Genomic DNA, 68,446 nt, shown 5'->3' on the forward strand with positions numbered 1-68,446 from the left:
TATACCGTTGTCTCTTCAGCATGGCTTGTATTCTTTAGTGTATTCGTAAATTAGATGTCTTCGTTAATCTTGAATTAATATTTGCAACTAATTAAGTTGTTCATACCATTAGTATTAATCCGTGACAAATTATTCACTACTTTCTCCCCTTTTAATAAATTCTTCCTTGATTTATAAAGGGTCTATATATACATATATAAATATACATTGATTGGGGGGAAATGATTCGGATCTACCCTTTTAATCATACAATTACGGAACTGAATGTTTGGGCTAAAAAGTAGATAATAAATTAATATATTTTAAATAATAAATAGAAACGTGATAAATTACATAAATTCTTTTCGAAATCATATTTTTGGTCGGAATTGGATAGGATAATAATTTTTTATAAAATGATATTATACGGTCTAAAGAAAAATATTAGAAAAATGTAAAGGAAAGAAAATTAGAATGATTTTTTTTTCACCTCTTCATTATCGTCATCATCATAAATATCTTCCTCCTCATTATTTCAATGCATGCAAACAAAATTTTAAGAACATCTTTTCATTATTCAAAGAAAATTAAGGTAATAGAAATTTTTTTTCTGCCAAGCTTTTATCTTATTTGGTCGGGAAAGAATCCATCTCCGCTTCAAAATTCACTAAATTGAGGTATCCATTCAAAACTTAAAATACCATCACCAATGGAAAAAAAAAAAAGGTGTTGGAATAGAACTTTGAAAGAACACTTTCAAGAGGAAGGATGTAAGTAGTGAGCTTTGTAAGTTACCATTGTGCTTAAGTCTTTACAAAAAAAAGTCACTTAATTTTGAACTTTTTAAGTAAAGTATGAAATCTCAAAATTTGTCAAAATTCAGGGACTAACGGTATATTTTACCTTAAAATTTTAACCTCGAAACTAAGGCCTTACTGGAGCGAATGTTTTTCAACTTGGAACAACGAAACCACACTCAAAATTAATCTTTTGGTCAGTTACACTACACCAAACTAATGTCAGGTTTCACACTTTGAAACAAAGATTCCTTGGCTTTATATGGAAATCAAATTAAAACTGTTTTGTTTTAGGGTGTGCCTTTTTTAGGGACTAATAAATAGTATTAGCCCACTTGCCTTAGTTTTGAACCAATTTAAGGATAAGATCAAACTAGACTGTGGACCTCCAGATGTTTTATATTAACTTTTGAGATAATTTTATCAGCATCCCTAAATTATGACTCTTATTCTAAATTGGTCCTCAAGTTTCAAGTCATTCTAATTACATCTTCAAACTACCAATGTTATTTTAGTTAGGTCTTTCCGTTGCTAGAATTGTTAATTTAATTGTGAAATGATACATAAGATCTTATATGGCATAATCTACAATGAAAGTTTTAAGAAAAAAAATGAAATATTATTAAAATAGAGGTTGTCAAAATATTGATTTTGAGGTTTTTAAAGCTTTTACTGATGCTTTATCGTTCACTCTTTTTTTCCAGTTTTACTTTATTTTTAATTTTTGCTTTTAAAAGTTATGTTGCAACATCTTATTTTTTTTCTAAAAAGAGTCCTTTTAAATTAAGCTACATAAGATTTGACGTGTCATTTAATGGGTTTAACAACAAAAGGACCTGATTGACATAACTTAGATAGTTTAGGGATGTAATTAGAATATTTTTGAAGTTTGAGAACCAATTTAAAATGAGAATCATAGTTTTGGATGTTTGATGCAATTAATTCTTAACTTTCTTTTTTAATATACAATAATTACATTAAGTGTCACTTATTTTGTAATCAAATGATATTAAATCTCAAATAAAAGAAAATTTCTCTCAAACTTTTATTTAAATATGTTTGATTTTTCGAGATCAATCTTATATTTTAGATCTATAATTTTCTAGACATATTGAACATAAAAAACTTAGTAAGAAAGTACATCTATCATTGATGGGAACAAAACACAATAAGTACATTTTTTTGGAAAAATAAGAAATTATTTCATTATTACATATATTGCATTTTATATTAAACACCAAAGTTGTAAAAAAAAAAATGTTATGCTCTTTGTTGATCTTCATACCTATCAAGGCCTAAGCACCAACAAATGCCTTCCATCTGAAATCCATAATAACCAAATTTCTTTTATCAACAATAGTGGTATGTATTACTTCAAAAAAAAAAATACATATATGTACATCGTTGTCTCTTCAGCATTGCTTGTATTATTTGGTGCGTTTCTTGAAGATGTCTCCAAAAATCTTGAATTAATATCTGCAACCAATTAAGTCGTTCATACTAGAGGTGATCATGGGTCGGGCTAGGCCGGGTTAGGCCCAAACAAAAATTTAGGCTTATTTTCTAGGCCCAGGCCCGGCCCGACCCGAAATATGGGCATAAAAATTTGTCCAAACCCGGCCCAAAAGAAAATTGTTAAGCCCGAGCCCAGCTCGACCCATATTAAATATATATTTAATATATATACAATATATATTTGATTAAAAATAAATAAATATATTTAATATATAATTTGGGCCGGGCCGGGATGGGCCCGGGCTAAAAAGTTTTACTCGAGGCCCGACCCGTTTTCTTATTTTTTTGCCTAAACCCATATCTCGGACCTATATTTTTACTCGAACCGTCCCATTTTTCGGGCGGACCATCGGACCGGGCCAGGTAGCTCAACCCATGATCACCTCTAGTTCATACCACTAATATTAAACCATGACAAATTATTCGCTCCTTTCTCTCTTATTAATAAATTCTTCCCCAATTTTTAAAGGGTTTATATATACATATATAACTATACATTGGTTGGGTAAAAGATTCGAATCTATCCTTTTGATCATACCGTTTTCGAACCTAACGTTTGGAGTGAAAAAATAGATAATAATTTAATGTATTTAAATAACAAATGGAAACATGATAAGTTCATAAATTCTTTTCAAGATCATTATTTGCCGTCAACTCGTTAGATAGGATAATAATTTTTGTAAAGTTTTATTATAGTACCAAAAGAAAAATACTAGAAAATGTAAAGGGAAAAAAATAGAATGATTTTATTGTTCACCTCTTCATTATTGTCATCATCATAAATATCTTCCTCCTCAACACTTTATTGCATGCAAACGAAATTTTGAGAAGAATTTTTCATTAATCAAATAAATTTAAGGGAATAGAAATGTAAATCCATTTTCTAATCTATGGAGAAAGATGAGAGATTTACCTGCCCCATTGTGATTCATTAGCACCGAATCGTATAGAAATTGTGTCGGACCTAAAATCACATATTAGAAACATAAAATTACAAACTACCTTTGTTATAAACAAGAATTAAGAAGGAATTTTGGATAATTTTACTCATAAATTTAAACCTATTTCTTGGTGGTAGGCTTGGCAATGTTGGAGATTGAGTAATGGAGATAACTGAAGGTCTGGTAGAAGCCTCATTACTCATTTTTTCTTTTCCTTTCATCATCTTAGCATCAACTAACAAAGAGAAAAAGATGAAGAAATGAGAGAAAAGAAGAAATAAGGTTGAATGGGAGAAGAATTAAGTTTATTTGAGTGAGAAGAGAGAATATATAGAAGTTTATACAGGCACTGAGTAATGCCAGTTGTCAATATATATATTGCTAAGGTTATAACTTTTATTTAAAAGATCAACACCCCTTTGATCATACTGTTATCAAATCTACCCTTTCGATCATACCGTTTCATCATCTTAACATCAACTAACAAAGAGAAAAAGATTGAACGGGAGAAAAATTAATTTTATCTGAGTGAGAGGAGATAATATATAGAGGTTCATACTGATATTGAGTAATGGCATATGTTAATATATATTGTTAAGGTTATAATTTTTATTTAAAAGATCAACACCCCTGAAATAAGATTACAATATTAAAAAACACAGAAACTCGGGCTAAAAACACACCTAAAGGAAAACAACAAAAAGGCAACTACGTCAACTTTTACATTCATCATTTTAATTTTACAACTTAAAGGCAAATCAGAGGAAGAACAACAAAAAAATGAAAAAGATATGCCATAAAGCTCAAAAAAACAAGCAAAGAAGACCATTTTTAAGACTTGTTGATATGCAATAATTACATTAACTCTCAAATTATTTTATAATCACATGAAATCTCAAATAAAAGAAAATTTATCCCAAACTTTAATTTAAATATTTTTTATCTATAATTTTCTAGACAAATTAAACATTAGAAAGAGAAGAAATAAATAAGTTTGAATGAGAGAAGAATCAAATTTCTTTGTGTGAGAAGAGAGAGAATATATAAAGGTGCATGCTGACACTGAGTAATGTCACATATCAAAAATATACACCGCTAAAGCTAAAATTTTAATTAATAAAATATCAACACCCCAAAACAAGGTTACAACAGTATTAAGAAACCATAAAAAAATACAAAATGAATAAGATACACCTAAAGAGAAAACAACAAAAAGGCAATTACAAGAACTCTTAAACTCGTTAGCTCAATTCTAGAACTTAAAGGCACACTAAAAGAAGAACACACACAAAAAGAATAAGATATGCCATAAAGGCGAAAGCACCAAACAAAGAAGCATTGTTATATTTAAGGCTTGTTAATATTCAATAATTACATTAAGTTCCTAATTATTTTGTAATCATATTAAATCTCAAGCAAAATAAAATTTCTCTCAGACTTCTTATGTAAATAATTTTTTATCTATAATTTTTTACACATATTGAAAATTAAAAACATAAGAGAGATTTACCTTCTCCCTTGTAACTCATTAGCACGAAATCGTCTAGAAACAATGTCAAACCTAAAGACACGAATTAGAAACATACAATTAAAAACTGTCTTTTATATAAACATGAATTAAGAGGGGATTTCGAATGATTTTACTAATAAACGGAAACCTATTTCTTGGTGGTAAGCTTGGGGCTGTTGGAGATTGAATAATGGAGACAACTAAAGGTTTGGTAGCAACCTCATTACTCAAATTTTCTTCTTCATTTATCAACTTAACATCAACTAATAAAGATAGGAAGAAGAACAAATGAGAGAAGAGAACAAATAAGTTTGAATGAGAGTATTAAGTTTGCTTGAGTGAGAAGAGAGAGAATATATAAAGGAGTACACTGACATTGAGTAATGCCTGATGTCAAAAAATGTATTTATTTTGCTAAGGTTGAAATTTTTATTGATAAAATTCCAACATCCCCAAAACAAGGTTACAATATTAAGAAACCTTGAATAAAAAACACACACCCAAAACAACAACAAGAAAACTACACCAGCTCTTACACTCATCAACTTAATTCTACAACTTAAAAGCATACTAAAGGCAACTCAGTTTATAGAGAAAGACACTTCCTGATGCAATTAATGCCCAAAATATAGGTGATGCTGGCAAAGTAATCAAATTTAAAAATCTTAATAAAAATATCATCCAGCGTTTGAACAACTCGCTCCTAAGATTTATTCACTAAAAATCAAAACTCTGTAATTGTTGAGATCAATCAGCACACTTGAGAAGTCCCCACAAAATTCTCATTTCTGCAAAATTCAAGGTAAATAATCAGATCCTCTAAGTGTAATTAGCTAAGGCAGATTTAGCATAATTTTAGTGGTAATATTGGCTGGTTAGACATTCTACATTTCGAGTGCATGAAAGGTAAGGCAAAGCTTAGTTATGTTCAGAAAGCAGTAATTACCTTGTACTTGGCAAATAGCCTGAGATGGGGATCAATTGGCAGTCCAAGCTCCTCATACATTGGATCATAGAGTGAATTCATGATTGGCCTGAAATCATTGGACTCTTTAGTCAGCATTTTCAACAGTTAAGACAAACTTATTCAGGATAGACAAATGAAGCCTGTAAAATTAAACAACCTTGGAGGAAGAAGGTTGCCAATGTCAGGACTAGCACTAGCTCCAATCGGTAGAGACAAAGAGTTACTCATGATTTGTTCAGCACTTGGTGCTTGCGGCTCATTGTTTTCTCCCTGTAATTAATGAAAGACCAGACATTATTAACTTCAAATCGTATTCGGTTATAATAGAAAAATAACCATACAACAAAGCTTAATGCTATTACTTGATTAACCTTTTTCCTTTTTAAATTGATTAGATTTAGTTTGTTATATAAATTTGAGAATGAAATTACTATATTTGAATGTCGAGTTTCCCTTAAATAAGTAACCGACAAACATAAAAATAAATAAAAATGATTTGTCACGATTTGACTTGCCTATGGGGTATGGATCATGTTGTTGTGAGAACATAAATTAAAATTGTTCTTTTTAGGCTCTCATAAGCTCGACGAAATTTTGTTATTTCCAGTTGGATCTCTAAAAATTTGAACCCATGTCACATTACACAAATTAATGCAATTTACATAATAGATACCAGTTGATCTACATGGATTTGAATGTTTAGAGGCGCACCTAATAATGACAAAATTTTAAGAGATATGTGGATGCCCATAAAGAACAATTCCAAATTATGTACTCACGACATAATCCATGTCCCTCAGGATGAAATGATGGTTAATACTATATTCATGATGTCTACAGCAATTTACAGTTATTTTAAGATCCAAATTTCTTGTTTTCAATCCAAGTTAACACATGCAAATATTCTATAAGTTATGAACATAAACAGTATATAGAAAATATTGAATCCAAATTTGAGTAAAGTTACTAATAATATACCCTGAGGCGCTTGAAAGCTGATGATTCTCCCACTTCGAGTCTGCTCCTTGCATTGCCTCGCGGTTCGGAAGTTCCTTGCTAAGCCAATTTAAAAACAAAATAACCTCAAAGGTAGAGGAAACAAATTAATTTAGATCCTAATGCAGGAATGCTGATGAGATGATACCTCACTGTGGTTGCTCAGTGGCGTTTGCGTAAGATTAGGAGCTGATGACCCAACAGTTTCCTATTCATTGTTGAATTTGGTTAGGAAATTATATAATTATTTCCAGGAAATCTTGTTAGTGAGAAAGGTATTTTACATGTAGAAGAGATGAGTTCAGGAGTAAGCTAGACATGGGAGTCCCAGAGCTAGGATATGTAGCTGTTGGTTTTGTAGTTTGATTCAGAAACCCTCGTTGTTGCACAGCTACAGGCCTGTAAACGAAGTTTAAAATCTAAATCAAATAACAAGAGTAGAATTTAAGCGTATTCAATGTGTTAATGATAAAGTTAGTTCTCAATAAAAAATATAAAAGGGTGATTGATAACAAGAAAAGGGAATCAAAATTCACCTAGACAGCTCAGAATTATGATGTTCTTGATTTGGTAAATTAGGCATAATTGACAATAGATTACTTGCTTGCGAATCTTGAGCTGGTAATAGAAGGGAACTGAAAGCCAAATAGATAGACTATGATTAAAAACTACTTAAAACAATATGCATTGGGTCATAAATTTAACTTGAAAAGATAGAACACACCAATCCCAAATTTCTTTTCGTTTAGGCTTAGTTCTACAAGTATCTAAATTCTAAGGGTCATGTTGAATTGGGTTCAAACTGAAATTTCAATTTCGGTTACCTAAGTTCAAGGTGATTCCAAAATGTAAAAATCATAACTGAGTCGTGTCTAATTGAGTCGATCAGATAGTCCAAGCTTTGAACAAATTTACTTGTTTTCTTGACAATGAAATCTAGAAGAAAGATAAGTTGTACGTACCTCAAAGGAACGAAAATTTCATGGAACACGATGCTACCAGTTTGTAAATTATATAGTCCAAGTGCCCATGGGATTTGATTATTTTGATAGGAGAATTGTTGAGCCCTAAAATATCAAAAGAACAAACAGTTGATTCTCATAAAGTTCCCTTTAGAAGATATACCAAAGTAGATAAGAGTAGAGATCGAATACATAAGCTCCATAGGTAGTGAATGCTTAGTCAGGTCGGAATTCTGGAGCAGTGAGCCAGATGCATTAGGCATACCGGCCAATTGATTAAGCAACTGCATCGGGTTACTCAACTGCTGGGGCCTATATTAGATATACGAAAAAATCAATCACAATATGGTTCTAAATTTCTTATGTTGATGTGATATATAAATTATCTACAAAATACCTTGGAGGTGTAGAAGCTCTCGGCAGCATTAAGTTGTAACAGAGAGGATCGGAAATGTTAGTTGCTTTGAATTGATCAACTAGTGACCTGAAATCCAAAGAAACAACGTACACAGTTAGGTATATATCTCAGTACTATTGTTTCGATTCCAAACAAGAAGATTGAGGTCAGAAGATATCAATTCAATACCCTGGTGCCAAAGACCTATAAAGATCAGTCTCTTTATTACAAAACCAAGTAGGGGCTGGAGTCTGGTTGGTTTGGGTAGATTCTCCATTCAGAAATCTGATCCCAGTCTGCTTATCATTTATTTCAAACTCAGTCGAGAAAATGCGACCCATACTAATCTTGAGTTAAAGTAAACAATATTTGTACTCACTGGGCTTTGAGGGCACAAATTTGGGTAGTGAACTGCTCGCTGATTGCGATTGGAACGAGGGTTTCCCTTTTTCTTTTCAACCCCATCAGCAAACAATATTTTCTTGCCTTTATCGAGGGGTTCTACCCGTTGAGGCCTATTACAATGTTAGAAACATGTCATGTTCAATTGGTAGAGGAAAATATCATGCATCTTTACTTTTAAAAGGTCAACAAAGGAGTCAACATACCGCTGAAGCTCAGCACGGAGGCTTCTTCCAGTTTGAGTATTGAGCTTGTTTGCTGGACCTGAATTGCCCAAATGCTTTGAGTGAGACGATTGAGTTGCAGAGCTTCCATTTTGTGGGATATTTGCCGCCTGCTTGAGATAAGAGAAAGTCATTGTCTGTTATTATTCATCATGTTTTAGAAGCAGGAACTGACTGATTGGAATGGGTTGGGAGAGGTACCAGTGCCACAGAGAATGACTGTGTTGGCTCCATTATAAGAGGAGTAAACGAAGTTGCTTGTTGTGCAGCTGTGGCATCACCACCTGAAGAACCACTGCCTTCAATTCCTGGAGATGTTGGCTGCATAAGCTTCTCGTTCGACCTCCCATGCTGAAGCAAAGGTTCATCAGTAGTGCCTGCAGGTGATGACACCAACTTCGCTTTCTGCTATCGGCAAATACAACAATGTTTATATCAGTCAATGGCAAGGAATAAATAATCTGAATCGCGGTCCATCCTCTTGTTCTTGTAATATTCACATTAGTTTGGGAGAACTAACAGGCAAAGGATTTGAGTCGACATTGAAGTTGGCATTCATTTGATCCAGCTGAGGCTGATCATCTCCTGCTGATGCCAATCCAAGTTCCAGTTTCGCATCCTCCTGCTTAAATTGAACCCAAAATTTTCCATGAGATTATACTTATTTCAAGTAAATGAACTAGGCATTGATGTTATAAAATTACTCTATGTAGGGATTTAAACAGCGACCACATTACAAGGTTACTATCATTATTTTGCAATACAAGTTGATGAGTCCAAGACATGGTCAGTGACAAATTAAATAGAAAAATGGAGATGTACCGATGCTTTCTGCATCCGTGATGCTTCTAGTTCTTTTGCTGTATACTCAGCAAGTAATGACCCTGATAGAGACAGGTTTGGACCATTATTAGCCGAGGGAAATTCAGGGACTTCATTGTCATGATCAAAGGCAGGGAGATTGAACTTGGAAATTGGCTGCTTATTTTTTTGCATATCCTCATCCCCATTAGAAGCAAATAACTGGAACTTCAAATTAGCTGCTTTTGAGCTACACCCTTTCTCCATATCTTGTTCTGCTTTAAAAACATATAAATAAAGCAAAATAGGGAAATTAAATCAGTCGGATGTTGAAGTTATATAAAGAAAAAGAAAAAAAAATTATGATACGTAGCTCCAAAGAAAAAAAAATAAAACAATACTTTTACCATTTTATTTGGATAATTTTCAAGTAAGATATCTTTTTGTATTATTACTTTTTGGTGGACCCATGGTAATGGTATGTTCTTACATTTGCCGTCTGAGCAAATACGGGAATAAGTTGACCAAGTGAAGCCAGGAAGGATTCAATTCAAGTCCAGATATGCTTTCCTTAAACATTCACTATCAAACAACACCATATTTAATGATATTTATTATATCATATTTTCATGATGCTAATTTTCTTAATAAAAATAAACATTATACCAAAAGAATTATAAATATATATTAGCCCTTCAGTTCAATTTTACTAAAATGAGTGTTTTAATACAAGATGTGTATTAATATATGTCCGACTAATTACAATATACAATCTATTTAGTATAATCATAACCAACAAATAACGGACAAAACATACACAAAATAGGAGCGAATAATACCAACACCTCGTTGACTTTATTTATTTATTTATTTTTAAACTCATTGTTTAAGTTTTTCTCAAATAATAATAAAATTATTCTAAATCTTATTTTATGTATACATTACACACTTCCGTGAATGATGTGTAAAAGGAAATGTTTTTTTTTAAACTTTTCTAAATTCATTCATTTTAAGCACAATAATTTTAAATTTTATACAAATTAAGGTGATATCTTCCTTGCATTCTCCATAAAATAGATATAGATTTAAGTTTATAAATGATGTCACAAAAAAATTCTTCAGAACTTTTAATTTTACCGCCAATAAATCGATAGCATCAATTTCAAACACAAAATAACAGATCGATAGTATCAACGTCAAACACAAAATAATTTGTTTCTATAAACGTAAATATAAATAAAGATATAAGCCGTCCAGTTCATTTATATCTTTTGTTTTCTTTCGAAAAAGAGGCGAAATAATAATTAAAAGGAAGTGATTAATTAGAGATAGATATTGAAAACATCAAAAGCACCGTTGAATGATTGAAACCAATCTACTATGGTGATAAATGAGAGGTAGAAAGAGGCCTTTACCTGATGGAAGATGGTATGTTTTGGTGATAAAGGAGACCACAAGAGAGGCAAGCAATGGGGGCTAAAGGAGGAGGAAGCTTAAGCACAAAAGATGCATGTAAAATGAAGATGGGAATGTGTTGTGAAAATTGAAAACTTTGAATGCTTATTTATAGGGGAAAAATGGTATGCTTCTAATTTTTAAACATTTGTTAGGATAATTTTAATTTGATGTATAATTTGGGATTTAATCTAGTAGTAGAATATATCTTTTAATTAATTAATTAAAATTTTTTAGTAATAACGATTATAATTTCTGTTTTGAAGACATTTATCTCAAAAACATTTAAATAAATAATATCTTTTATTTTAAGAATTGAGCTTTACTTATAAATGCTAATATTCATATATATAGTATATATGAGGTTTAAAATTAAACAAATTTAAAAATAAAATGTAATATATATTTTATTCTTATAAAATTTTAACGAGTATACATATCTTACCCAATTATATATTAAATCAGTGCGAAAGTAAATATAGTTATATATAAGGTGGTGATGATTTGTGATTTTGGACATTTACCTATATTTGCTTGTAAATAAGAATCATTATATATGCATATATGGTTAGCATTTAATATAATTAATGTACAAATCCATTATAAGATATTGTTAACTTATTTAAAACCCTTAACACCTCATTAAGAAGATTTTAGAAATAAATTACTTACTGTTCCATTTAAATATTTATTGCTTTGTGAGATGATACCAAAACTTGCCATAAACTCAAATTAACTGTAAAAAGAATTGACAGCTCCATACGTAGCTGTATTTATTTCATACTGTATTCTTAAAACTATAGTTTGAAAACCATGGGCATTAAGAATTAAGACAAAACCATTCTTTTATATATATATAATTTATTATTAAGTACATATTAGAATTTTAATATTTATTAAAAGTAAATTTTTATACCATGTATAGTTTTAGCCCAAATGTAGATTGGTGGGCTAATTGTAGCCTAACGCTTGGGCCTAAAGAAAGGGCTATTTCGGTTTCTCCACGTCAAAGTTGGTGGCATTTTAAAACACTACTACATAATATGGATGAATTTATACTAATTCTCAGAAAAAAGAATATTTTTGTTTTAAAATTAATTTAATAATAAATATAGGTGGAGTGATAATAAATTTTTATTTTAATATTATTGAATACATGTTCAATTTTTAATACTTTTACAATTAATCTATATTAAAAGAGACATATAATTTAGTGAAAAAAGAGTGACTCAATCCTTATACTTTTTAATAATGTCCTTCACCATATTAGCTTCATTAGACGATGCATTCCAAAATATAATAATGTAGATGGCAAAAAATAAATGAGTCACCTTGGGTCCTCCTTTATCAACTTTAACACCTTTAAGAACACCATCTCGTCTAGCAAGCTTTAAAAGTTCAAAAAGCCTTCAATAAAAATAAGAAACAAATAAGGGCTTAGTGGATCTTTTCGCCGTGTTAATGTTTCATTCCAAAATTAGTTCTTGCTTAGTAGTCAAATGTCTAGGACAAAAACTTTCACCATCGATCAAACGTCCTAATAATTAAGAAACAAAATAACCCAAGTATTTCATATTGGAATTTGACATAAACCTGAAATTTTTATGCAAGACTATTGAATATCAACACCAACTCATTAGAAAATAAGTGTAAGACTCCCACATTGCCTAGGAAAAAAGGGCAAAGGAATTATGAGTCTATATAAAACCCATATCCCGCATTGCTTAGAAAAATAATAATAGTAGGACCTTGGGTCTATATAAAGACCCATGTTATAAGTATTATTTGCACTGAACTAAATGTTAATTCTTCTATTTAATTTTGTAAATTCCTCCTTCATTTTCTTATTTTGGAGTGTTAGAAGGTGTAGTTAAATTTTAGTTTAGTGGTCTTGTAGGCGTGAGTGTTCTATAATTGATATCAGAGCTAGGTAGTGTTGAAAAAATTTGGTTTGAAAACGATTTTCTTGCATAGTAAAAAATAAAATTTTTAAAATTGATTCGATTTGTAATATTTATAGAAATAAACTTTAGACTAATATCGTACTTGTGTTTTTAGATAGATGAGTTCTTGTCGTTTCTGACTTTCAACCGGACGATCTTATTTGCTATTCTCTTACCATGAATTGTTTCGATTGTGGACTTGAACAAATCGAATCAAACACAGAAACTATAAATAGTTTTCTTTTCTTTTTCTTTTTGGGTGAAAATGAAAATTCTCTTCAAAATAGAAACCAACAGAATTGTTATTCCGAAAAAATAGCCCCACCGGTCTCATCTATTAGATAAAGTAGAACCATTTTTGAATTATAGAAGTTTATTTCAACTCAAAAAAACAATCATGCTACGAGCAAGGCTTGAGTTACAACGTCGATGTGTACAAGACATAACAAAAGCAATGGTAATGGTCGGGCTCTTAGTAGAACTCAAGAAGGATTAGTTCAAGTACCCCAAGCGTCGAAGCTCAAGATTGAGTGGGGGAGCATAAAAAAGAATTCCAGGGTAAGGATTCTTCGAGTGAAGATGAGGCTGATGAAAGAAAGTCATGCCAAATGAGGGGCAAGACCATGACAACTACGAGAAAGGGCGAACGAAAACCATTGAGTTGTTTATTGTGTGATGGACCACACCATGTTAGGGAGTGCCCAAGGTGAGCAAGGTTACCAGTCATAGTAAAATCCTATAAGGAATCAAAAGCCAAAGGTGAGCACCATGATGAAAAGCCACGAAGGTTGGGTGCTATTCGATTGTGCCGAGTTAATTGAGCCAATGCAAATAAAAGTGAAGTACTACGAGTCAAGCCACAAGGGCATCGACAAGGATGGGACTGAAGGACAACATTCTATCGAGCAAAGTGATGAAGATGGTCATGAGAACCAACATGTGGATTTGGAACAAGTTAAGACAGAAGACCAAGTTGCAAACCTATTCATAAAAGGTTTTTGTGGCAATAAGTTCGAAAGCTTTTGTTGTTAGTTTGGCATAGTGAAAGTTGGTGTTGAGGGGGAGTGTTGAATATCAACACCAACTTATTGGAAAATAAGTGTAAGTATTTTATTAGTAGGGAATGAATCTCAGATTGCCTAAGAACAAAAGACAAAGGGATTATGAATATATATAAAATCCATATCCCACATTGTTTAGAAAAATAAGAATAGTAGAATCTTGAGTCTATATAAAGACCTATGTTATAAATATTATTTGCACCAAAACAAATGTTAAATGTTCTATTTGGTTTTTCAAATTCCTTATTTAATTTTTTATTTTATAGTGTTAGTAGGTGTAACTAAATTTTAGTTTAGCAAGTCTATGGCACTCATATACTTCAAAAACCTTGTAGTGACAGATTTAGCATTGTAATCAATAAAAACTCCAAAGAAATTTCCAAATTGTTCTGCCATGGCCTTCGACATCAGTGTATGAGGAAAGCCATGAATTTGAACCAAAAAAATTCGCATAAAATAACGATATTCGCTTAGATTTATTTGCCATGGTTCTTCCTCGCCGCCTTCAATCGTCAGTCCTGCAAGATTAATATTCATTACTGTGTCAATCAACAGCCAGAAAAAAATCAAAAGAGGGAAATGAGAAAAAATAAAACATCCGAAAAGAGCAAAGAAAGAAAAAGAAAATTTGCTACAAGATCAAACTATTTTAAAGGTATATTAAAATTTATTAATTGTGAAGTTAATACCAAATAATAATCCTTTTTAATTAAACTTAAAAGTATTATGCTAAATTATTTGTATAATAAAATAATGTCAAAATGATGATGATGAAAATACAAAGTCACCGTTGAAGCCTAGCCAAAATATACATACATGGGTGATCTACTTATTGCCCAACCCTTAGGGTTTAAAAAATCAATCTTCCTTACAATGATATGATATGAAATTAAATTAAATATAATTATTTGATATGCAGGCAGTTGAGGCTCCACAAGTAGAGTTAACAAGTTTATAAGTATCATTAATCGATATTTAAAAAATAAAAGAGTAAATTACACAGTTGATCACTAATTTTCATAAATTGTTATTTCGAGCATCGAAAGTAAAAAGTTTACAATATAGTCATTGTCATTACATACTTTTATCATTTTATTCATCAGTCGTTAATTTGCTAGTACACGCACTCATTTTAGTCACCCAATTTTAGTAAATTTTCATTTTATCTTTTTAATTTCTTTTGTTTTCTTTTTCTTTTTTAAGATTTAATTTTATTTTGCAGGGAAAATATGAGTTTTTATATGGAAAAATACGAGTTAGAAAAATAAATTTATCTTTCTAATTTCATTTTTAAAAAAAATTAATTTTAGTTCTTTTCTCAGTAAAAGGGAAGGGGAAAACCTAGGGTTTTACATGGAATTACCGGATTTTTTATAAGAAAAACTTGAGTTTTTATGGGAATATTTTTTCATTTTCTTTTCCTTTTTCTTTTTCTGGAATTAATTTTAGTTTTTTCCAGTAAAAGAAAAAGAATGAGTTTTATAGGAAATTACTTGGATTTTTTTATGAAAAATTTGGATTTTATAGGAAAACCCATTTTATTTTTTTAATTTCCTTTTATCTTTTTTTAGAATTAATTAAAATTTTTTTAGTAAAAGGGAAAAATCTTTGGTTTTATAGGGAATTACTTGAGGTTTTACAAAGAAAAACTTCAGTTTGTACATGGAATTGAGTTACAAGTGAAAAACTTGGGTTTCAACTCAGCAACTGAATGACTCAATTCCCTGAAAAATTTTAAGTTTTTCAAATAATAAAATTAATTCTAAAAAGGGAAATAAGTGATCAAAATGAAAAGTTATTAAAGTTGGATGACTAAAATGAATGTACGTAATGACAAATTAATAGGGGGTGATTAATACGATAAAACTATATAATAATAGTGATTAAAATGGTAATTTTTGTAACAACAGTGCTCATATTACAAACATCTTTATTTTAGGTGCCGAAAATGAAAAATTATAAGAGTTGAGTAACTAATTACATAATTTATCCAAAATAAAAATACATAAATGGAAAACATAACGATTTCTTTTAACTTATCAAATTATGATCCTTAAATGAAACCCCTTTGGTTTTGATATAATTTAGCCACAGGTGACATTTGAACTCAATCATACGTTTTTTTATTAAAACTTCTATATGAAATAAAAGTAGTGAAAATCATCGTTGAAAAAGGAATACTAAAAATCATAACAGTCGTGAACCTACTCTATCCATATGTCGGTGAAATTAACTACCACATCGTATACATATAACGTAAATTTATGTGGCAACGAATAAAAGTAGTAAAATTAAAATAGAATGGAGCCAAATTTGTCAAACTGGTCGGTCCTCAAATTAATGTGTCTTCTTCTTGGTCAATCCCAGTCTTCTAGGAGGCATTTGGGATAAGCTTGGATATTTGACACATCAATAGTATCCATTTTTCACGTTTTAGTTTCGATTTTCTTTACAATCAATCAAACCCTAAATTGTTATTTATTGAAAAATAAAATACTTTTATATCAAATCCATTTTCATGATTTGTTTTAAAATTCAATAATATAATTGAATATAAATTTTTGACTCCATCCTATATCTACTACTATATATTTAACGGAACAATCCTTCTTAAATAAAATAAATAATTAGATATTTTTAATTCATTTAAAACTTGACATATACAATAAGTTTTTGTCGAGTTTTAAATAAATTAAAAATATTTAATTTGTATAATATCTATTAAATATTGATGAAAAAATCCTTAATCAATTAGATTAATTTAAAATTTTAAGTACGATTATATTAATAAATTTAATTATTAAATTATTAAAATTCTAATGATAACATATAAAATTATTATTTTAATTTTAAACCTTGTTATAACGTGTCAAAATTTTAAGCAAAAAAGCAAAAGCAAACAGACGAAAGGGGGCAATCACAATCAGATTTGTATATCAATTTAAAATACATATATGGTTTGAAAATGGGAATACCAACTACCCTACTTTTATTTTTTTTATTTTTCGAAACCTACCTACTTTATTAAAATTATTTCTTTCCTGCTTTTATCCTTTTCATTCTTACCTCTACTACAGATGTGGTATTTGTATACCTGTATTTTTTATTTATTTTGGTTGCGTGTTTATTTGTATACATGTGTAGAATTATCGAAGGAAATGTGTTATAGCAATTAAAATTCAATAACATGTCTTTTTTTTAAATATATTTATTCTTTTTGATATCGTGTTTAGAATTATTTTTAACCTTTTTCTAATCATTAAATAGGAGGGTAATGCACTTTAATGCGTTTAAATTCACGTCCTCCTGATAGAACATTAATGCTAAGCGAATTAACACTCAATCGACTTCACATATCATTTTAAAAGATATTTTTACAACTTTGAAATAACATTTATAATATTTTCTTAAAGATTCTTGGGCACGTTTTAGACACGTAGTTGAACTAACAAAATTGATGTGAAATTTTGTTTTACTTTTTTCTTTTTTGGGTAAACTATACGTAATGGAGAGAATTTTATTTTCAATATAGAAAAATCAAAGAAAGGTCACCTATGTATACCATATTTATACAAACCCATAAAGTAAACCTCTTGTTTTGGAAAATTTAGTCTGCTTAGATTTATGATTTATCATTAAACCAACAACTTGACCTAATTTGGAGCTCTCACCACTCAAATTTAACCATTTGTTTTCTCCATAACTCTTCCTCCTTATTGCTAAATGATTAGTGTCATGAAGTGGAAAAAATCCCATTGCCATTGCCTGAGGGAAATATGTTATGGGCATCGAATATAATGTTGTCGCCTAACAACCCTCATATTTCCCAGGCCATTTGCTCAGGTATTTCCATAAAGTCTCCAAGAAAAAGATAATGCACATTTTTTTCAAGGTTAACACATCTCATAGGATTTTATACTCTTTCACGTTTAATATTTTTATTTTTATTTTCAGAATTTAATCTATTTAATTTTTCAGTTCAATTATTAACACTAATTTTTTATTAAATTTGTTGGTGTAATATTTTAAGATAAAAAAATACTTATTTGGTAGTAATATAACTTAAAAAAATATGTTAGAATGAACCTGAATTTAACAAACAATGTTAACAAGTTAGATTTAAATTTTAAAATTTTAAAAATAAAATACTAAATGAAATAAAAAAATTTAAATTACAAATTTACTAAAAACACATAGATTTATGACATATTTTAACCCAATAATATTATATTTCACATGGAAACTTTACATTAATTCTCTTAGTATTAGTTTGTTTCATATTTACATGATGGAGCAGGCATTAGGGTTTTCATCACTGAACATGTTGGAGTAGCGGTCGTCGACGGTGGTCTCAGTGATGTTGGCAGTGTCGGGAACCTTCCTGACATGATTGGGTGGTGCCTTCTTGTCATAAGCTTGAGCCACGTAAGGGTTCGCCACGAGGTTGTATGGCACATAGGGCCACAGCTCCACCTTCTTCTTGGTCGTCTGGGCTGCCGCCAGTACTTTCTTTGGCTCTACGTTACCCGTCACCGTCGCCTTTTGCTGCTTCAAGTCCACGTCCACAGACTTAGCCCCTACAAAAACCACAAACAACAGCATTAAACAACCTCAATAAAAAGAAAAATGTGAGGAGTAGTCTTACTATGGAATAAAACTGTTTCAATAATACCCTTAACTCCGGAGAGAACTTTCTTGACCTTACGGGCACAACCTTCACAATCCATCCTGATTTTGAGAGCTACAGTTTGAGTTTGCTTCTTCTTCTTTTTCTTCTTCATGCTGCTAAGCAAATCGGAGATGTACTCCAAGGTGCCTTCCACCCCCATTTTGTGTTAACTTTTCACACGAATGAGTGTTTTTCTGCCGGTGTGTGTATTTATATAAACCAATGGCTAGCTAAGTAGGTTAAGAAGGAAGCAAATCTTGGAAGGGTTTGAATTGGATTTGGGTCTAAACAAGTTAAGACATAGATTTATTGTAGGATATTTAGGTTGAAGAAAACGACTAATGCTTGTATGGATATATAAAATAAGAGAGGAACGTAAAGAGTAGAGAAAAAGGAAGAAGGTAGGGTTAGTGGTCATGGGCATGGCTAAGCTTGTATGGATTTTATAGCGACTAAAGTAAACGCGTCCTTAAAAAGAATATTAAAATCAACTTTAGAAATAAAAATGACGCTAATTTAATTGTACTGCTAAGATATTAGAAAAATGAGTTCGCCCAGAAACTGCTTTAACTTTTTTCTTTTTCTTTTCTAATGAAGGAAACATATTCAAAAGTGAAATGCTTTTAACCTTCATCTTAGTAACTAATCTTTTAGGTTCATGAAGAGGTGGATACTACCACAAAGTTTAAAATTGTTTCATATTTAAGATAAGAATCGAACCTTCGACTATAAATTAAAGTAAAAAACTCAAAATAAATAAGTAATTTTCAATATTTAAATTTTATCCTCTAATAATTTCAAATAACAAAAAGTGGATATATTTTCCAAATTATGCGATTTCTTGAAGAAAATCAAGAAAATCCTTGTAAATCTCCATATGTTTTGATGTAACATTAAAATTAAATACAAATCAATTCAATTATAATAAAACAATATAATTATAAATTACTATACATCTTTTTAGCTCATCTAAATCCATGCATTAAAAATAGAAAAACTTGGTTTTCATTTCATTTTCTGTGTGATCAATAATGGAGAAACGTTGCGCGATGACATCAGAAGTTGCCACGTAGGAGGTGGACATGGAAGCTTCAAAGTGGGGTTAGCAGTAGAAACGTGTTGGTCATCCCACTCAAGAAATTGTTTTGATTGATTGGATTTTGATTTGGCGGTGGCATTGTAGAAAAATAAAAATGAAAGACTTGCTGAAAATAGTGAGGAAGCACAAGCACTGACAGATGGCCCAAAGTAGGCCCACTTCCACCATCTCCCTCAAATATTCAAGGTTTAGATTAAAGCATGAATCTTTAACACTTAAAAGTTGTCAATTCAATTAAAATTTTATTTAAATAAAATTTGATACACAAAATTATAAGAGTGCTTTTTTATATTTTATAAATCAATAAAAGAAATTAAAATAATGGCATTTCAACCATATGTAAAATTTTTAACTTGACATTTGATTTTTATATAATTGTTTTGGTGGAAATTTTTAATAAATGTATCTATTACGTATTTCTTATCAGTATAATATAAATATAGTATATTTCTATATATAACGTAAGTTATATTGAAATGAGTTTTTTTTCTTTTTGTCTTTTATATTTGATTTAGTATCAATAAAAACTTATATAAAATTTGAATCTAAAACATAATGAATTTTAAGTATATAAATTTATCTATTCAACTAAAACTTTATTTATTTTTCATTTAAACTTCTAATAAATTATTTATTAATGAGATTACTATTTGGTATACTGGTAATGTAATTTTTTAACTCTACTTTTTAACTTCATAACCAAAATTTATAAATTATCATGTATCTCATTTTTTTAAATATTTTAATATAGAATAATATTTGGTACACAAGTAGTTTATAGGTGTCTTATACCAAATACTAACTCTTTTAGTACACCTTATAGGACACTTGTTACCACCAGCTCCTTGCCCACCAGCAGTGCCCAAATTATTTTCCTTATCAGTTATTTGGACAAATTTTTAAATCCATAATTAAATTAAAATGGTGATAAATATCAGATTTATTGATTATTTAATTTTACTATGTCTTGTAAAATATTAAATTTAAACCCGCTTATAAAATATATAAAAGAAAAAAGTCTACCAATAGTTAATGGGGTAATTTTCCGTATTGACTACATAACTCCTTTTCACCATTTGTAAGGGCTTTGTAAGAATTGGTTTTATGGAAAACAAAAGTTATCAGTTCCACTAATGAAGCCTAAACGATTTTTCTTTTGTCTTTTCACTTTTGCCCCCAACAATTTGATGAAGGAATGGAGCCAACAGTTTGATTTGAAATTTAATGTACTTATCAAATCCATATTTGATTTGAAATAAAAATTGAATTATTCAATCTCGTTCAATTAAATTTTGATTAGGTTTATTTGTATAAAAAAATTCAAAGTGGATTCATATGAGATTAAATTTCTTCTCGGGATGTTATTGACGAAAATAGTCCAAATTCTATGTTGTTCCTTAACTCAAACTCAATTGAATTCAACTTTCTTTTTTCCAATAGCTCACACAATTTATACCTCGTATGGCTTGCACTCTTCATATTCTACGAATAAGGTACTTGTTTGCACGAGGATTGATAGAATGCACTACGATGAGGTATTGTTCACTTTGAAAGTGAAGATTGTCTTCATGGTTTTGTTCTTTCAAAAATGGTATTTCTCGGGAGGATGGTACCCTCATTATATGTAGCCACGAACTAAACATTGGCTAGTCGATGAGGAATTATTTCCCTCCCTTCTCACTTATCAATGTAGGATCATCCCCCACAATCAACACTTCCCTCTAAATAAGGGTGTGAACTATGTTTTTCTAGGGCTAAATAGATCTAAAACAAGTTCCCATAAACAATGCTAATGTTTGTCGTTTTGAAGCTAGATATGAGATGGATGTGAACTGATTGGGCTTGGGAGCTAAGCCTGGACCTTTAATGGTTCTATAAGAGGAAAATGAGCGATGGAGACGTCGAAACTCGTGTTTTGGGCTGCTCTCTAATGCTTATGCCAATGAGAGGCTAAAGAAAAAATGGAGGAGAATGGAGAGAGTTGGATAGAGTAACAACTAGAGTAGAGAAGATGATGAGAATAGAGGAATATTACCTATTTTTTTTAAACTTGGAGGTTGGTGCGGAGATACCTTTTAGCTCATGGGTGCATGGGGATTGGCTAATTCTTGTTATCTTGGACCAACAAGCTTGGCATAGAGCTATGTGAGGTTTGTCAGGGTGTATGTGCATCATTCCTAGCTTGCCACAAATGTTGAGGGTTGAAAGTTATGTGTCCGTAGATGGCAAGCTGCTTGTTGTCCCTTGCCGATGCTTTTGGGATTCATGAGCTATATAATTCTTAGATTTAGCTTGTTTATTATGGATATTGTTTATGCATTTTTAGAGATGGATTGGGTTGAGAGATATTCTTCAAAGAAGATAAAATGAAATCAGTTGCTTTTGAGTTCTTGCAAGATAAACATGAATTTGAAGACGTTGAAATTTATGTTTTGAGATGTTTTGTGATGCTTGAGTTGGTATAAGCATTTTTATTAATAAGAAAAGCAAAAAAACTAAAGTTAGTAGAAAAGATGAGATGAAAGAGAGAAAGCCCTCTTTGAGAGGCGAATACCTCATTCTTGGATTTGCTCAACCAAACTCAAAGTGGGTTCATTTTAATGATAGTAGGATTTTGCTACTGATGAGCAAAATTTTGCTAATGAGAAAAAGGAGTTTGCTATTGTGGAATAGGAGTTTGCTATTGAGGAGCTTCTTCGTAAAACCAAAGCCACAAAAATGACAATTTCATTTCTATAGAAATTTTTCATAAATGCTCTCCACTCCCATTAATGCCGTAGGATAACATCCAAAAAACTCTTCGTTTTTCACCATGGTAGGGTGAATAATCTAACAAATATGAAATGCTAAAGTAACTACATAAACTTGTATGTGATGTTTATTTCTTCTTCTTCTTTTTTGTTATTTGTATTAGTAAACATATATATTATCGATTACTTTCTCGGAATTATGGATACTTTTTTTATAATAATTAATATTTATTAAAAATTAAAAATATATAATTATATAATTACAATTTGTAGAACCAAACATAACATAAAAAATTATAATGTGATTTTGAAATAAATTAAAAAATTACAAATTTTTCATTCAAATAGCACATCTTCTCTAAACACACCATAAATATAAATCCTTTTGATAATGACCTCTTTGCATTTTAAATTCATTAAATGCTCTTTTTATTTATTTTTTTGTTCATTATTTTCAACAAAAAGTGAATGCACTTTGGATTACATATCCAAAATAATCAGGTTTTGAGGGTAAGTTTTACATTAACATCAAACGAGCCCACAGGCCACATCTACTTTTGACAAAAAACAGATTCGACATATCCCCAACTTTTAAAAAGTTAAATTTTCCTACCATTTTTAAAAGTTCTTCCCATATGAATAACGTATCATATCACATTTACAGACAAACATGTTCCTATCGTAATCTTGATTCAGTATTTTACAAGATATTCAAAAGAACTCTCCAGTCACGGATTTGGCGTTCCTAAGTTGATTAATACAAACTTATATATATGTCGGCTGTTGACACCATTTTTTTGATGAAAACGGGGTCGACTTGGATTTTGAAAAAAGAATGAAAACGGGAGTCGCCACCAATCCTTTTTTTGATGAGGTGTGATCGGGTCACCTCAAAAAGTGGTTGTTTTTAATAAATGATTTAATTTTATGAAAACAACGATTTTGGTCTACGAAATTCAGAAAAAAAAGGTTCGGGAGTCGGTTACGCACGAGGAAGGATTAGCACCCTCGACACGCCCAAAATTGGTACCTTAGTTGATTATTTAATGTCTTTATGTCGAAAATTAAAAACTCAAAAAGAATTTAAAATACGATCCCTCCTTATATTATTATTTTAAAATTACTCAAATAAATCAAAATGGAAAATGCTTCCTTATCTCGAAGTAACAAGATGTCACGTCCAGTAAGTTAGGATACAACACATCGTATCTTCGAGAGTAAGCTTGCCTTTATTTTTTGTTTAAACCTCATTTATTTTAATTTCAAAAGGATGTTCGGTTATTTAGGATCAACGCGAGAAGAATCGAAGCTCAGTAAGTTAGGGCACGATTTTCTCGAATTTTCTAAATACGAAATATTACCTTATTTTGAAAGTTTAAAAAGGATATTCGGCTATTTGGTCGAACGAGAAACCGAAACCCAGCACGTTAGGGCACGTTTTCTCGAATTTTCCAAACGCAAAATATTTCCTTAATTAAAAAAAATTCTTTTTGATGTATGGTGTTAATATGCATAGCAAAACAATAATGAATATGATGGCATAAAAACAACACGAGTAATAGCAATGGAAATAAGATTATTAAATATAAATAATAATGAAAATGAAGATAAATAAATAAATAATGAATAGATGTAAAGAACGTATATACATGAATGTACACAAAATTATGAAAATATGAAAAATCTATATATGTATACGTATTGTGAGATTATTAAATATAAAAATATATGTAAATATGTATACATGTATAGGTATATGAATTAAAATATGTAAATAGATAAGTATATATATATGCATGTAGAAAATATGAAATATAAAAAAATATATTTAAAATAAATAGAGAATATGTACGTGTATATATATAAATTATAAGATATAGTAAGAAATGTATATGAGTATATATATACATATATATATTAGAGAAAAATGTGTACGTGTATATATTTATGAAAATGAAAATATGTATATAAATATATAGGCATGTACATAAGTTGAAAAATATATAAAAATATATAAGTATATATATGTACCGAAATTTTAAATATATAAATAAATAGATAACAATAATAATAGTAATGTAATATAATAGTAATAATAATATCTACAATAAAAGAAAATATTAGGAAATGTACAAAAATATATATATATATAAAATATTTACAATAATGATGTAAATAAACAACATATAAAATATTGGAAATAACATATAAATGAAACATTTAAAAAAGGGTTAATAAATGAATTAAATAGATTTAAGACATGGTTAAAAACAAATGAAAATTTGGGATATAAAAGTATAAATATTGGATAGTTAATTAGGGATCAAAACGAAAACCAAACAAGATCTGAAGGCCAAACTAAAAAAAAACAAAAGAAGATAGAAAATGAGGGTTAATTGAATGAGGTTGCGAGGGAGGAGGACTAAACACATAAATTTCCCTTTTAGGGAAAGTGCACAGACCCCACCCACCAAACAACATAGTGCCGTTTCAACACCATTATTTAAAAACAAAGATTTTTTTTTGTGTTTCATTTTCAACCCCCAATCCAAAAAAAAACTAAAAAAGCTTCCATGCACTCTTCCCCTCCCTTAAAATCCTCTCAAGCCTTTTCTTCTCTGGTGAAATCCCGGTCACTGGGCCACCGCCGTTGGTCGCGCCGCCACCGTCGCCGGCCACCGCATATGGTGGCCGGAAGTTCAAAAGGTAACTTTTTTTATTTTTTAATAATATATATGTATATGTATATAGAAAGAAAGGAAAAAAAAACAAAGAAAAAAATTCAAAAGAAGAGAGAAGAAAAAAATGCAAACCTTTTTATTGATTTTTTCCTTTGTATTCGAAGTTCGGAGGGATTTTTGTGTTTGTCTCTTTTTCAATCTTTTAAAATCCCCCCTCTCTTTTTTACACTTGTTTCCATGGCTTTTATAGCCTTTACACTTTCATTTTCTATTAGTTTCTATCTCTTCATTGCTGCTTGCAAGGTATGGAGGTGCCAGGCATGCGGGGATGGTGTTGGCAGAAGCATGGGGCGTGGTAGCCGACATGGTGGTGACCAAAGATGGTGCTAGTGTCAGAGGAAAGTAGGGTGTGGTAGCCAAGGTTTCTTGTTGTCTGTTTCTCTTTTTTTTTATTATGTTGGGCTAGTTGAGTATTGGGCTGGTGGTATTTGGGCTATGGGATTTGGTTTATTGGGATTGAATTTTGGGTTTGTTGTATTTTATTTCATTTGGACAATGGGCCCAGCAAATTTGGGCTTCTACAGCTGCCCCTCTTTGCTCGTTTTCGTGTAACGAGAACAGAGCAAAGACTAAGAAAGACCAAATTTGCATGGTCTCGTTGAGGCTTAACTTCTTTGGGTGCTTTTCTTCTTCAAGTAGTCTTATTCCAGCCTGCTGTGTCTCGTTGCTTCAATCCACTTCACTGCGCTCCAGAGAAACATGACTTAAATCTATTCTGCTGCAACTCCATGGGAATGAGATTTGTTGTTTTCTTCGTCTGCTCCACTACTGCTTAGGGAGATAAGACTGAATGTTGTTTTCTTCGATCTATTCCACTGTTGTCCAGGGAGATAGAACTACCAGCTTCAATGTACTCCACTGTAATCAGGGAGGTAAAATCCGCCGTCTTCGACCTGCTCCACTATTGCTTAGAGAGATAAGATCTGTAATCTTCGATCTATTCCACTGTTGCCCAGGGAGATAGAACTACCAGCTTCAATATACTCCACTGTAATCAGGGAGGTAAAATCCGCCATCTTCGACCTGCTCCACTATTGCTTAGGGAGATAAGATCTGTAATCTTCAATCTATTCCACTGCCAAATACAGGGAGATAGAGTTATCGGCTTCAATATACTCCACTGTAGTCAGGGAGGTAAACTCTGCCATCTTCGATCTTCAATCTATTCCACTGCCAAATACAGGGAGATAGAGTTATCGGCTTTAATGTACTCCACTGTAGTCAGGGAGGTAAAATCTGCCATCTTTGATCTGCTTCGCTGCCAAATACAGGAAGGCAAGATCTGCAATCTTCAATCTATTCCACTGCCAAATACAGGGAGATAGAGTTATCGGCTTCAATGTACTCCACTGTGGTCAGGGAGGTAAAATCTGCCATCTTTGATCTGCTTCGCTGCCAAATACAGGAAGGCAAGATCTGCAATCTTCAATCTATTCCACTGCCAAATACAGGGAGATAGAGTTATCGGCTTCAATGTACTCCACTGTGGTCAGGGAGGTAAAATCTGCCATCTTTGATCTGCTTCGCTGCCAAATACAAGAAGGCCAAATCTGCAATCTTCAATCTATTCCACTGCCAAATACAGGGAGATAGAATTATCGGCTTCAGTGTACTCCACTGTAGTCAGGGAGGTAAAATCTGCCATCTTTTGATCTGCTTCGCTGTCAAATACAGGAAGGCAAGATCTGCAATCTTCAATCTATTCCACTGCCAAATACAGGGAGATAGAATTATCGGCTTCAATGTACTCCACTGTGGTCAGGGAGGTAAAATCTGCCATCTTTTGATCTGCTTCGCTGTCAAATACAGGAAGGCAAGATCTGCAATCTTCAATCTATTCCACTGCCAAATACAGGGAGATAGAATTATCGGCTTCAATGTACTCCACTGTAGTCAGGGAGGTAAAATCTGCCATCTTCGATCTTCTTCGCTGCCAAATACAGGAAGGCAAGATCTGTAATCTTCGATCTACTTCACGCCAAATACATGAAGATAAGATCTGCTTTCTTCGATCTACTTCGCCACCAGTATGGGAAGACAAGATCTGCATCGTCAATCCACTTCCTACCAATATAGGAAGACCGGATCTGCTACCTTCGATCTACTTCACGCCAATACATGAATACAAGATCTGCTTTCTGCAATCTACTTCGCCACCAATATGGGAAGACAAGATCTGCATCTTCGATCCACTTCCTACCAATATAGGAAGATAGGATCTGATACCTTCGATCTAATTCGCCACCAATATGGGAAGACAAGATCTGCTTTCTGCAATCTACTTCGCCACCAATATGGGAAGACAAGATCTGCATCGTCAATCCACTTCCTACCAATATAGGAAGATAGGATCTACTACCTTCGATCTACTTCACGCCAATACATGAAGACAAGATCTGCTTTCTGCAATCTACTTCGCCACCAATATGGGAAGACAAGATCTGCATCTTCGATCCACTTCCTACCAATATAGGAAGATAGGATCTGATACCTTCGATCTACTTCGCCACCAATATGGGAAGACAAGATCTGCTTTCTGTAATCTACTTCGCCACCAATATGGGAAGACAAGATCTGCATCTTCGATCTACTTCCTACCAATATAGGAAGATAGGATCTGCTACCTTCGATCTACTTCGCCACCAATATGGGAAGACAAGATTTGTATCTTTGATCCACTTCCTACCAATATAGGAAGATAGGACCTATTTACGCCTAGTGTTTAGGATGACATGATCAGAATGAATCAAATGCTCCTAACTAGATGTGTATGTATTATATTTGTAGAATGTCATGAGAATGATCCATTTTTAATGCTTAGGTTGTCATTCATCATTGTTCATCAAGGTTCTATCACTGATGCCTTCTTGTTCAGCCAGTTTGACAGAAAACCCAAAGAAATAGACGCTATTTAGACTATCATTTCTCAAATGTTTCCAACCCTTAGGTTTGGTTAGTTCTAAACAATAGTCCTGTTTTAGGTCCTCGTATTATTTAGAAACTTTCAGAGTAATATGCAGAACTCCTTCTGCATGTGTATTGTCAGTCCATTAATCGTTATTTCAATGAAAAATGCTTGAAAAAGATTATCAAAATGGACAAAATGAAATTTTGTTGAGAGCAAAGCTCTAAACAAACAAATCAATCAAGATAGCAAATTTTGCTGAGATACGAGATGAATAAGATGAAAAAGATTATCACAATGGATAAGATGAAAATTTGTTGAGAGCAAAGCTCTAAATGAACAAATTAATCAAGATAGCAAATTTTGCTAGAATACAAAATGAGAATAAATTAATCAAGATTATGTATTTTGTCAAAAATACAAAAAATGAATAAAATGGAAATAGGTGCCCCAGATATCGTAGCATGAGCTTCTCTGTCCCAAACTTCTTAAGGACCCTTTTGAACTTGATATGTGTTTAGAAGTCCTAGAAGGCTTTGTTGATAACCCAAGATGTAGCATCCCTCCTTCTTATTAATTCAGAAAGGGCAAGACTACCGCATGCCCCACCTTTGATCAAAATTTGAACTGCCCATTTCTGGGTTTTCAATTCAAAACCCTTTGGTCTCAAGGCGCCCTTTGCGGGCAACATGGTGTTAATCTTGAACAAACTGCAAACTTCTGATGTCGTGCCGTTGTTCAAATTCAATGCATTGTCTAATATGATCCTTTTTGGCATTCCATATTGACATATGATTCTTCAAGAAATTTGCCTAAAAACATCTTTGAATTCTTAGAGTAACTCAATGACGTCTCGCTTTGTCTCTGCAGTGATACAGGCTCTAATCTTCACCTTTTTCTCTTCTCCTAAGCTCACAATTCCCCACTGAATTTTTTTTAAGGTTGGATCTATTTTTCAACTTGCCTTACCATCCTTAACAAATCAGGAGATAAACTACAGTCTTGATCATCCTCGAAGTCTTGAGGATCCTCTAGACACATATCTTGCTTGAAAGAAAGTTCTGAGTCAATAGCAGTGTCGTTCATATCATTGATATCTGGAGACCTATTCTAGGGACGAAGGAAGTCTCAAAGAGCTAACGAATCAAAGGGTAATTACCTGGTGGTATGAGTATGAATGAATTGGAAGGAACAAAAGAATATTTGCCAAAACAAGACACAAAGATGCATTTCGTTGAAATAAAGAATAGTGGACATGTGCCTTTTCACAAAAGGATTTTCTATTGCTCCCAGGCTTAGAACAATAAGAGCGTTCCAAATATTACTCTGAAATGGTCCTAAAAATTACAAGAATCTCCTCCACGGTCCAGTTGTTTAAAACGCCTCTAGGGATGTAGAAACAAATTCAAGATAGGTTTTTTCATTTTTAGTTCTTTTTCAAAGGCATACACATCTTCACCTTTCGAACCATCGATATATTCAAAGAATTCCAATCCATCTAGTTTTGTACTAGAGTTCTAAACTCGACGTACTTTTGGATTTTAGGAAATTTATTGTATGCAATGAAATGTAATGTTGATGCATGAACGCGTATTTTTGGATTTTAGGAAATTTATTGTATGTAATAAAATGTAATGTTAATGCATGAACGCGTATTTTTGGATTTTAGGAAATTTATTGTATGTAATGAAATGTAATGTTAATGAATGAAGAGATACGTGCAATGAAATGTAATGCAGATGTATGAATGCAAAAAGAGACATTGATTCTTAATTCAATTCTATTAGAACAACTTTACTAGAAAACAAATCTCTTTACATAAAGCGGATACATATACGGCTTTGCCCTCATATGCGGAGACATTCGATCATTTTCTTCGTTCGAGCGTTAAGATAAGTCTCACGAACTCTTCAAAAGGGACGTATCTTATATCTCCTTTTTACTCAATCCGGGCCATGACTCGTTGCTCACTAAACCTCATGGTGCTCGTTGGCTTCTCTTTAAGAAAGTTCAGCGGCTCTCGAATAATCCTTGTCACATTAAATTCTCGGGCCACGGAGCAATGGTTGTGTGGTCCTCCATTAAACTATCATCCTTCTCTTATCACGTTTCTTGGACCACATTCGGACAACCGTATTATTATCCACTTTATCAAGAAACCCATTTCCTTATGACAAGCTCTCTATTTAACAACTGAACGTGAATCAACACCTCTTTTTACGATGAAAATGCAATGCAATCATAACAAAAAGAAAACATGTTAGTACAAAGCAAAAACAAGCAAGAATAAATAGAACACCTATTTGGGTGAATACTAGGGGTTCGAAGTGGTTCTACCTAGGGTGGGCTCCTAAGGTTCACTACATGAGGTTTGGTTCTAAAGTAAGGGTACCTGAACCAGCAGATTCCTCGATCCTCACCCATTATAGGCTCATACGGACTGAGTTCAGTTCAGGGGAATACATTTCCCTATGGCCATGCGGAGATGAAAATCTCACGAAGACATAGGTATGGATGTATCCCGAAAGCGATTCACTATCCCATGCGGAGGTGAAAACCTCACGAAGGCGTAGTTTCTCACTCCCACTTAAAAGGGTATGACCAGCGGTCATGCAATGCAATGTGCAGAGGTATAAAATAAAATACAGAACACGATAAAAAATATAACTCAAAACAAAAGAGATGCAATGAGAGGATCGTAAATTTAAATCGAATTTTCAACTTTCGACAAAAAGACAAGAAATAATCAACACGTGGCTTGACTCTCTTATTGTCCCCAGTGGAGTCGCCAAGCTGTTGACACCATTTTTTTGATGAAAACGGGGTCGACTTGGATTTTGAAAAAAGAATGGAAACGGGAGTCGCCACCAATCCTTTTTTTGATGAGGTGTGATCGGGTCACCTCAAAAAGTGATTGTTTTTAATAAATGATTTAATTTTATGAAAACAACGATTTTGGTCTACGAAATTCAGAAAAAAAAGGTTCGGGAGTCGGTTACGCACGAGGAAGGATTAGCACCCTCGACACGCCCAAAATTGGTACCTTAGTTGATTATTTAATGTCTTTATGTCGAAAATTAAAAACTCAAAAAGAATTTAAAATACGATCCCTCCTTATATTATTATTTTAAAATTACTCAAATAAATCAAAATGGAAAATGCTTCCTTATCTCGAAGTAACAAGATGTCACGTCCAGTAAGTTAGGATACAACACATCGTATCTTCGAGAGTAAGCTTGCCTTTATTTTTTGTTTAAACCTCATTTATTTTAATTTCAAAAGGATTTTCGGTTATTTAGGATCAACGCGAGAAGAATCGAAGCTCAGTAAGTTAGGGCACGATTTTCTCGAATTTTCTAAATACGAAATATTACCTTATTTTGAAAGTTTAAAAAGGATATTCGGCTATTTGGTCGAACGAGAAACCGAAACCCAGCACGTTAGGGCACGTTTTCTCGAATTTTCCAAACGCAAAATATTTTCTTAATTAAAAAAATTTCTTTTTGATGTATGGTGTTAATATGCATAGCAAAACAATAATGAATATGATGGCATAAAAACAACACGAGTAATAGCAACGGAAATAAGATTATTAAATATAAATAATAATGAAAATGAAGATAAATAAATAATGAATAGATGTAAAGAACGTATATACATGAATGTACACAAAATTATGAAAATATGAAAAATCTATATATGTATACGTATTGTGAGATTATTAAATATAAAAATATATGTAAATATGTATACATGTATAGGTATATGAATTAAAATATGTAAATAGATAAGTATATATATATGCATGTAGAAAATATGAAATATAAAAAAATATATTTAAAATAAATAGAGAATATGTACGTGTATATATATAAATTATAAGATATAGTAAGAAATGTATATGAGTATATATATACATATATATATTAGAGAAAAATGTGTACGTGTATATATTTATGAAAATGAAAATATGTATATAAATATATAGGCATGTACATAAGTTGAAAAATATATAAAAATATATAAGTATATATATGTACCGAAATTTTAAATATATAAATAAATAGATAACAATAATAATAGTAATGTAATATAATAGTAATAATAATATCTACAATAAAAGAAAATATTAGGAAATGTACAAAAATATATATATATAAAATATTTACAATAATGATGTAAATAAACAACATATAAAATATTGGAAATAACATATAAATGAAACATTTAAAAAAGGGTTAATAAATGAATTAAATAGATTTAAGACATGGTTAAAAACAAATGAAAATTTGGGATATAAAAGTATAAATATTGGATAGTTAATTAGGGATCAAAACGAAAACCAAACAAGATCTGAAGGCCAAACTAAAAAAAACAAAAGAAGATAGAAAATGAGGGTTAATTGAATGAGGTTGCGAGGGAGGAGGACTAAACACATAAATTTCCCTTTTAGGGAAAGTGCACAGACCCCACCCACCAAACAACATAGTGCCGTTTCAACACCATTATTTAAAAACAAAGATTTTTTTTTTGTGTTTCATTTTCAACCCCCAATCCAAAAAAAAACTAAAAAAGCTTCCATGCACTCTTCCCCTCCCTTAAAATCCTCTCAAGCCTTTTCTTCTCTGGTGAAATCCCGGTCACTGGGCCACCGCCGTTGGTCGCGCCGCCACCGTCACCGGCCACCGCACATGGTGGCCGGAAGTTCAAAAGGTAACTTTTTTTTATTTTTTAATAATATATATGTATATGTATATAGAAAGAAAGGAAAAAAAAACAAAGAAAAAAAAAATTCAAAAGAAGAGAGAAGAAAAAAATGCAAACCTTTTTATTGATTTTTTCCTTTGTATTCGAAGTTCGGAGGGATTTTTGTGTTTGTCTCTTTTTCAATCTTTTAAAATCCCCCCTCTCTTTTTTACACTTGTTTCCATGGCTTTTATAGCCTTTACACTTTCATTTTCTATTAGTTTCTATCTCTTCATTGCTGCTTGCAAGGTATGGAGGTGCCAGGCATGCGGGGATGGTGTTGGCAGAAGCATGGGGCGTGGTAGCCGACATGGTGGTGACCAAAGATGGTGCTAGTGTCAGAGGAAAGTGGGGTGTGGTAGCCAAGGTTTCTTGTTGTCTGTTTCTCTTTTTTTTTATTATGTTGGGCTAGTTGAGTATTGGGCTGGTGGTATTTGGGCTATGAGATTTGGTTTATTGGGATTGAATTTTGAGTTTGTTGTATTTTATTTCATTTGGACAATGGGCCCAGCAAATTTGGGCTTCTACATCGGCTACTTTTTTCAATTATCATACTCAGAATTGGCCGAACATAGATTTACAGAAAACCAAGCTCTTACGATACATTCAGGTCCTATATAACTAAAAAAAGAAAAAGAAAATTGCAGGATATTTCTGATTCAAGAAAGCTAACAAAGAATTGGTAGGATTTACAATAGAAATGATCATGATTAAATTAAAAACCTTAGCAGTTGCAGTAGGGAAGAACTGAAGAGGCAGAGTAGGGTGGGAATTTGCAGTGGTGAAGGTGAAGAAGGCATTGTGGAAACCCTTCCGGAGATCCACAGCTTGGAGGTTGCGTGAGATGTGCGCTTAATTTTTCACTCACGTCGTGACCTACCAATTCAATTTCGAATTCACTTCAGTGCACAGTAATGTAGAAAATTTGGTTTGCATATTGAAAGCTTTTAAGAGGCAAAACTAAAACATGGAGACACTGATTATCAATACCAGAAAATAAGATCAATACAGGATTTTGAGGAAACAAAAGTAAAATAAGAAAGCAAGCTGTAATTATTACACATAACTACTCCATAAAAGTATAGGACTCACAAAAGATTGCTTTGCAATGCTCCTGTATAGTTAGGGTTCCACTGCTACCTTAAAATGTATTGTGATAAATACTTAATGTATATGTATCGTCCATTCAAGCCCCTTACTTAGCACCATCAATCTTGTTACTATATACAGTCATGACGTCTGCTATAAGTCCTTTGCCAACTTAATCTTCTAGACTTGTAGTAACAAGTTTTTCTCTGGTAAAATCTATGAAATTTCTGGGAAAATTCCCTCATACTAACGTTTTGTTTTGCTGCCTCTAAAGAAGGCCAATTGGCTTTGCTTTTCCCATCATAAGAAAGGAACACAAGTCGAGAAAGGGGACACAACCATCATACAAAGGAATCGTAACAAGATTTGGCACATGCACACACAAACCTATGCAACTATCTTGTACTCTTCACCTAATTTCATATTGATTTCTGATTCAAGGTTTAAATGAGTGTTGAGTACGGTGCGGTGCGTTTAGTTTATATTTTATCTCACATTATAATGTCATTATAGTATCTAATCTTATCGTCAACGCTGTTTTTACACTAACCGTAAGTAAACGTACCGCCCATTCAAACCCAACCTTATTCAACAAATATATATTTCACTCATTTATTTACAACAATATTATTGACCTTTCACCACCAATCCTATAGTAGCCAAGCCGGTTTTTTCTAATAAAGTAACCTTAAAAAATTAATTAATTAATAGAATAGATTGGATAAAAAAAATTAATAAAATGATCCGTTTTAAATAATGTAACTTAGTGTCGCCAATTGGTCAATTGGCACCACCCACTTTTCCAACACCATCATCAATCAATCATCACCTTTTTAAATAAAAAAATAAAAAATTTTAGCGCTGCCATTGTGTCAAGTAGCACCTGTATGTTTTTTCGAAATACCGGTGAAAAATATGGGTACTCACGGTAAAGGAAAATACATTTTTTTAATGGGTGCTTCCAGTGTGTTACGCGGCACCATCCAAAATTTTTTTTAATTCATGTCAGCAAATTTTTTTTTGGTGTCGCCATCATGCCAGGCAATACCGGTGGCTGTAAAGGGGTGTCATTGGTCTATCAGGCGGTATCGATATAATAATATTTTTTTTAAATAATGTCAACGAAAAAGAAATTTTCTTTTTGCTGCCATTATGTCAGGTAGCACGAAGGGGCGTTAGGGAATTTTTTATTTATTTAGTGCCATCACGCTGTCAAGCGGCACCGGTGGCTGTCAGAATTTTTTTTTGTTTGGTGTCGTCACGCTGTCAGGCGACACCACCCGAATATCTGTTGATTTTTTTTTGTTTTTGTTTAAGTTTTTGGTTTCTATTCAAGAGAAAGGGAAAAAAATAAAAGAATATTTGTGTTTAGTAGAAGGGGAGAAAATGGAGAAAAAGAAGAAGAAATATTTGTGTTTTAAATGTAAAAAATCAAGTTCGGGTTTATAAAGTTAGTTTGTAATTAGTAGGATCTACTTTTTTTTTAAATTAAAGCTTTTTTTTTACTGATATTGTATCGAAGATAAATAATCAATTCTTTGTATACGTTTATTCTGAGGGGGTAATTTTACAAACAATAATTGGTTGTATATTTGAATTTCACCAGCAATTAGGAAGGTAGTTTAATAAGAATGTAAAATTCGAAGATATGAAACAAAAGGTTAGTGGAAAAATAGTTCGACGTTGTGGGAGGAGGATGTCCAGATTATTTTTACAAATTTCTAGTTTCTTCAAATCCTATCAAATTTACCGAGATGAAACTTGTAGATTATAAAGACTTAAAGACAATGATTGCACTTTATTGCTTGAGTGGGAACATGAGCGTTTAACCAGTTTAGTTGTTTGCTAAGTTAACAGATGTGGAGCTTGTTCAAAATGTCACTCCATTAAATCAACAATATGGAGTTCAAGACCCATGTATAGAGGTTTCGAGAGCGTCTGTTGATAAATGATTATCTGTACACGGGTTTGACTTTGATATTAATGTTGGATGCAAAAACAATGCAATTATGGAAGACATCAACAAGGGCCGAAAATCCACACCATGGTTCGACTGCATATAACAACCCTAATTCGGGGCCCCATTTACAAATATATCTGGAGGTGGTTGCTATCGATGCAGATGGTGAAGAAGGACTCGATAATAATGGTCATTCTCATCACGATGGTGAAGATTTCAATGACCACAATCTGGATGAGGTCCTAGATGATATCAACGATGAAGACACAGATAAAGTGAAAATGTATATGCCCCCTCGGTCGGGAACCTAAGTCATGACATTATCATACGCAATAACCCTGCGACCCACATGCTAAGCATAGAACCCAATGTGACACATGCATCTGAATTCCCTGAATACCCAGATATAATACATTCTTACTGGTTGGCGTCAAATTCCGAATTTGAAGAGTTATTCATAGGCCAACAATTCACAAACAAGGACTACATATTTGTCACCAAACAGTATAACATGAAGGTGTCGATGGAAAAAAAAATTTCCTTGACACTCCCAGATGCCACTTGACATGGCAATGGCACCAAAAAAAGTTTTTTCTCTGACATTATTTTTTAATAAAATTATTCCTTGACAGCCATTGGTGCCGCCTGACATGGCGATGGCACCAAAGTTTTTTATTAACATGAATTAAAAAATATTTGGACGGTGCCGCCTGACACACTAACGGCACCCATTAAAAAAAATTCTTTTCTTTTTCTCTACTGTGAATACTTGAATTTTTCACAAGTATTTTGAAAAATGCAAATGTGTTAGGCGGCACCAAAATTTTTTTTAAAAAAGTGATGATTGGCTAATGATGACGCCGAAAAAGTAAATGGTCAACAAATCGAATTACACTATTGAAAACGAGTCATTTTATCAAATAACTTTTTGCCCATATCATTTTATAAATTAATTAATTGTTTTAGATTATTTTACTAAAAAAAGGCGAGCCAAGTATGAGAGTGGGTAAAAGAATAACCGGCGTTAATAAGCAAAACTATCCAATTGCTTGACAATACATACCCCAAGTATAAATTTAATCCCATAAGTATTACTTTATTGCCTTTTATCACAAACTAATAATAACACTGAATTCTTTTCTTTTCTTTTTCTAATCAACGGATTACCAAATATTTTACTTTTTTCTAATTCAAACTGTGTTGTGAAAATTATATATCAAATATGGATAAAATATGAAAAACTATACAAGGGAGCACTAATTCAACTTTAGGACGTTAGGGCCAAAACATAGAACTTGAGCTCTACCTAGTTGCCCCATTGGGCCCTTTTCCTCTTCCAAAATCAATAACCATTTTTCCCAGAAAATTCATATTATTTATTAATTTTGTATGTTTTGTACTATTTTTCCTAATATCTTTTATTTTTATTTAAATATCTAATTGTATTGATATCACAAGTTAATCAAATATCAATGACTTAATCTTTTTAAATAAATTAATAATATTGTCTTTTATTATTTATAAAATATTTAAATAAAACAATTAAAAGTCAATATTTAAAAAAAAAATCAAAAAATGGAAATCAAAATTAATAAGGATTTGTACATAATAATTTTATTACCTTATTCATAACTCAATTATTGAATACAGCTTTTATAAACATATTTTTACTATAAAAAAAATTTCTTTCATTTTGATCAGACATGATCTATTTTTAATTTTATGATATATGAATCAAATGATTCAAATGCCTTGAACATGAATAATTCGTATATGTCAAAAAACATAAAGAGGAAGTTATTTTTCTTGATGGTGATTATCTCAATATTTGACTTCTAACTTCATTTTTGTGCTTTTCAACAAATACATTCTAGAACAATCGTTTTTTAGAGAGTGTCTGTAGTGAAAAAGAAAACTGACGAAGTTGAATATTAGCCATAACAAAATTAATAATTCAATTTATTTCTTTTTTTTTTAGTTTTTATTGAAATTTTATTATGTATACAAAATAAGTTATATTATTATGGGTATATTTTATCTATTTATATAAAATCAATAATAAATAAATAAATTGAGAGATTTAAATCTAAAATATTATAATTTGAAATAAGGAAAGTTATAAACTCTTTTAGACGTTTTCCTATAAGGTTTAGGGGATCTGAAGATAGACATCCCTGTCAAAATGTGGTGTTCACTTTCTAGTTTTGAATGTCAATGTGTATAGTGATCTTGCACCCACACGCTTTTTTTTTGGGGGGGGGGGGGTTGGGATTGGAGAAGGAATGAAATATACAGACACATATGAAAAGGAATTTAAAGAATTGAATGGAAATTTTCAGTTTGGGTATGGTATTGTTAATAAAAGTTGAGATTTTGAGTATTTAGATTTTAACTTTATTATGTGTAATTGTTATGTGTAGGTCTCTAATAAGATAGCCGGTATTGTATCGATAAACATATTATTTTTCTACTACTATTGGTATGTACTGCTATTAGTCTATTTTTTGTATCGTTTTAAATTTATCCCTATTTTTGTAAAACATTTGATCTATGTATTTAAAAAATTACACGAATCAAAAAGTAAAATTAAATGAATCTCAAATATAAAATACTCATAAAAAGTAAAGTTTTGGTTGGAATGGTAAAGAAAAGATTTTAAAAATGTTAGTGGTATGAGTTCAGATCTCAGCACATGTAAAATTTATAATATCAAAAAATATAAAATAGTCATCAAGTATATAATTTATTCTTTAATAAACTTCACAAGGAAAAAAACTATTTCATATTATCCTTGAACAAATCTAAAATAAATAAATAAAAATTAAACTTAAATTTAAAATATATTTTAAAATTAATTTTTTGGATTGATATATGCAAAATCAATTGGTATCCATCGGTACGACTAGTATCAAGTGAAGTTTGTATCGAAGCAAAACCTAAAATTTTGTTGTTCCAGTTTACTATTAAAACAAAACATTCCAATGGATATGGGTGGTATCGAAATGAAATTGACTATTATGATCTCTAACCCTATCATGTGTGGAGTTGCCATAATTAGTTTTTTTTTTTTTTGTGAAATGCCATAACTAGTTTTTATCTAATTATATTTTGGTTCTTTGTATTGATTTAATTTGATTTGAAACTGATATGTACTTATGAATTTATTATATTTAATGGAAGTTAATTTTTTTTTAGCTCCGTATGAATAATGAAAAGAAGGTTTAAATTTATAAAATATGAAAAGAAAAAATAGAAAATAAACTCAAAATTTTAATTCATATGTAAGTTATTAGTTAATCTTAAAAAATTGCGCTACTTAATGATGAAAACCCCATCAAATTAGATGAAAATATAGGGAGTGAAACACATTATAAAGGACACGATATTTGTGCAAATTGACTTGACTTTGTAGTTGAAAATAGATTGGACTAACATGCTTATTATTACAAGAATTTTGTAAGAATCATGACAACTGAAAATTATTATGTATTACAGAATTTAGTAACAAGCTCGTACTGTGACACTAAATAAATCACAAATTCATTGTTTATGCTAATTATGTGTCACGTTAGGAAATGAGTGAGAAATAAAAATCCCTTGATAATACTCATTAAGGTTTTAATCTGTTAATGTAATTCTCCTTGAACTGACTTTGTATCTAAAGGGAAAAAAGAAGAAGATAAAAGCAGTTGTTTAGATGTGAAAAACACCTTTTAACAATTACTCTAAACAAGTCTTAACAATCCTAAATAACTCCTTAATTTTGTTCTCCTAACAAATGACTAAATTTCCACTCACAAGTAATGCATTTTACCCATTTATTAGATGAAGCAAGATAATAAATGATACGTAGATATAATCTATAAATATCTTTTCTTATAATTTATCTTTCAACGGTTTAAGTGTTTCACACGTTTTGAATGTAAATATGAATTCATCATCTTTAAAAACAAAGAAAAATATCAATAAATAAAAGGTGAAACGAGTATACATATCAAAAACAGTTATCAGCAAAGAGTGTCAAAAAAAGAAAAGGAGAGATACTGGTATAAAAAATGGGCGTGAAAGTCACAAAATCAAACAAAATCAGTTGAGAGATCGTTTTTCTCGTGATTCCTTCCCCTCAACCTCAACTAACAAATATTACAAGACCATCAATTACATTTTACCCAGTGTTTTTTACATATCACACGTCAGATATTATATCAAGAATCATGAAAAGAAACGTAAAAAAACGTAAAATATTTCTATTCCAACCTTCACTCCACCTTCCAAACTTACCATTTGAGTTTCCTAAGCAATACTAAATCCAAATTTATGAAGACTTATTGCATTCAAATAGAGAGTCAAAGAAAAATGATATAGTACACATATGTTTCATGTTGTGAAGAGGGCTGATACAAATAATAGCCGTTTCTCTAAGACATAAACAATGACTATAATGCCCTTTAAAAACGTAAAACCTTTCTCCTATATAAAGAGAGGTCGCTAAGTTTTAAAAGACATAATTGAAAACAAATAAATTTGTGTAAGCTGCGAAGAAAGTGATCACTTCAGCATTCTTTCTACAGGTTTCTTTAATTTTTGCTCTTCATTTGTTTGTTTTTTTCCCACTACTTGGATATATAATCAAAGCCATACAATGTAAAAAATGGGTTTTCAGAAAGAAAGAAATGGGGTATAATAGCTTATACAAATCTATAAATCTATCTATAGATTATGATGTCTCTTTTTTTCACTCTTATGTTACATGTTGGTTTCCATAGCTTTGATTCCTGGCTAGCTCTTTTTACTTGATTTAACCTCATCATGGTTTAACAAAGTGCTTTGAATTGTTCACTTTTTTCCAAGATGAATTTTGAAACTCGACCGAGAGTATGTATACAAGAAACCAGATTAAGTGCCACAACCACCATACCAAATTCTGTCAAACAGCCAATCCCTTTCATAGACAGCTTCAGAATTTCCTAAGGCCTCGAATCAACACCTTCTTAAGAAAACCATAACAGCAGCCCACCACCCAAATCGAACCCTTCTAGATAGTTCAAAGACCAAACCCACAAAATACTAGAACATCACCTTCATAGCTCAATTCTGTTTCTATCTGAGACCAATTGAAAATAGTAGCTCAACTTTAAATGTCGTCTTGTATACCTAAGAAACAGCTTTACATGCTGAATTATGTAACCGTTTTGGTCCCTTTTTCACCCTGCGGATACTAAATTATTTTAGTAAATTCAAATAAGAATCAATGAAACTTCATCAATTGCCAATAATTGTTATGGAAGAGTGAAAATGAAGTATATAAACACGGGATTTTTGTGAAATATAATTAAAATAGTTGAAAAAGCTTGTGTCACCCTCGTGTTAAAATGCACCGCTCTTTGTTTACAGACAATACAAGTAAGCTTGTCCTTTTCCTTTCCTACCTACCTTGTCTTTCTTTTTGGGAATTTCTTTCTTACCTACTTTATTAATTAACCTTCCTCCTTGGTTTTATTTATTTTTGTTTATCTATAAGATTTGGCTTGGTTTAGATTTTAGAATATATGTTTAAAATAATCTCTGTTTAATTAGTTCCAATCTAACCAAATGTTTTTTTTCCTTTCTATTTTCACCCTTTTGCAGGTTAAGGGATTAGTTTACACTGAAGCATGGGATTTTTAGATGAAGATGGGTTGATTTCAAAAACTAGGTCCATGGTTTTATCCCTCTCAAATATCATTTCAAGGTCACCTACGTTATCTCCCATGCAAGTCCATGAGTGTCAATGTACTGCCTCCATCCATAAACAGTATCTCCACCTACCAGGTCTCAAAACCCTAATATATGAATATAAAAGCCTTCAATTACTGACACCAACTCTCATCATCCATTCCTACACCATCCCTCAGTCACCATCGCCTCCATCGTTAGATTTTATGTCCTTCAGAACTCACTCTGCATCCTACTCTTCTTGGTCCTCTGGGATGGACGATATGCTGGGGACTGAAAGTGGAGTTTACATGATCCATAGTGCGTTGAAAATGATAACGATGGATCATAAAGCCAAAGGTCCTAGTAAACAACGTAATAAGAGGAAGCAAGGGCGTCCAAGGGTGGGAGAATATCCACCCCCAATTCCATTACTAGCAAGAACGGGGAATTTGCCAAGCCACATGCCTTGGATTTTAGCCAGATATTACAGCAACGGAAGGCTGGTTCTTAAAGAAGAGAAAGTGAAACATCACGAATATTTTGAAGCCTACAGAGAAAATGGTCGCCTTATTCTGGACCTCGTGCCTTTGGATGGCAGTTTTAGATGTTGTCATACGGTTTTCGAGGAAACTAATGCTGTTGAAGACGATGAGGAGAAGGAGATAGAGCTAGAAAACCTGGAGTTTTTTCAAGGATATGGGGAATTAGAGAAAGTTGAAGAACTGGATGAAGAAACTGATGACAATGATGATGATGATGATGATGATGATGAAGACAATGGCAACGTGAAACATGAAGCGTCTATGACATCAGCATTATCAGTGCCTGAGATGTGTCATTGGAGCGAAACGTATGGAGATCCACGCAAGTGCTTGACGTATTCGGGTAGGTTTATATCAGAAATGAATTCAGTACTTTCACAATGCTGATAAGTAAAGAGAGAAATTAGTATGAAGAAGCCATCAACCGGTTGTAATTCACTCCATAACAAGACCTTCCTTTTAGTTTGTTCTGTTTATTTACAATAATTAGTAATCTAATGAGTAGTTTCAAACAAGGGTTTAGCTAGAAAATCTAAAAGTTATTGGTTATCTTATATTTATTTGAAAACAAAATCAGAATTATTTATGAAAAGTACTTTAAAATTTTAAAAATTATTAAATAAATCTCATTTTATATTAAAAAAAAGTCCAAATATCTAAAAGTTATAAGTAATATGTAAAAATTAAAAACCAAACTGAATTATCATTCAAAAATCAAAAAACTCAATCAAACCAAACTCATCTCATCACCCTAATTGAAACAACTTTAATTACAAAGTAAATTTCAAATAAAATGAGACCATAAATTTCTAATAAAATGGTTTTTCATTGATTTAAGTGTTTCACGCGTTCTGAATGTAAATATGAATTCACTATCATTAAAAACAAAAAAAATTAATAAATAAGAAGTGAAAAAAGTATACATATCAAAAACAGTCATCAGCAGAGAGTGTAAAAAAAGAGACAGATACTGACATAAAAAATAGGCGTGAGACACAAAACCAAACAAAATCGGTTGAGACATCGTAATCCCTCATGATTCACTCCCCTCAACCGCAAGCCAACAAATATCTTCAACTCCAATTGTATTTTACCAAATGCTGTTTTACATATCACGTGTTAGATACTATATCAGAAATCATGAAAAGAAATGTACAGTATTTTCATTCTAACCTTCACTCCACCTTCCAAACTTATCATTTGAGTTTCCTAAATAAAACTAAATCCAAATTTATGAATTTAAGTTCCAAAATCTATAATACTTTGAGGACTTATGCATTGAAATAGAGAGTCAAAGAAAAATGACATAGCATACATATGCTTCATGTTGTGAAGTGGGCAAGTCGTTTCTCTAAGAGATACACAATGACTATAACGCCTTTTTAAGACATAAAACCTTTCTCCTATACAAGGAGAAGTCACTAAATTTTGAGAGACATTGTTGAAGACAAATTTGTGTGAGTTGCGAAGAAAGTGATGGCCTCAACATTCTCTTTCTAACTAGTTTCTACAGGTTCTTTAAATTTTGCTCTACATTTGTTTTTTTCCCACTACTTCATATATAATCAAAGACATAAAATGTTTATTATATTTATAGTCTACAAATATCTTTTTATGATCAATTTTCTTACAACGGATGTTTCACTGATTTAAGTGTTCCATGAATTATAAAATGTAAATATGAATTCATTATATCAATACATAAGAGGTGAAACGAGTATACATGTGAAAACAATTATCAACAGAGAGTGTAAAAAAAGAAAGAACCAGATACTAACATAAAAATTGGGTGTGAAAGACACAAAACTAAACAAAATCGGTTGAGGGATCGTTTCCCCTCGTGATTCTCTCCCCTCAACCTCAACTAATAAAAATCTTCAACTCCATCAATTGTATTTTACCAAATGCTATTTTACATATCAGGTGTTAGATACTATATAAGAAATCATGAAAAGAAACATAAAGCATTTCCATTCTAACCTTCACTCCACCTTCCAAACTTGTCATTTGAGTTTCTTAAACAATACTAAATCCAAATTTATGAATTTCAATTCCAAAATATATAGTACTTTGAGGAATTATTGCGAGTGAGAGAAAAATGACATAGCATAAATATACTTCATGTTGTGAGGAGGACAAGTCGTTTCTCTAAGGCAAAAACAATGGGACAGAAAACCTTTCTCCTATATAAAGAGAAGTCTCTAAGTTTTGAGAGACATTGTTGAAGACAGACTTGTGTGAGTTGAAGGAAGTGATGGCCTCAGCGTTCTCTTTCTAGCTAGTTTCTACATGTTCTTTACTTTTTTGCTCTTCATTTGTTTTTTCCACTACTTCATATATAATTAAATACATACACTGTTTTTTATAACTGATATAGTATACAAATATCTTTTTATGGTCAAATTTCTTATAACTAATGTTTCAATGATTTAACTGGAATGGAATAAGACTACAATGAAATAGTTATTCTGTGGGAATGAAATAGGCTGTAATAAAATTGAATAGGCATAATAGTGATTTGCTTGAATGAAATGGAATGAGTATTGTAACAACATTAATGCGTTTGGTTGAGATAAATAAATATGTAATACGAAAAAAAATACTCGAATAATGAATATACCTTTTAATAAATTAAAATGTGTTTTTATTTTTGTAAAAATATTAAAAATCCAATAACATTAAATGCTAAAATGATAATTTTATCCTTAGAATAAAAAATATTTTATTCTTTAATTTAATTAATAAGATATAATATAAAATATTTATATAAAAATTAAAACATTATTATATAAATTATTATTTTTATTTATTTTATCCTCACCCCCTCTCATTTAATCGCTTTATAATTAATTTACTATATAAACTAGTGTTCATTCCATTGCATTCCATTGCAAATGACTCGATGAGGAAGCTACTGAGTTGAACAATCATCTAGACATTGATAATAATAGCTTGAATTTGAGAGAAAATAAATAACACTAATCAACATATAAATAATTGGGAAAAAATGAATCCAGTGAATTAAAAACTGTATATTTTAGATTTTTAAAAGGTATAAGCAATCTTTTCTTTTTGTATCCAAAGACAGAAGTAATCTTTTTTATGGAATAGACCTATAACAGATCGTGAGAAGAAATAGGAAAAAATTTGGGAATATGAAATATGATGTGGGAACTTACTTCAGTGGAGGTGAGACTGCCGGAGAAGGAGTTGGTGAGAGCACTGGTGAAGGTGCTGGTGAGCGCTGATGAGGGAGAGAGGAGAGTGGAGGGGAGAGAGTCCATATCTCTTCTATTTTCATTTCAAAATAAAAATAAAAATAAAAATTAAGGGACTATGATTGCGGCTTAGGGTAGGAGTTGTTAAAATTTATTAAAGGATATTTTAGATCTAAAAAATTTGTTTTGATTCCATAGTAGGCTGAATAGTTAATCATATTCTTCACAATTGAATTCGTATTACGAAACTTTAAAAAATAGAAGAAGAATGACTATTCTGCAGAATCTCGAATTCGTATTACGAAACTTTAAGAAATAGAAGAAGAATGACTATTCTGCAGAATCTCTCGTTCAGTGAACCAAATTAATGTTTTATTGTAGGGCATTAAATAGTGACAGAATGGAATAGCCATTCCTTGCAACCAAACGTGATATAAGTGTTTCACGCATTCTAACTAAAAATATAAATTTACTATCCTTAAAAACAAAGAAAAATATCAATAAATAAGAGGTGAAATGAGTATACATGTCAAAAACAGTTGTTGACACCATTTTTTTGACAAAACGAGGTCGACTTGGATTTTGAAAAAGAAAACGAAAATGGGAGTCGCCACCAATCTTTTTTGATGAGGTGTGATCGGGTCACCTCGAAAAGTGGTTGTTTTTAATAAACAATTTAATTTTTATTAAAACAACGCTTTTGGTCTACGAAATTCAGAAAAACGGGTTCGGGAGTCGGTTACGCACGAGGAAGGATTAGCACCCTCGATACGCCCAAAATTGGTACCTAGTTAATTACTTAATGTCTTGGTGTCGGAAATTGAGAACTTTAAAGAATTAAAAATACGATCCTTCTTTATGTATGTTATTTTAAAATTACTCGAATAAATCAAAATGGAAAAATGCCTTCTTATCTCGAAGTAACAAAATGTCACATCCAGTAAGTTAGGACACAACACATCGTATTTTCGAGAGTAGGCTTGCTTTTTCATTTTTTATTTAAACCTCATTTATTTTAATTTTAAAAGGATATTCGATTGTTTAATATCAACGCGAGAAAAATCGAAGCTCAGAAAGTTAGGGCACGATTTCTCGAATCTTCTAAATACGGAATATTGCCTTTATCTTCGAAATTTTACCCTTTTGAATTTTGAGTATGATTTAGTGGAATTTTAAAAAACAAATGCGTGCGATTTTGATTATATTTGAAAAGAAATTGTTCAGAAGGGAAAGAATGCCGTACACGACCTATAATGAATATGCAACATAGACTTAAAATCCATAACATAATATGCATCATAAAGTATACACATAACATAGATACAAATAAATCGAAATGCATGAATAATAATGTAAGAAACAATATAACAATAATATTAATATAATAACAAAACAAATACAATTCTAATAGATTTAGATTTTAAAACATTTGAAGATGACAAATAAATAATTAATAGAATGAAATTGCAATAATAATGGCAATGATTAAAATAAACAAAATTAATATTTAAAATAGTGAATGAATAAATAAAATAAAACCTAAAGGTAGGCATATATATATGTTTATTTTAAAAAAATAAAAACGTATATTTATATATATTAAAATGTATGCTTATGAATTATAAAATATAGAAAATACATAAAAAGAAATAAATTTTAAAATATAAAGAATATGTATAAATATGTGTGTATATATATTTATGAAAATAAAAGAGGATATATAAGTATGTACATATATAAAAATTTAAAGTATGCAGGCAAATACATATATGTATGTAAGTTATAATATATAAATGTAAGCGTATGTGTATATAAATATTAAATATGTATATATATAGTAAAATTTGAAGTAAAATAAAAATAAAAAATAAGGATAATAACAGTATGTAAATAAAAATAATAATATCACATTTATCAATTTAATTAATAAGATAACCAAAAAATAAAGGAAAAATGGGTTAAATTTAAAAGAAACAAAGGAAAGAGGGGCCAATTCGCCATACGCTGAAAGTATGAGGGAGCGAAGGAGAAAATATCCCAAGCCCCCTTGTGCGCGGCGTTTCAGTGCAAAGGGCACACATGGTCAAAGGACCCAATTGAAACAGGCACAGAACTCGCATCCCAAATTTAAATAAATAAATAAAAAGGTCAGATTGCATTTCAACGCGAAATGGAGGGACCAAAGGCGAAAATTACCCATTAGGGCAAAAGTGCGCAGGTCTCCCTTTCAAACGGCGCCGTATGGAATCTTATAAATAAAAATAAATAAATAAATAAAACCCTAAAAAAGAAATAAGCCCCCATTTCTTTCTCTTTTCTTTCAGACGAACTGAAGATCCCATACCCCTCAATCCCTTTTCTCGACCGCTCCAAATCGCCGCCATGGCCGGTGGCCGGCGTCGCGCGACGGAGTTCCCGATCTGCGCAGTTGAAGCATATTCAGAGGGCCTGAACTTTTGGAAGGGGAGTCGAGGAGAAAACAAGACCTTTGGCCCCTCTCGAGCCCGAATCCGACGACGGAAAAGGACCATCGCCGGCCAGTCCAAGGGCCGATTCAGGTATTCTTTTCTTTTCTCTTTTTTTGATTTTTTTAATTACTTTAGAATAGATTTGCAAAGAAAAAAAAAACAAAATAAGATCAAATAAATAAGAGAAAACCAAGAAGAAATAGCAAGGATTCAACCTTTTAAAATTTCTATTCCTTTTGATTTCTGATGTGGGTTTTACAAAGAAAATCCCCCAAAATACCGTGATGAAGCCCCCTTTTTACATTTGTTTGATTCGGCTCTTATAGCCGATTACACTGCTGTTTTTCTGTTCTCTGTTGCTGTTTCTTTTGCTTTTGTTGATGTTTGCAGGACTTGATGAAGTCAACGGAGACGGAAAGCTTCCATTTTTGTGCAAGGCGCAGCTGGCGGTGGCAGACCTCGGGCGTGGTGCGCGCCGAAGACGCACATGGAGCAGCGGCGCAAAGGCACTAGGGTTTCTATCTTACTGAAACCGATTTTAGATTTTGGGCCATTTGGGCTTTAGGGTTCATTGGGCTGAAAATTGGGTTTGTTTATTATTGTAATTGGGCTGAAAATTGGGCTGTACAACAGTTATCAACAGAGAGTGTAAAAAAAGAAAGACAGATACTGACATAAAAAATAGGTGTGAAAGACACAAAACCAAATAAAATCGGTTGAGGGATTGTTTCTCCTGTGATTCATTCCCCTCAACCGCAACCAACAAATATCTTAAACTCCGATTGTATTTTACCAAATGCTATTTTATATATTACGTGTCAGATACTATATAAGAAATCATGGAAAGAAACGTAAAGTATTTCTGTTCTAACCTTCACTCCACCTTCCAAACTTACAATTTGAGTTTCCTAAGCAATACTAAATCCAAATTTGTGAATTTAAATTCCAAAATCTATAATACTTTGAGGACTTATTTCATTGAAATAGAGAGTCAAAGAAAAATGACATAGCATACATATACTTCATGTTGTGAAGAGGGCAATTAGTTTCTCTAAGACCTAAACAATTATTATAATGTCCTTTTAAGACATAAGTCCTTTCTCCTAGACAAAGAGAAGTTACTAAGTTTTGGGAGACATCGTAGAAGACAAATTTATGTGAGCTGCGAAGGAAGTGATGGCTTCAACATTCTCTTTCTAGCTAGTTTCTACAGGTTATTTTTTAATCTTTTCTCTTTATTTGTTTTTTTCCACTACTACATATATAATCAAAGACATACAGTGTTTCTTATAACTGATATAGTCTACAAAATCTTTTTATGTTCAAATTTCTTATAATTGATGTTTTAGTGATTTAAGCGTTTCATGCGTCCTGAATGTAAATATGAATTTGTTATCTTTAAAAATAAATAAAAATATCAATAAATAAAATATGAAACGAATATACATTTCAAAAAACAATTATCAGCATAGAGTGTAAAAAAAAGAAAGAGTCAGATACTCTGGCTTAAAAAATGGGTGTGAAAGACACAAAACCAAACAAAATCGGTTGAGAGATCGTTTCCCCTCATGATTCACTCCCCTCAACCTCAACCAACAAATATCTTCAACTCCATCAATTGTATTTTATCAAATGCTATTTTACATATCACGTGTCAGATATTATAGCAGGAATCATGAAAAGAAACATAAAGTATTTCTATTCTAACATTTACTCCACCTTTCAAACTTGTCATTAATTTGAGTTTCCTAAACAATACTTAATCTAAATTTATGAATTTAAATTCCAAAAACCTGTATAATACTTTGAGGAATTATTGCAATGAAATAGAGAGTCAAAGAAAAATGACTTAGCATACATATGTTTCACGTTGTGAAGAGGGCAACTCGTTTCTCTAAGACATAGACAATGACTATAATGCCCTTTTAAGACATAAAACCTTTCTCTTATATCAAGAGAAGTCTCTAAGTTTTGAGAGATGAAGACAGATTTGTGTGAGGTGCGAACAAAGTGATGGCCTCAGCATTCTCTTTCTACCTAGTTTCTACATGTTCTTTAATTTTTGCTCTTCATTTATTTTATTTTCCGCTACTTTGTAAAGACATACAATGTTTCTTATAACTGATATAGTCTACAAATATCTTTTTATAGTCAAATTATGTTTCAATGATTTAACTAGAATGGAATAAGATTATAATGGTATTGTTGTTCTGTGTGAAATAGAATAAGGCTGTAATAGAATTGAATAGACATAACAGTGATTTACTTAAATAAAATAGAATGAGTATTGTAATAGTATTCTCGAATGACGAATATGTCTTTTAATAAATTAAATTATGTTTTTATTTTTTGTAAAAATATTAAAAAAACTAAAAGCCTTAAATGCTAAAATGATAATTTTATCCTTAAATTAAAAAATATTTTGTTCTTTAATTTAATTAGTGAAATATAATATAAAATATTTATATAAAAATTAAAGCATTATTATATAAATTATATTTTTATTTATTTTATCCTCACCCCCTCTCGTTTAATCACTTTATAATTAATTTACTATATAAACTAGTGTTCATTCCCTTGCATTCCATTGCAAATGACTCGATGAGAAAGCCACTGAGTTGAATAATCGTCTAGACATTGATAATATTAGCTTGAATTTGAGAGAAAATAAATAACACTAATCAACATATAAATAATTGGGAAAAAATGAATCCAGTAAAGTAAAAACTGTATATTTTAGATTTTTAAAAGGTATAAACAATCTTTTCTTTTTGTATTCAAAGACAAAGTAAATTTTTTTATGGCATAGACCCATAACAGATCGTGAGAAGAAATAGAAAAAAAAATTGGGAATATGAAATTTGATGTGGGAACTTACTTCAGTGGAGGTGAGACTGCGCAAGAAGGAGCTGGTGAGAGCGTTAGTGAAGGTGCTGGTGAGAGCGCTGATGAAGGAGAGAGGAGAGTGGAGGGGAGAGAGTCCATATCTCTTCTATTTTCATTTCAAAATAAAAATAAAAATTAAGGGACTATGATTGTGGCTTAGGGTAGGAGTAGTTAAATTTTATTAAAGGATATTTTAGACCTAAAAAATTTGTTTTGATTCGATAGTAGGTTGAATAGCTATTCATATCTTTAATCATTGAATTCATATTACGAGACTTAAAGAAATACAAGAGGAATGACTATTCTATAGAATCCCTCATTCAGTGAATCAAATTACTGTTTTACTGTAGGGCATTGAATAGTGACGGAATGGAATAGCCATTCCTTCTAACCAAACGTGATGTAAGTGTTTCACGCGTTCTAACTGTAAATACAAATTCATTATCTTTAAAAACAAAGAAAAATATCAATAAATAAGAGGTGAAACGAGTATACATGTCAAAAACACATATCAGCAGAGAGTGTAAAAAAGAAGAAGAAAGAGACAGATACGAACATAAAAAATGGGTGTGAAAGAAACAAAACCAAACAAAATAGGTTGAGGGATCGTTTCACCTCTTGATTCCTTCCCCTCAATCTCAACCAACAAATATTTCAACTCCATCAATTATATTTTACCTAGTGTTATTTTACATATCACGTGTCAGATATTATATTAGAAATCATGAAAAAAAACATAAAATATTTCCATTCTAGCCTTCACTCCACTTTCCAAACTTGTCATTTGAGTTTCCTAAGCAATACTAAATCCAATTTTATGAATTTAAATTCTAAAATCTATAATACTTTGAGGACTTATTGCATTGAAATAAAGAGCTAAAGAAAAATGACATAGCATACATATGCTTCAAGTTGTGAAGAGGGCAATTTGTTTCTATAAGACATAAACAATGATTATAATCCCCTTTTAAAACAAAGAGAAGTCACTAAGTTTTGGGAGACATTGTTGAAGACAAATTTGTGTAAGCTGCGAAGGAAGTGATGGCCTCAGCATTCTCTTTCTAGCTAGTTTCTAGTTCTTTAATTTTTGCTCTTCATTTGTTTTTTTTTTCCACTACTTCATATATAATCAAAGTCATACAATGTTTCTTATAACTGATATAGTCTACAAATGTGTTTTTATGGTCAAATTTTTTATAACTGATGTTTTAGTGGTTTAAGTGTTTCACACGTTTTGAACGTAAATATGAATTCAATATCTTTAAAAGTAAAGAAAAATATCAATAAATAAGAGGTGAAACAAGTATATATGTTAAAAAAACGTTATCAATAGAGAGTGCAAAGAAAGAAAGAAAGAGACAGATACTGACATAAAAAATGGGCATGAAAGACACAAAACCAAACAAAACCAATTGAGGGATTGTTTCCCCTCGTGATTCTCTCCCCTTAACCTCAACCAACAATTATCTTCAACTCCATCAATTGTATTTTACCAAATATTATTCTACATATCACGTGTTAGATATTATATCAGAAATCATGAAAAGAAACGTAAATATTTTCATTCTAACTTTCACTCCACCTTTCAAACTTACCATTTGAGTTTCCTAAGCACTATAAAACCCAAATTTATGAATTCAAAATCCAAAATCCAAAATCTGTAATACTTTGTGGACTTATTACATTGAAATAAAGAGTCAAAGAAAAATGGCATAACATACATGTATTTCATGTTGTGAATTAGACATAAACAAGACGTAAAATATTTCTCTCATATAAAGAGAAGTGAGAGATATTGTTGAAGACAAATAGATTGATTGAACTGCAGCATTGTTGAAGTCACTGATTTAATGAGTAATAACTTCTAAAACTTTAATAATTAAGTTCAGTAAGGAAAAAAAAAGAGGCTACTTAAAGAAGTGCCAAACTTGCTACAGAATTGAAGACGAGACCATTTCTCTTCTAAATCAAAAAATGGCTCTGCTCCAATAAATTGATTCAACGTGATCACAAAAATTATGGAATTTGGTTTTTAATTAAATTCAAAACTTTTCTTTTAAATATAAATCCAACCTAATTATAAAATTCAGTTTATATTCAAATTCACCTAACTCCGCTAACAATTTCGATAATTGAATACAACCATTTCTTTACCAATTACATTGAAATTTTATTAAGTTAAATTTTACTGTCTTTGAAAATTTTGTACCGTAACCATATTATTATATTTATAATATCATGTTAGAATACTATTATCACATAAATACTTATAAAATATCATGCCATTTTAATTAATGCGGATTTGAATTGAAATTTTAAAATATAAAAATTAAAATTTAGCTGAAACTATAATGGTAGAGGGAGTTTAACCATTTGATCAATTTTGCGTATGTTAGCAATGGGGTGGTGGGGGTTAAATTTTGGGCCTCAAGTAGTGACCCGTTTCAGTTTCTATTTACAACAGTAAACATAATAGATCTTCTTTCATAAATACGTTTTAAAACTTGAAATGTATCATAATATATCTTCCGACGTTGGATTGGGGTACAATAGTTTTACCTGCTAATTGTTGGTCTAAAAGTTTTTTTTTTTTAAAATGTCGGTGCCTTGAACCAAGTTTGATGTCTCCATAAAAAAGGAATTAGTGGGTGGTACATACATGCTATTTCACACTTTTTTGCTCTTATCCCTTATCTTATACAAAGTGATGCATGCTTTATAATTAAAAAGAAAAGCAATTAAAGAAATGGGTTTAGACAGTAGAAACTTGGAATGCTTGTAAAGTCATAGAACCTAATTCCAAAAAAGCAAAGAAAAGCATATTGTTTGCTAACACTTATCAAAAAAGCATATTGTTTGCTAATGGAAAAAGCAAAGAAAAGTTATCAGATTACACTAATTAATCTTCTTAATGCTGGTTTTGCAACGTTTTTCTCAAGCAATCAAAAGAACCCTTTTATGATAAGGAATATTGTGAGTGCAAGATTAATTAGTTTGGCGTGAAGCGTGAGTGGAACTTGCAAAAACATGGAAAAGGATTTGACATTTAATGTCTTCCATCAACAGCTTCTTCAAATTTGAGTGCAACCTAACCATCTGTCCCTTATTGTTGGGGTGGGGAGGATCGTTATCTCCCCACGCCACGAACCTTCAATTACTCACCAGCAACTGGCATCTCATGCCATACATATATATAGTTAGTTAGTTAGTTCTGATGTTAACCCGGATTAAGCTGAATTGGGTCACAAATTGGATGATTTGGTCTGGCTAGCTGGCCTACTAACTTTTCATTTTCTATTCATGGCCAACACGTATTTAGATATGAGTAACTCGAACCCGATTAACTTATCGACGTAGGTGATGTGGGGTTATAAGCGTGACCACCATTCCAATCTGCTCCAAAAGCATCTATCAACAGCAAAGCATCTGCACAAGTATTTGTCTCCAGACATTAAAATAAAGTAAAAGATGTTTGAATGAACATGAAATGGTGTTAGATTCTCCATTATGCAAGATTATATCTTATGATAAAAATGATTCTTCCTTCTCATGTTATCAGTTTTTTGGTGTATGATTCTGATTTCATTTATGTTATCTTTTACCATTAATTGCAGCAAAATTTAGGTGCAATTTTTTATATTCTAGGCATTAAATTCTGACAGTAAATCAACATGAATCTTTGTACCAACCTAAGGTTTCTTTAGTCCATCGTTTGGTTAGTGTTCCTGGTAAAAGCCAGTCAGATAATGCTTGCTCATAAATTATTGCTAATGTTCTAATGTCACTGTCAGTATCATAATACAATAATAATGTCTCCATTGTCTGATATTTTTTTCAATTTTCATAAAATTTTACTGTTCAATTCTCAGAGTATGAGTTTATTGTTGCTTGTATTAAACATGTTACATGAAATTGACTTAAGCTTACCTTCCAAAAGTTTGCATGTAATAGTATCCAACAACTAAGTCAAAAGAGAAAAAGCAAAAAGAAAACAACCGAATCTGAATAAATCATGTCATCCCACTCAAACAGATGATTTTTGTGTTCACCAGATCAATGAATATAAGCATATATTTTCATTTTAATGGAGTAAGAGTAGAGTTATTTTAAGGGGTGATAAAATAAAAGTTTTAACTTCCAATACCATTAGATTGTCTGTTAGATTTAGGTAAAAAAGATCTCAGTTGAAAAGTTCATATATTGGTGGCCTGATCATTCTTCTTTCAACATCAAGTTGCAAAAAGCTTTCTTCATTCTCTGATCTATTTATCCTACAATTCAGAATTCTGATCAGTCCCCAGGTCTTAGGTTGATGTAAAACCACTAAAAAGATGCCCTTCTTTTGCAAAAAGAATCCGGGTTTTTAAATTGTTGCTTCTGAAATGTGGGTTTCCCTTTACAAGAAGCAAGCTTTCAACATCATTTGCCAAAAAGAAGGGTTTTTCTTTTTTATAGTGAAATAATTCATTCAATCTGTTTGAGAAAAAACAAGAAAAAAGAAAAACTGGTTTTTGTAGAGATTAGCATGAGAGCTTGAGTTCAGATTATTGGTGAAAGATTTGATCTATGGCTGGTGAAGATTTGGTGGAACTCAAATTCAGGCTTGCAGATGGAACTGACATTGGTCCAAGCAAGTACAGTCCGGCTACAACTGTGGCATCTCTCAAAGAGAAAATACTTGCTCAGTGGCCTAAAGGTTAATTTGCTCAACTTTTTTTTCCCCATTTTTACCTGTTTAACAATTGTATGTAACTATGCATCACCGGATTCTGTGCTTTTATCATGAAAAATGTCTTTGTTATCCATTGCTTCAAAATCAAAAGTATCTGTCTCAAGAATGTCCTGTATTTTCCTTCATGCTTGCTTGCAAATTAGTTCAGTTAGTGAAGAGTGCTTTTTTACTCTTGGATCCATGGCACTGTAACTCAAAGGCACATGATGATCTTAGATCAAAATAACATACTAATTTCTTGAATAATAAAGCTTCACTAATTTAACCTTTTAGATTTCTACTTGTTAATCTAAAGAGGAAGGCAGTCATAAAAGCTTTATCAGAAACATTTTTCCTCTAATAATTCTCCTATTGTGTGATTTATATCTGAATTATTGTGTTGTTTATAACATTCAAAATTGTGCTTGGGTACATAATTGGCTTCTGTTTTTATACGGAAAACTCTGGTCTGTTTTACAGACAAAGAAAATTGCCCAAAGACAACACAAGATGTGAAGCTAATTAATGGTGGAAAGATACTTGAAAACAACAGCACACTTGCTGACTGCACACTACTGGTTGGTGAACTTCCGGGCGGTGTAATCACAATGCATGTGGTTCTTCGCCTTCCTTTGTCAGACAAAAACAGTGGTAATCCACTTCATATATGCATTTGATTTGTTAAATCTGTTGTTGGATTTTTGGTTGGTAAAGCTTTGCAGAAGCTAATCAATTTCATGACATCCATGTTTGTTTTCCTATTCTATTTCTCTCTTTTAAACAATAACTACAACTAGCAAGTGGTGTATTCGTATTGTTTTGTAAAGTCATAATCTCATGGACTGACTTTAGTCAATGATCAGAGCATGTCAACTTATATGGTGATTTAACTATCCACAGAGAAACAACAGGATGATTCTCCAAAGAAAAGCGGCTGTTCCTGCACCATCTTGTAGCTGCCTAATGAGATTTCTGATGCCACTTCCTTGAATGAAAATTCCTGTTATATCTGTTGTTGTTGTTGAATATTGGCAATATCCCACATTAGGAAAAGATAGAAATGGAGGGGGTTTGGTTTGTTATATATAGAACCCCTCCCCCTTTGGTTGTATCATCCCAAAATCTTCTCCTTTGTAATATTTCTAGAGGAAATATTAATTTGGTAGTGTCCGAGGACGTAAGCTAAATTGGCCGAACCTCGTTAAAACTCTGGTATTTTATTTCTTATTTGTTTGCTTTTATTTAATAGCTTTATGTTGGTTATATTTATTTAGTTATTATTGCTATAAATATCTAAGTGAGTTCTGTCTAGTTGTTGGGTTTTAAGCGGGACCATTGTGACCCCTCCAATTTAACTGGGAATTTTCTTAGTATAATTGTTGGCATAATAATTATCTAAATATTTCTGATAATATTGTTATTAATATTATCGTCGCTTCCGCAACAATTGGTATCAGAGCCAAGGTTTTGTAGTATGCTCTGTGTTTGCAGCTTAGTTTGATCTTACACATCAGAAACATTTCCGAAAGCTTGTGGGTATTCTGCATTTGGTGGCTATTAAGTAGAAGCTATGGCAAAAATGACAGAAGAAAAACCATCCATATCAACAACTTCCACTTCGTACATTTTGCCGAGGATTGGAACTGCAAATACGAGATTTGTAGTGGAAATTTTTGATGGAACAGGTCATTTCGGCATGTGGCAAAGTGAGCTTCTAGATGCCCTCTTTCAACAGGGTCTAGATATTGCCATTGAGGAAGAAAAACCAGAAGGGGTTGATGATAAAGAATGGAAGACCATCAACCGATTGGCATGTGGTACAATTCGATCATGTCTTTCCAGAGAGCAGAAGTATACATTCAGTAAAGAGACTTCTGCAAGTAAATTGTGGAAAGCATTGGAGGAGAAATTTCTGAAGAAGAACAGTCAAAATAAGTTACATATGAAGAAAAGACTGTTTCGTTTCAGTTATGTTCCTGGTACCACGATGAACGAGCACATTACCAATTTTAATCAGCTGGTGGCTGATTTGTTGAATTTGGATGTGACTTTTGAAGACGAAGACTTGGCATTAATGTTGTTGGGATCGCTTCCTGAGGAGTTTGAGTACCTTGAAACTACTCTACTTCATGGAAAATCGGAAGTAACTTTCAATGAAGTAACTGCTGCATTGTATAGCTATGAACTACGCCGAAAGGATAAGTTGAAAGGTTCAGGTGAAGCAGCAGTGGAAGCATTGGTAACAAGAGGTCGTCAGCAAAGTCAGTCTAAGGGGAAGAGAAGAAAGTCCAAAGGTCGAGCTGTTGCCAAAGATGAATGTTCTTTTTGCAAAGAAAAAGGACATTGGAAGAAAGATTGTCCAAAATTGAAGAAAAAAGGGAAGACTCCGCAAGATGCAAATGTTGCAGAATGCAATAGTGAAGCAGAGTCAGACTTTTCTCTTAGTATGACATCTTCAACATTATATGCAGATGAGTGGATCATGGATTCTGGTTGTTCCTATCATATGTGTCCCATTCGGGAATGGTTCTTTGAATTTCAAAAACTAGATGAAGGGGTTGTTTACATGGGTAATGATAACACATGTAAAATAGCCGGGATAGGTTCAATTAAACTGAGGAGTCATGATGGATCTACTAGAATTTTGCGGGATGTACGATATGTCCCAAAGTTGAAGAAGAATCTCATCTCTTTGGGGTCGTTAGAATCTAAAGGCCTAGTTGTGACAATACGAGATGGAGTTCTTAAAGCAACTTCAGGAGCATTGGTGATGTTGAAAGGCATAAGAAAGAACAATCTGTATTACTACCAAGGTAGTACAGTGGTCGGGACAACAGCAGCAGCAATTACGAGTACCAAGAAGGACGCTGAGGCAACACAGCTGTGGCATATGCGTTTGGGCCATGCTGGTGAAAAATCCTTGCAAACTCTAGCCAAGCAAGGATTATTGAAAGGTACAAAGACTTGCAAACTTGAATTTTGCGAGCATTGTGTTCTGGGAAAACAACGAAGGGTGAAATTTGGCACTGGGATTCACAATACTAAAGGTATTCTGGATTATGTGCATTCTGATGTATGGGGACCGTCCAAGACTCCATCACTTGGAGGAAGACGTTATTTTGTCACCTTTATTGATGATTTTTCCAGACGAGTTTGGGTGTTTCCTATGAAGAACAAAGATGAGGTGCTTGAAGTTTTCCTTAAGTGGAAAACTAAAGTTGAAAATCAGACAGGAAGGAAGATTAAGGTTCTCCGATCAGACAACGGTGGAGAATATAAAAGCGATCCTTTCCTGAAGATATGCCAAGATTGTGGCATAGTAAGGCACTTCACCGTAGGTGGAACACCGCAACAGAATGGGGTGGCAGAGCGTATGAATCGAACGCTTGTGGAGAAAGTTCGATGTATGTTATCTAATGCTGGATTAGATAGAAAGTTTTGGACTGAGGCTGTGACGTACGCTCAACATCTCATCAATCATTTGCCATCATCTGCTATAAATGGCAAGACTCCTTTGGAGAAATGGTATGGAAAACCTGCTACTGATTATGACACCTTGCGCATTTTTGGTTCTATTGCATATTATCATGTGAAAGAATCAAAGTTAGATCCAAGAGCAAAGAAGGCTCTATTCATGGGCTTCAATGCTGGTGTTAAGGGATATCGTTTGTGGTGTCTAGAGGCAAAGAAGACGATAATCAGTAGGGATGTTACCTTTCATGAATCTGCCATGTTGAATAAGGTAAATCCAGAAGGAGTGAGTAGTACTTCGCAGCAGGTGGAGTGTACTCCGCAGCAGGTGGAGTTTGAGCAGAGTGTGGTAATTCCAGCAGAAGGTACCACTAGTGATTCTTCATTGGCAGATGCAGAGTCAGATGAGGAAGAGGTTTCTACCCAAGAACCTCAATAGCAATCAGAGCCAATTGCAGTCAGAAGGCAGAGACGAGAAATTCAGAAACCAGCTCGTTTCACTGACATGGTAGCTTATGCACTTCCAGTTGTTGATAATATTCCATCCACTTACACCGAAGCCATTCAGAGTTTAGAGAATTATAGATGGTTAGGTGCAATGGAAGAGGAAATGCAATCTCTAGAGAAAAACAAGATGTGGAAGCTGGCACAACTACCAAAAGGGAAGAAGGCGATTGGTTGCAAAATTGAAGACACTATTGAAGTTTGTGTTATGAGAAGATGTTCGAAGATGTGGAATATCGCCAAGGTGGAGATTTGTTGAATATTGGCAATATCCCACATTAGGAAAAGATAGAAATGGAGGGGGTTTGGTTTGTTATATATAGAACCCCTCCCCTTTGGTTGTATCATCCCAAAATCTTCTCCTTTGTAATATTTCTAGAGGAAATATTAATTTGGTAGTGTCCGAGGACGTAAGCTAAATTGGCCGAACCTCGTTAAAACTCTGGTATTTTATTTCTTATTTGTTTGCTTTTATTTAATAGCTTTATGTTGGTTATATTTATTTAGTTATTATTGCTATAAATATCTAAGTGAGTTCTGTCTAGTTGTTGGGTTTTAAGCGGGACCATTGTGACCCCTCCAATTTAACTGGGAATTTTCTTAGTATAATTGTTGGCATAATAATTATCTAAATATTTCTGATAATATTGTTATTAATATTATCGTCGCTTCCGCAACAGTTGTGAGTGCCAAATTCCTCAACATTACAATGTTTCAGGATTTTTCAAGTGAAGTGGGGGACGAGAGAGAGAGAGAGCCACAAATAATGGTGAAGCAGAGATGAAGAAAACAGGTGTGGGACACAAATGGTTGAATTTGTTGTATTTATTTACATAATATACAGTCGGTTTGCTTTTTAATATTGTGTAGCAAGCTTCAACAACATGACCCTGCAATAGCCTGTGAGTTCACTGCAAGTTTGATCATTTAATGACAGTGAAGAAGAAGGCAATAACTTAAACCTGTAAAGGGTTGTTTCTTTCTCTTAAAGAGTACTAAGGAGAGGCCGATGAGGACGGAATCTAGTTCCGGGCTTTCACAGATGCCCGGAATATTCTTGACAGTCATCATGTCATGAGTCTCTGTCTCTCTAAGAGTTTCAGTCTTTAAAGGACCATATCATTTCCTTATAGACAGTTGAGTGAGACCAGTTTAAAGTAGTTCACGTGCAAGTATATAACATGCTTGAAATTCAAAGCCAATTGCAAGGAATTGCGATACCATGTATGAAGTATTATTCTTCACCAAGATAATAAGATAATTAGGAGAAAGAAATCGTATGAACAAACAAAAGAGTTTCTTTAAATCTTGACAACCGACTGATGCCAGATAGAGGACTGACAAGTGACACGGTCAGACCACTATGTAGAGTAAACGGACAAAACAAAAAGAAAGAAAGAGCCAATCCCAAGGCACCTTATGGAGAATTATTACGTGAAAAGACAAAGTAAGCACAAAAAGGGCTCCTGGGAGGTATTTTCTTGTTGAGTTAATTTCCACCATCTTCAGCCTCTTTATTTTCCTTGAAAATTCTGCCCTCCACTAACAGTAATCAAAGTGCCAACTCCAACGCCTCTTTTATTATGCGGTTCCAACCTCTCTCATATTCCGAGCTCACATCCTCGCTAGCTTGGCAAAGACACTAACACCTTAAACTCTGCTTTTTCAATGATCTCGTCAAAGTCAGCATGACATCACCATTACTTCAAAAACCAACACAAGGTTCAAACAAATGTGAAAAAAAAAAAGTGAAAGTACTATGGAAACAATTGTATTTAGGGTAATTTGCATTTAAAAAATAGATAAATTAATTTTTATATATCTAATTTTATTGAAAAATAGATAAATTAGTTTTTATATATTTTGAAATGTACAAATTAATCTTTTTTTTGTATTAAATGATGATGCGTACAAGTTGAAAATTACTTTTTTTATGGGTAAACTGTAAAAATGATCACCCAACTAAGTCTTTTGTTTTATTTCGGTCACCCAGTTATTATTATTTATTTAATCACTAAAATTTTTTAAATTAAATATTTTAGTTACGATCAACTTATATGGGCTTTATTTTATTAGTCTAGTAACAAAATTAGCCTTATAATGTTTTCACATCCTATCAATTTGATCCTAAATATAATAAATTTAATAAATTTAGCCTTCAATGTGTACAAATTTTGTCATTTTAGTTCTAATTCTAAAAAATTTAATAAATTTGACCCTCAACATTTACGAAATCTGTCAATTTAGTCCTAATTCTAAAAATTAAAAATTAAAAAAAAATTCATTGTTAGCCCTTTAGAACCCATTGGCTAACTCATGTGAGATATTAAAATAAATAAATAAAAAGGTACCCTCTTCCAAGTCACTTACAAAAAAAAACTTCAAAAAGTCGGGATAAAATCCAATACCTCACATGGGTTAGACAATGAGTTATAAAGGGTTAAAAATGATTTTAAAATTTTTAGAGTTAGGACTAAATTGACAGGTTTGTAAGTATTGAGGGCCAAATTTATTAATCTTTTTAGAATTAGAACTAAAATGACAAATTTTATAAGCATTGAGGGCTAAATTTGTTGAATTTTTTAAATTTAGGATCAAATTGATAGAATGTGTAAATATTATAGGGCAAATTTTGCTACTAAAATAATAAAAATAAAAGCCCACATGACTAAAATATTTAATTTCAAAAAGTAGTGACTAAATCAAAAAATTAATAGTTGAGTAACTAAAATAGAACAAAAGGCATAATTGAGTGACCATTTTTATAATTTACCCATAAAAAATAATTTTTAGCATATTCCCGAGAAAGATTAATTTGCACATTTCAAAATATATAAAAATTAACTTATTTAATTTTTCAATCGAGAGTATAAAATAGAATACAGGTTCCCTAATACATTTACCCGCAAAAACAGTGAATTTTAAAACTTTTAAGCTTAGAAGGAAAGTATAATTTAATATTATTCAAAGCCAAATGACAAGATTCTGAGTGAAAAAAGTATAGAAAACAACAACTCATATCATTCAAATATTATTCAAATTCATAATATTTGAATCTTTTAACACATCCTTCGTTAAAAAAATGTTTATAAATATCAAGATCGAAAACGTTTCACTTTTAACCCTCAACCTTTATATATTTATTCAATTTCACCTCTATTCTTTTATTGGAAATAAATTAAAAATTATTTAAATTAATAAATCAAAAAGTCATTAATAACAAATTAAAAAAATCAATTAAGGTCTTTAAAATTTTTAAAAAATATTAAAAATCATAAAAATTATAAACAAAATTTATAAAAATTTTAAAATTATAGTTTTTATTAAAAAATAACAATGCTGGCCCATTAATATCTAACAGTTATAATTTTTTTAAAAAATTTGACCCATATTTTTTTTATTGGATTGATATTGTTATTTTTTAATAAAAATTGTATAAATTTAATTTTTTATGAACTTTTTTATAAATTCTTTTTATAATTTTTAAAATTGTTTAAATATTTAAAAGGGCTTAATTGAGTTTTTTTTTAAATTTGTTACTAAGGCTTTTTTTATCCTTTAGCTTTATTAGTTTTAAAAAATTTTAATTTACTTCCAATAAAAGAGTAAGGTTCAAATTGAATAAATTATGTAAAGGTTGAGAGCTAAATTTGTTATTATAACTCACATATAAACACCACATTTTAATGGAGGGGCTATTTTGCTTACTTATCTAATGTATAAAGGTTAATTTACTCAATTTTCTAGTAAAAAAGCTAAAATGCAATAAAAAATATAGTAAAGAAGGTTTTTTTGGTGAAATAAACAATTAAACAAAAATCACATCGAATTAAGTTGGTTAATTGCACTGATTCAAAACTTCCAAGGCGTCATGAGGATATTGGTCATAAATTTGGAGGCCTACTCAGTCAGCGACATGATTCTCTAAACTCTCCTAAGAATAGTGATACCCAATTCCCCTAATAAATTATTATGTAAGGCTTGAAGTAACTCAAATTGACTGTTTTGATGTTTTTATTTTCCTTCTTTTGTATTAACTTTTTTTTTTGGAAAGTTTTTATTATCTTTTTATTTTCCCTTTTTTGGATTAAAATTTCATTTTAATTTTTTTTATTCAATGAAAACTCATTTGGATTTCCGAAAGAAGAATTCTCTTTTTCTTTTAATAACGCTTAAATAATATTATATTTAGTATAAACTAATAAAAAAAATATTAGATGCATAAACAAAAATTTTGGAGTAATCTTGCTTTTCATATTGTGTCCATTATTGGTTGAAATAAGAATGAGAAGGGCACATAAACTTGAGTTCTTCATCACATAAATCCCAAACTTAACCAAAAAATATCAACCAAACAAATAAGAATCACAAGGCCACACAATTTAGCCAAATGGTCTTTCCCTTTGATAATAAATAAATAAATTAAATAAATCAACTAAACATCAATAAAACAAGGTGTTGTCCGAGACCATTTTTTGCCCTCCCATATTTGGTTCCTAAACAGGTTTTCCTGTAGCATTATCAGAAGCAACCTTGGCAGAAGGGGTTTTCTTAGACACCCAGAAGGGGAAACAACCAGTAGCTGCTGGGATTTTCCTTTCATCAAACACCTTATCATCACCCTTTGCCTCCTGCTGTCTCTTCTCCATTTCCTTCATTTTCTTCATTTTCTCCTTATGAAGAGATCGCATCACGTAAGCTTCAGCGAAATTAGCTCCAAGACTAACAGTTGCCATTGATAGACTGATAAAAAAAAAAGCTTTTTTAGGTCGATGCGATATTTCACTAGGCTTTGTGTTTGAAAGCACGCTAGTAGGAAAGGAATGATGTTTCCCAGAACTATTGAAACTGGGAAATTTATAGGCAGCTGGGGGGGCAGATGGGCGAAGCTTTCATTGTTGGGTCGATAGTCGATAAGTCTTCAATTTGGCTTGCTGGCCAAGGAAATCCATTCGCTGACATTATTGAATTCCTTCTTTTTGTGCTGTAAGTTCTGAGAAAGTGTGGATTTTGTTTTTTAAGTTTTGAATATGTCAATATTTGACGTGATTTTTGTATATTTATAGTTTACATTTTTTTTAGGTCCAATTTTTAGTTTTATCCCTTTATCTTACTAAAACTCATAAGTTAGTACTTATCAGAATTTGGTCCTCATATTTTATTAAAATTGAAAAGTTAATGTAACTTTGATAAACACAAACTTGAAATGTTGATTTTTGCTAACTTTTCGTATATACATTGTTGAATTTTTTTTTCTAATTCCTTACATAAAAACTGTGGAACTGTTAATTTCCTTATTAGTGAGTTAATGATAAAGTTTAAAAAAAATATGAGGATCAAATTTTAATAAATTAAAGTAGAGGAATTAACTTATTAAAGGAGAGGAATGAAATTCACAATTAGACGCATATATTTATATCGGATAATCATAACTACAAATTATATATATCTTTATGTAAATTTTAATATTTAAATAAATTTATGTTATATAAATTATGTGCATTTATATATATTTTTATTTATTCACAAGACCCTTAATTGAATTATAGATTATCTTTCTGATTGAATAATAGCTAAGGTTATTGTAACGACCCATTTTTGCCCGGGCCCAAAACTAAATAAATAAAACTCAAAATAAAAAAATAAACAATCCATAATCCAAAAAAATTACAAGCCCAAATGCCCAATAATAAAAAAACCCTAGAGGCTCGATTGGCCCACAACTTAAACATTTTAGCAAAAAACCCTAACTCCCTAACTCTAGGTGCAGCACCCCCAACCGTTGCTGCATGCACACCAGGCTCCTCACGCGCACCACCACTGCTACACGCCATCACCATGCTCGTCTGACACCTGCAAAAAAATTGAATGCAACAACAAAAAAAGAAGCATGCGAGCAATAAATGAAACGGTTGTATCCGGCTATAAAAGCCTAAATCTCATCTTTGTAATTTTTTTACGAACACAAAAAAATAAATAAATAATAGAAAACAGATTGCAAAGGTGATTTTTTTTACTTTCGTTTTTAATTTCTTGTTTGATTCTCTTGTTGTTTTATTTTTTTTATTTTTTACATACAAATAATAAAAAAGGGAAGAAAAGACTCACCTAAACGCCCCGACCACATCGCCAGAGATTCTTTCTCCATAGCCGAGTGGGTTTAATAGTGGGTGGAGGGTCCTTTTCTTTTTAATTTTCTGGACTAGGAAGGCTTGACCTTCAGATCCGCTTTAAAAGGGGCTAAAACCCTGATTTTTTACGGCTCCGACCACCGCTCACGGCGGCGTTACGGCGGTGACCATGGCCGAACCTTGGGAAATTTCAGAGAAAGGGGAGAGCAGATTTCTGTTTTTTTTAAAGAGGGTTAAAATGAAAATTATAAAAATAAAAAAAACTTTGGCTTAAATAACCCAAATGAAACGGTGTCGTTTCATCCCCCCTCAAATGCTCAAAACGACGCCGTTTTGAGGGGGGCCGACCCGAGACCCGACCCGCGCAGATGGGATCCGTGTGTTCTTGAGGTGAATGGGCTATTTGGGCATGCGGTCCTTCCGCTTTGAGGCACTTTGCAATTTAGCCCTAGCTAGTTTTTTTCCTTCTTTAATTTTGCGGTATAATTTCACTTTTGTTTCACTTTGGTCCATACTGAAATGGTGCTTTCATAGGACTGGGAATAATTTCCCACCTGGTCCTCGCCCTTTTTCAGTGCATTTTAGTTGGTCCTTTACCTTTTTTTTGTAATTTATGCCTTTAAATCCCATTTAAATTTCGATCTAGTCCCTTTTATGTTTATTCATCTATTTTATTATAATTTAGACTCCAAACTTTATTTTAATCTCAATTTAGTCTTTTATTCGCTTAATTTCAAGCTTTCATTTATTTATTTATTCTTTTTTTTGTTCTGTTTTATTTATTCATACATTCATTAATTTATCTATTTCTTTACTTTTCTTGTATTTAGAATTTATATTATTATTTATTCCTTTATTTATACATTTCATTATTTTTATTATTATCATTATTATTAGTGTTTAATTCGCTTTTATATTTTTTTAGTATTAAAATAGTAGTTAATATAATTATTGGTATTAATATTTGGTGTTATTATTATAATCACATCATTATTATTGTATTCCAATATTTATTATTTATCTTTTAAATATTTTACCCATATAGTTATTATACATTATTTAGTTATTATTGTATTATACATTATGTTTAAAAAATATTTGTTCGCTTTCGCGCGACGTTCGAATAAATTAAACATATATTTTATCAAATATTACATTAATTCTTACTCAAATTTAAAGAAGGAAAATTTTCAAAATAAGGCAACGTTTCGTTTTTAGAAATTCAAGAAATCGTACCCTAACTTACGGGGTTTCAATTTTCTCGTTGAACCTAAACAACCGAATATCCTTTTTGAGATTAAAATATGTAAGTTTTAAATAAAAATAAAGGCAAGCTCATTCTCAAAGGTTCAATGTGTCGTGTTCTAACTTACGGGATGTGACATTTTGTTATCTCGAGACGAAAGGGTCTTTAATATTCGTTTCAATTTACTCAAGCGTTTTTAAAACATTAATAAAAAAGGGATCGTATTTTTAAATTTCTTTTCAAATTTTCAAATTTCGACACTAAAAACACTAAGTAATCAACTAGGTACCAATTTTAGGCGTATCGAGGGTGCTAATCCTTCCTCATGCGTAACCGACTCCCGAACCCGTTTCTGTGTTTTCTAGACCAAAAATTGTCATTCTAGTAAATTTAAACTTTTATTAAAATGATTAAATTATGAGGTGATCCGATTACACCTAAATAAAAAGGATTGGTGGCGACTCCATTTTCGTTTTTTAAACAAAAAGTTGACCCTTTTACATAAAAAAATAGTTTCGACAGTTATGAAATAGACAAGGGAGAAAAAGAAAGAAAGAAGAGAAGTAAAATTAAAAAAGAAAAGTTAAAAAAAGAAAAGAAAAAAAATTTAAATTACTTAAAACAAAAATATATATATATAAAGATTACTTTCGTATTTGGAATTAAAATTTATTTAAAATGATTATATAACATGTCACATCAGTCGTTATATCGTTAACAGTTCAGTGATCAAAATATAATAAATCAATAATATTAGTGATCTTATCATAACTTTTTTAAAGTTTAGTGATCAAAATGTAATTTAAATAATACATAAATGACCAAATTTATAACTTATTGTTTATTTTATATATCATTAATTTAAATCATATGAAATTTTAAATATATTATACTATAATGTAAATATTAAAAAGTGTGATATGTTGTTTATATTGTGTGGGAAAAATTGTTTATGTTTGTCTTGGTACAATTGTCAAAGACGAAGGTCTTGGGTCTTAAATACTTAAATTTAAAACTCATCCCATATGAGGGGTTTTAGTCTAGATTGTTTCGATTCTTAATACGTTTGTGCATGGGTGCCATGTGTGAGTTTTAGTCCTAAAATGTTTTAGTTTTTATTTTTATTTTATGAATAACAACATTAAGAATAGTAAATTGTTTTAGTTTTTAATTTATTCATGTTGTAATAATTTGATTATATTTTATGGTTGCTTCAACATGTATTTATATTTTAATTATACTATACATGTAATTTTTCAAGAAAATATTTATATTTAGAAATTTAATAAAAAAATGTATATAATGGTGGTAAAAATATATATAATTTTTTTTAAAAAAATATGCATGACATAAATGAGTTTGGATAAACAAATTTGAACAAAATTTAAAGTTGATATTTCGAGGCTTAAGCAATTATATTTGATATTAATATTATGCATAAATTTAACTAGCTTCGATAATTCAACATCTTTAATTATGTGTCACCTTTTTAACATCGATAATGAATTAAATAACTCTTAATAATATAATACTTAATATAAACTCATGAAATAAATAAATTGCTAAATATGTACACGTAAACAAAAAAAATCGAGTAATATTGCTTTTCATAGTGTCCATTTTTTTTTACACAAAAAAAGAATAAGAAGGGTACACAATCCCA

At 31.5% G+C, this 68,446-nt stretch overlaps 4 protein-coding genes and 1 long non-coding RNA gene across 5 annotated transcripts; 3 read left to right on the forward strand and 2 right to left on the reverse strand.

Moving 5' to 3' along the window:
* Positions 1 to 5,167: 5,167 nt before the first annotated feature.
* Positions 5,168 to 7,335, reverse strand: LOC107903131 (uncharacterized). Its single transcript, XM_016829177.2, has 7 exons — positions 7,242 to 7,335; positions 6,990 to 7,104; positions 6,854 to 6,913; positions 6,688 to 6,765; positions 5,867 to 5,979; positions 5,689 to 5,776; positions 5,168 to 5,530 (listed from the first exon to the last, which is right to left on the reverse strand). Exons 1-7 carry the CDS (start codon positions 7,286 to 7,288, stop codon positions 5,525 to 5,527), a joined length of 507 nt encoding a protein of 168 aa, XP_016684666.1. The 5' UTR covers positions 7,289 to 7,335; the 3' UTR covers positions 5,168 to 5,524.
* A 10,813-nt stretch (positions 7,336 to 18,148) lies between these two features.
* LOC121217838 (heavy metal-associated isoprenylated plant protein 24) lies at positions 18,149 to 19,037 on the reverse strand. The gene is made up of 2 exons (XM_041094297.1): positions 18,623 to 19,037; positions 18,149 to 18,527 (listed from the first exon to the last, which is right to left on the reverse strand). Exons 1-2 carry the CDS (start codon positions 18,777 to 18,779, stop codon positions 18,232 to 18,234), a joined length of 453 nt encoding a protein of 150 aa, XP_040950231.1. The 5' UTR covers positions 18,780 to 19,037; the 3' UTR covers positions 18,149 to 18,231.
* Positions 19,038 to 32,364: 13,327 nt separating this feature from the next.
* LOC121217839 (uncharacterized) lies at positions 32,365 to 33,254 on the forward strand. Its single transcript, XR_005914061.1, has 2 exons — positions 32,365 to 32,827; positions 33,110 to 33,254. It is a non-coding gene; the product is annotated as an uncharacterized lncRNA (long non-coding RNA).
* A 7,159-nt stretch (positions 33,255 to 40,413) lies between these two features.
* On the forward strand, positions 40,414 to 42,740 carry LOC121217840 (uncharacterized). The gene is made up of 2 exons (XM_041094298.1): positions 40,414 to 40,480; positions 41,538 to 42,740. Exon 2 carries the CDS (start codon positions 41,564 to 41,566, stop codon positions 42,533 to 42,535), a length of 972 nt encoding a protein of 323 aa, XP_040950232.1. The 5' UTR covers positions 40,414 to 40,480; positions 41,538 to 41,563; the 3' UTR covers positions 42,536 to 42,740.
* Positions 42,741 to 54,705: 11,965 nt separating this feature from the next.
* Positions 54,706 to 60,566, forward strand: LOC121203004 (membrane-anchored ubiquitin-fold protein 6). The gene is made up of 4 exons (XM_041094299.1): positions 54,706 to 55,416; positions 55,912 to 56,082; positions 56,332 to 56,446; positions 60,087 to 60,566. Exons 1-3 carry the CDS (start codon positions 55,287 to 55,289, stop codon positions 56,385 to 56,387), a joined length of 357 nt encoding a protein of 118 aa, XP_040950233.1. The 5' UTR covers positions 54,706 to 55,286; the 3' UTR covers positions 56,388 to 56,446; positions 60,087 to 60,566.
* Positions 60,567 to 68,446: the final 7,880 nt, after the last annotated feature.

The sequence above is a fragment of the Gossypium hirsutum genome, chromosome D05 (genome assembly GCF_007990345.1).
Source record: "Gossypium hirsutum isolate 1008001.06 chromosome D05, Gossypium_hirsutum_v2.1, whole genome shotgun sequence".
NCBI lineage: Eukaryota > Viridiplantae > Streptophyta > Magnoliopsida > Malvales > Malvaceae > Gossypium > Gossypium hirsutum.

Coding starts and splice junctions, on each gene's coding strand:
- LOC107903131 (XM_016829177.2), bottom strand. CDS start 7,288: ATGCCTAATTTACCAAATCAAGAACATCATAATTCTGAGCTGTCTAG. Junction 5,980..6,687: donor CAGCTTTCAAGCGCCTCAGG/GTATATTATTAG, acceptor CATTAATTACAG/GGAGAAAACAATGAGCCGCA. Junction 5,777..5,866: donor GGCAACCTTCTTCCTCCAAG/GTTGTTTAATTT, acceptor CAATGATTTCAG/GCCAATCATGAATTCACTCT.
- LOC121217838 (XM_041094297.1), bottom strand. CDS start 18,779: ATGGGGGTGGAAGGCACCTTGGAGTACATCTCCGATTTGCTTAGCAGC. Junction 18,528..18,622: donor AGTTCTCTCCGGAGTTAAGG/GTATTATTGAAA, acceptor TGGTTTTTGTAG/GGGCTAAGTCTGTGGACGTG.
- LOC121203004 (XM_041094299.1), top strand. CDS start 55,287: ATGGCTGGTGAAGATTTGGTGGAACTCAAATTCAGGCTTGCAGATGGA. Junction 55,417..55,911: donor ACTTGCTCAGTGGCCTAAAG/GTTAATTTGCTC, acceptor TCTGTTTTACAG/ACAAAGAAAATTGCCCAAAG. Junction 56,083..56,331: donor TTTGTCAGACAAAAACAGTG/GTAATCCACTTC, acceptor AACTATCCACAG/AGAAACAACAGGATGATTCT.
- LOC121217840 (XM_041094298.1), top strand. CDS start 41,564: ATGGGATTTTTAGATGAAGATGGGTTGATTTCAAAAACTAGGTCCATG.